This window comes from Acinonyx jubatus, chromosome D2 (assembly GCF_027475565.1).
Source record: "Acinonyx jubatus isolate Ajub_Pintada_27869175 chromosome D2, VMU_Ajub_asm_v1.0, whole genome shotgun sequence".
NCBI lineage: Eukaryota > Metazoa > Chordata > Mammalia > Carnivora > Felidae > Acinonyx > Acinonyx jubatus.
In genome coordinates, this window is record NC_069393.1 from 67099180 (window position 1) to 67171268 (window position 72089).

The 72089-nt window shown below is 39.2% G+C and overlaps 1 pseudogene; it reads left to right on the forward strand.

The window, feature by feature from the left end:
* Positions 1-1866: 1866 nt before the first annotated feature.
* Positions 1867-32464, forward strand: LOC106984749 (rhomboid domain-containing protein 3-like; annotated as a pseudogene).
* The last annotated feature ends 39625 nt before the right edge of the window (positions 32465-72089 follow it).

The window sequence follows — 72089 nt, forward strand, 5'->3', positions numbered from 1 at the left end:
CTTATATACTGACCTATGTATATAAGGCCCTTTAGGACCTAATTCAAGAATGCCCCTCCTCTAAGAATCTCCTAGCTTTCAGCAACCGGTCTTACATTTCTTATGCAATTAGAATACAAGCAATTGTAGGAAAATTGGAGAAAGAAGGCAATGTCTTCTATGCTTTTGTTATTCACTAAATATTCTAGTATAGAGCCAGGCTACAGTAAGTGATTACTATATGGGTGCAAAATGAATCACCCTGATAGACAACTTCTGCAAATACAGGTCATATACACATCAAAGCTAGCTGCTTAGAATGGGGAAATGGGGAAAGGAGAGGTTCTCCGGGGTCAAGGAGATAACCGTCAGGCCTATGTGGACATAGCACAGGAGATTTCTTGAAAAATTTGAAAGTCATTACAGTGGTGGTAGAGGGATTCTTAGGGGATTGGAGCCTGGAGCTCATGCCATGAGGACATCAGGGTGCTTTAAAGCTGCATAGAGTTGAAGTGGTTACAAAATTAAAACCTAGAAGGAAATGACACATATGAAGTCCATTCTGGTGATTTTAATCAAAGGGGAATAATTTTTATTCACTTGTGGGTTAATGGGAAAACAACTTGAGGCATTAAGGAGTGCTAGGATATGTTAACCCGGGCTCTCTTCACAAAATGCTCTTGGGGACTCGTTAGATTGATGTGACTGAAGGTTAGGAAACTGTAAAATTAATTATTTTCCAACACTTTCCATCAGACTAACGCCGACGCAAACACACACGTTTGCTTTTATTCGTGGGATATACAAAAACTTATACCTCAAATGCACATATTACTTAATGTTGAAATATTAGAAGCATTCTTACTAAAATCAGGAATAAGTATGGCTATTATGATCACTACTATTGAACATTATAATGAAGATTCTAGAATAATGCAATAAGACATGGAAAATAAGTAATAGTCACTAGACAGAAAGAGACACAGCTGATATTATTTGGGATTTATACAAAAATCTAAGTAGTTTCTCAGGTAATCTTTGACTTTTCTATTAGAACTCAAGAAAATTCAGCAAGTTTGATGTATTCCATCTATCACTTATTTCTACACACCAGGGACAGTTAGTTATAAAGCATAATTTTCTAATATGAACATGAAGAAAGGTATAAAGCTTACTGGGAGACAGAAAAGAAGTCTTGATAAAATAGAAAAATGCCATGTTTGTATTTAGGAAGACTCAATAAATTCTTCATAAATTAATCTAAAAATTTAGTTGCATTCCCAATCAAATTTCTATGGGACTTGACAAATTAATTCTAAAATCCTTGTGGAATAGAAAATGTTACAGGAGTAATTTTTTTTTTTTTTAGAGAAAAAGAAAACAATGATGGGGATAGGGCTTGTTAGAAATCAAAATATACTATACAGCTGTGGTAATGTACCAAGACACCGAATTGGAATAGAAGTAGATAAAAAGGGATCAGTGGGACTCAAAAGAATTCAAAGATAAATATATTCTAGAGATAGCATTTCATATAACCGAGGAAAGAACTTGGGACAATTGGCTAGCTGAGAAAAAGGAAAATTAGATCCATATCTAAAACAGTATACAAAATTAATTGTAGGAGAAGGGCCCCGGGCCTAGAGCAACTGTGGACTAACCAGTTGGGGGGGTAGGGGAAGGGGTGGGACACCTGCTGGTGGGCGGGGTCAAGCCCAGTGCCAGGCGAATGGGCTGCGGGCTCTCGGGCTTTGCAGGGAATCTGGAGTCCTGACTCCCAGCCGGGGACTCCACCTGGCATTCGCGGGGCGGGGAAGGGGGTGGGGGGCGTAGGATGCTCTGAGCACACACAGCCCCAAGACTACCCCTGACACCTTCAGCCAGGCGATGCATGCCCAAGGCCACCCCGCCACGCCCCGCCTACTGTGCCCAGCGCTGCCTTTAGACTCCTCCTTCCTGCTGCTGCTGCTGCTGCTGCCGCTGCAGAGTCTGCAGTCTTGCCTTGACCCCGAACTGCTGCCGGACCCTTGGCAGGCACACAGGCTGCTGACCCACGCCCTGGGCCCCTCGGCCCTTACCCGGCCGGCTCCTGAGCCTGCTGCTCCCGCCCACACTGGGTTGGTGGCTGGAGAACCACCTGGGCACGCGGCGGTTCCTGCGTGCCTCTGCCCTGCTCGCCCTCGCTGCTGGGCTAATAGCCGTGCTGCTGGCAGGCCTCCGGGTGTCCACAGGCCTGTCCCTCTGGCCCTGTCACTGGCCTAGACAGCCAAGGCACGGGGGGGGGGGGGGGGTCCTGCCCCCATGGCTGCTGCCTAGATACCACTGCTCAGCGGGAGCCACCCTTCCTACAGCTCTTCTGAGTCCTCCTTGCTGGCCTGGGCTGTGCAGCCGGGGCCTTCCGGTGGCTGGCGCTCTCTGAGCAGTGGCTGCGGGCAATTCAGGAGGGCGTCTTTGGCAGGGCCCCGGCCAGGTGCTGGTCAGACTCCTTCGTACCCCAGGCGGCTTGGCCAAGCTGCTTATCACCCATCCTGCCATCCCTGGACCTCCTTACATGGTCACCCCTAGCCTCTTGTCCTGCAGTGAAGACTCATCCCAGCTCCCTCCCCGGCCTGGGGTCTGTGCAGCGGACCTGGGTGGGCTCCTCAGAGGTGGGCCTGGCCCAGCTTCCGTCCAGAGACCCGGCTGTGGGCGGCCCTGGATGAGCAGATGCCACAGGAGGGGGATCCAGGCCTCGCTCCTTGAAGAGCCCGCCCCGTGTCCTGAGAACCCCTGCTCTGGCTGCTTAAATCTTCCATCACTTCTCTGGGATGAGGTGGGCGGGCAGGGGTGGGGTCTCCTGGTTGGGGTCTGGAGGTAGCCTTGACCAGTCCCTCCCCGTGCCCCACATCCTACAGGCTGGAGCGCATGGGCTTCCTCACAGAGCAGGCAGTGGTCGCACTAGCAGCCACAGGCCATGTGGAAGGTGCCCTGTCACTGCTGGTGGGGGGAAAGGCGGGCACTGAGGTGCTGGTGACTCAGGGCAGGGGCAGCTTGCCCACCCTGAGGGCTCTGGTCTCCCCAGCACACGCAGGCCTTCAGGTGACAAGAAGCTTGGCCTATGGGTAGGTAGTCCAAGCCCAGCCCTCTCTGCTGAGAGTCACAGGGGTGCAGGAGAAGCCCCCTTCGGCACCTCCCCCTTGGCAGTGTTTAGAATAAAAACCAGTTTACTTTTCAAGCCAGACCTTCTTGGGGGCCAAAAAAATTAATTCTAGATAAGTGAGAAATAAAAATGTATACAACATCAATGTAAAAGAAGAAAATACAGGAAAGAATTGACACTACATATTGGGGCAGAGATTTTTAAATTAGATACAGTTTGAATAACTGGACGGTACAGAAATGATCTAACAAAACACATTAACTAAGTTAAAATATAATACATGTATGTTGCAGATATTTTCTTTCAGTCTAGCAGGTAAATATAAAAAAGTTAAAATATAAAAAGTTTCTATTGATAAGTAAAAAGATAAAGAGGCAAAGAATATGAGCAGGTAGTTCACAGGAAAGGAAATTCAAATAGCTGGAAATATATGAAAAGATATGAAACTTCATTTATAAGCAGAGACATACAAATTAAACAACGATGAAATATCAGTTTTGCTCCCATAAATTTGGAAGACAAAGGGGAGTAAGTAGTAGAAGCATAAGGAGCAGAAGATAATGGAGACTTCTATACATTATTGTTGGTGCTAAAATTGATCGATACAGCCTCTTCTGGAGAAGAATTTCACATTGTTTACCAAGATTTAATTGGCAATTAGATTTAAAATAGTATTTGCCTAGAAAAATATTCCCATGTGTACACAATGCATTATAAACATCATAATGTTGTTTATTACATGACTAAGTAAATGTCCATCAACTACAGTTAAATAAAGTGTTTTATCTAGTCCATGGAATATTACGCAGCAGTGAAAAAGAACGAGGTACATTTATATGTACTGTCATAGATCTCTAAGATATACTGCCATCTGAAAAAAATGATTTTATAAAATAATGCACAATATAATTCCTTTTATGTAAAAACAAGTGAACAAAAATATATAATTCTAAATATAAACATATATACATGTAATGTAGAGAATAAGATCTGGACATATGTACACCAAACTGTATAAAATTATATCTCAAGAAGCCTGTGAGATTGGTGTGGCAAAGCGGCTCTATTTGTAGAATTATTGATCTGATTGACTATTTACAAAAATGTATGAATTGATTAATTGTATGATTAACAATAATAAATAGGTAAAAACTAAAGCAAAAATCCAAGCATACAAGCACACAAGACTATATCTCATGCCTACAAAAAGCTTGATCTAGGTTTTTTTCTTACATTGTGTAATTGCACAATCCTCCTTCCCAGCAAACTTCTTATTCTCCTTTTTAGGATTTATCCTTGGAAATGTCAATGCCAGAGACTAATCCATTAGCTAATTAGGCACATTTCTGAGTATACAACTACCTTAAGGGATAAAAGATGCTGCATCTCAAGTCCAGACCTTGGCTAATATGCAGATCATTAACTCAATTAAATTTTGTGAAGATATATAGAAGAGCCCTTCTTATTGTTTTTAAATAAAGTGCTAAAAATTTCAGCTCTTCAGTGATCTGAATTTATTGGCCCATATTAGCTTTTCACCAAAGTTTTACATTATCTTGAGTTCTCTATATAACATTGCTTATATCACTGGCTAGAATCTAGCCTTTAGCCATAAACAATGGAAAAGAATTGGACTTTTAATTATATGATCAAACAAATAGGCCATAATGGATACCCTGAAAAAATTATTTTTTCTCAACATTTTCTCTGGAAAACAGAAAAGTGATGAAAAAAATCATTCATGGTGAAACTTGGCTGAAGTAAAAGATATTTTTGTGCGGATGTCTATTCTAAAACATCTTGGTGGGTCACCTCCTAATTCCCACTCCTTATTCAACAAGTATTTCTTAACCCTTTATGTGTCAGACACTATACCAAGCCCTGGGGATATAAGCCTTATAGAAGACCCTCTTGCCATGGTGAGTTTACAATCTTGAGAGCATGAGACCGTGAAAACACGAAAATGTTGTGTGAAATGTGCTGTGATGTCCTGGAAATACAGCATCCTAGAAGGGGCTTCGGAGGGAGGGGGGTGGGTAGCAAATCTGTGCTCTAGGGGATCAGGAAAGGCTTCTTTGAGGAAGAGAGATTCAAGACATGCAACCAGATGCTTGAAAGATGAGTAAGACTTTGCAAACCAAGGGATGAGGGGTACAGGAATTACGGCAGGCATGCCCTGTGCCAGGCACTGTGATGGGCACCTGGCGGCCCCACCCTCACAAAGGCTTGCCTCCCATCTCCCCCTTCCCTCCCAGGCTAGACTTCTTCCGCATGTCCTCTCCCCATTGCCTCTGGCCACCATCACTGACTCCTGAGCCAGCTCCACATACACCCCGTCACCCATCCAGTAGAGGGACAGGCCCTGGACTCTCTTCTCCGTCTCCGGCTTCTGCTCTTAGCGACTGGCCCTCCTCCCTCACCCTATCACCCTCCAAATGACTGCAAAATAACTGACAACACTCCAGGTTTAGGTAATTCCCTTTTCAGCCGCAGATTCTTGTGCACCAAACCTGCTCTTGTAAAAGCAAGGGTGTTTATCTTCCTGAGACTCTTCTGAGATGCTAAATCATCTTAATAGCCTCACTTACTGTCCTTGCTTTCATAATGACACAGTCAGGAAAACCCTCCCCCAACAACTTTTTTTCTCCGGTGGTCTAGGAGACACTTTTTAATTTGCAACTGAATTTGTCATAAGTTGCCCTTCTTCAGGGCTACACTTCACTAGGGAAAGTTCCCTAGTTTATTCCAACAACCGCTTGTAGTGAATAGTGTCCATTATACTAAGGAGTTTTCCAGAATCCTTACTTTTATGATAAGCAGAACTCCCAACCACCCTTCCAGCGCTCACCCCCTGCCAATTAAAATAAATACATATGCATAAAATATGCTGAAGGAATAAATAAATACGTGTGCTGGAATTTGGGCATCTGCTTGATAATTATCAGCAACATGACTCAGCGGTTTGGAAGGAGGTTGGGGGAGGGGAGAAAATGTGCCCTTGCCTGAGGCGGAGAAGGAACAGAAGAGCGAGGAAACTTTTATCTCTCCTTCCTCAGAACACTGGGAGTTCTTCTGGCAATTATTTTGGCAATTTTCTTCCTACGTGTTAACTAAAGTTTAAGCTCTCCCACACCGGTGGCTCTACTACATAGCTCATTGTCCCCAAATATCATCAAACATAAAGCCTGACAGACAGTGGACACTTTTTGTTCATGATGATAAGAAAAGTGGAGAGAAAAATCTTAAGTAAAAGAGGTAAAAGTATACGTGGGAGGAGAAAGGCAAGTGCTGATGTGCCAACGTAGGTCTTTCAAAATGTATCAGAATATTTTCTTTTAAAAGAAATCGCGAATACTCAGAAGTATTGCTGGATCGTATGGGAGTCCTATTTTTCATTTTTTTTTTAATCTTTATTTATTTTTGAGACAGAGAGAGACAGCATGAACGGGGGAGGGTCAGAGAGAGGCAGACACAGAATCCGAAAGAGGCTCCAGGCTCCGAGCTGTCAGCACAGAGCCCGATGCGGGGCTCGAACTCACGGACTGCGAGATCCTGACCTGAGCCGAAGTCGGCCGCTCAACCAACTGAGCCACCCAGGCGCCCCCTATTTTTCATTTTTAAAGGGATCCTCGTGCTGGTTTCCACAGCGGCTACACCAAGTTACCAATTGTGAACAATGGTGTAGAGAAGTTCCCTCTTCTCCACCTAACACTTGTCCTTTGTTTTTTCTGACAACAGTATTGCGGGTCAAGACCCGCTACCCCCAAATAGGTACTGATAAGGGAGCGTGGGACAACTGAGGGCAAACAGGCTGGCGCGCGCACACACACACACACACCCCAGGTGGAATATGTGTGATGCTCCTCGGACACTCCTGGCTATGCAAGAAAAAAGGAAAGGGGTTTTAAGTGCTTGCCATGGTGCTGTGGGGAACTAAGGCAAATTAAATTCCCTTACTGCCTACAGCCCACTAAGTCCTTGAAACGGGCAGACTGACCTCTCTCTAGAAGCCCAGCTGCCTGATGATGACACTTTGCTAGGGGCAAAAGAGAATCTTAGCTTAACAATAGCCTGACCTCTCAAGGATCCTGTAAGTCTACTTCCTTTATCTCAACTGCCCCGAGAAATATGCTGGCAATCTTACTCCAAGCTTATGGCCCCCTGATACACATCTGAAGGGTCTCAAGACTGAGGTTTGATTAAATGGTAATAAATGGCATTTCCCTAGCAACAGCTAGCCCCTCAAGGTCCTGGAAACCTTGCTTCCACAATACCTTAGAGACTTACGCTGTCCCTGACCCTCTCCCAACCTGAGGCTATATAATGAGTTACCCCCAGTGCAGCATTTCCTGCCCATGTGTCCTGTCTCTGTGCTTCAATAAAGTCACCTTTTTGCACCAAAGACGTCTTCAAGAATTCTTTCTTGGTCGTCAGCTCCAGACCACCCCACCAGCACCCCAAAACTTCATCAGGTAACTTGGCATACTGAATATTTCAAACTGAAAGAATTTGAGAAATGGTATATGTAAGACCAAATTTCTGACCTTCCCCTGAAGCAGGTCACAAAAGCCTCTGGTGAGAGGTCACCCTCCCTAACCCTAGAGAAAGGAAGCATTTCACAAAGACAAAAGGACACAGAGAGGAATCTGAATGAACAGGCCTTGCTAAATTTCCTTCAGTTTACTATACTTAGCTTGCCTTTGTCCTCTCATATTTTTCTACAACTCTTCATCAAACCTAGCATAGAAACTCAGGTTTAACCATTTCTTTGGGTCTTCATTTCCTTATGAAGCTTTCTGTTTCATGTAAAATGCATATGAAACAAATTTGTACAATTTTCTCTTGTTAATGTGTCTTTTGTCACGGGAGTCCCAGCTGAAAATTTAAAAGGGTAAAGTAAAATGTGATTTTTTCCTTCTACAATAGCCATCCTGACAAATAGGAGGTGATCTTTCATTGTGGTTTTGATTAGTATTTCCCTAATAATTAGTGATGTTGAGCACCTTTTCATATATCTCTTGGCCATTTGTATGTCTTCTTTGGATAAATGTCTATTTTAGTCCTTTGCCCATTTTTAAATTGGAAAATTTACTTTTTTTTCTGTTATTTAGTTATAAGAGTTCCTTATATGTTTTGAAAATCAACTCCTTATCAGATATATGGTTTGCAGACATTTTCTCCCTTTCTGTTGGTTGTTTTTAAATCTGTTGATTGTTTCCTTTGCTGGGCAGAAGGTTTCTAGTTTGATGACGTCTCACTTGTCTATTTTTGTTTTTGTCACCTGTGCTTTTGGTGTCATATCTGTGAAATAATTGTCAAGACCAATGTCATAAAGCTTTCCCCCTATTTTCTTCCAGGATTTTTTATAGTTTAGGATCTTATATTTAATTCTTCAACCCATTTTGACTGGATTTTTGTGTAAGGTGTAAGATGGGGGTCTGATTTCATCCTTTTGCATGCGGTGACCTTCTGGGTATATATCCAAAAGAATAAAAATCAGGATTTTAAAGAGATATCTGCACTCCAAGTTTCATTGTGGCATTATTCACAGTAGCCAAGATATGGAAACCACCCAAATGTTTATTGGCAGATGAACAAAGAAAATGTGGTATATAGATATAATAACATGGTATTTAGCCTTAAATATGAAGGAAATCCTCTCATTTGTGACCACATGGATAGACCTGGAAGAGATTATGCTAAGTTAAGTTAGTCACAAAAAGACAAATGCTACAAGATTCCACTTATAAGAGTGAAAATATATAAAATAGTCAAACTCCTTAGAAGCAGAAAATAGAATGGTGGTTACCTGGGAATGCAGGGAGTTGTTATTCAATGAGGGCAAAGTGATACAAGATGAGTAAGTTCTATGGATCTGTTGTACAACATTGTGCCTGTAGTTAGCAATATGGTGTTGATGAAGTTTTGGGGTGATGGTGGGGTTTGGAGCTGATGGCCAAAAAAATATTTTTGAAGAGGTCTTTGGTGCAAAAAGGTGGTTTTATTGAAGCACAGGGACAGGACACGTGGTCAGAGAGAGCTGCACTGGGGTTGTGATGGGTAACTCATTATATAGCCTCAGGTGAGGAGGGGGTGAGGGACAGGGTAAGTCTCTAAGGAATTTTGGAAGCAAGGTTTCCAGAATCTGGAGGGGCTAGCTGTTGTTAGAAAAATGTCATTTATTATTGCTTAGTAAAACCTCACTTATGAGACCCTTCAGATGTATATGGGGGGCCATAAGCTTGGAGTATGATTGCCAGCATATATCTTGAGGGAGTTGAGGTTAAGGAAGTTTCCAAAGGAATTTTTATATGTTAAAGTAGACTTATAGGATCCTGGGGAGCCAGGATAATGTTAAGCCAAGATTCCCTTTTGCCCTTAGCAATGGGTCATCATTGAGGCAGCTGAGGTCCCAGAGGAAGGTCACTGCCTGTTTCAAGGACTTGTCAATGGGGCTGTGGGCAGTAAGGGTATTTAATTTTTCATTTGCTCTGGTTTCCCACACCACCATGGCAAGCACTTATACCCCCTTACAGCTCGATGAGGGTGATATTAGGGCTCCGGGAAACAGAGTCTACAGGTTTCTGGAGATTAGGCAATGGATAAGATTGCCTTTTTCTTGCAGTTTATTAAGTTATCTGTAAACTGAAGGAGACTCCCGTCCTACATGACTGTGATCTCTATCAGTCAACTATTTGCTTTCTTTCCTTTCCCTTGTTCTTGGGCAACCAGGAGTGTGAGAGGAATATCACACATATCCCACCTGCAGGGGTGGGGGTCCTAGCTTATACTTTGACCTCAGCTTGCGTTATGCTCCCTCATCAGTGTTGTACATTGAAAATTTTAAGAGAGTAGATCTAGTGGTTCTTACCACACACACAAAAAGCAAAGGTACATAAGGAAACTTTCAGAGGTGATGGATATGTTTACTACCTTGACTATCGTGATGGTATCATGGGTGTACGTATTTGTCCAAACTCATCAAATTGTATACCTTAGATATGTGCAGTTTTTTTATATCAATTACATCTCAATGCAACTATGAAAAGTTAGTTAATATTTTTCATCTGTAATTTAATAGGGGGAAAAAGTAAGGAACTATTAACCTAAACCTTGACGTAGGCAAAGGCACTGTAAGATGGGACTCTAAGCTGGGAACATAAATTTCTTGCAAAAGAAAATTATACCTTTGAGGGGGTGACATTGAAGTCGCATTAAATGGTTTATGTTCTTTGATCTAGGAATTCCATTTCTATGGTTTATCCTAAGGAAACATTTGGTTAGTATTAGTATGTGGTTAGTGTTAATATAAATAATACTGAGATAGTCGGTATGATGCAGACCTATTTACTGGTCTTAAAATATTTATTTCAGTGTTATTTATAATAGGCAATATTAGAAAAGAGCCAAATGTTCAACTCAATGCGAATGTTTGAATAAACCAGAGGACATCTACTTGATTAGAAATTGTGTAGCAGCGTAGGGTTCACAGACCCCTGGTGGATGAATTCCACAGCTGCACCTTCTAGTTTACAACTTGTAGGGAGGTTGCTCTCTTGCTTATGTTTTTTTTTTATCTGGAAAATGGTTATAAAATCTCTTGCCTAATAAGGTCGTTGTGGTATCTAGCTAAGACTAGATCATCATGCTTGGAATATGGCGGACACTTCATAAATGAGAGCTACCATTAGAGAGCCATTAAATATTCATAAAGTCTGAATAAAAGCAAGGAAGAAGTGTTTATGCTATCTTAAAAGTCAAAGAATGTAGGCTTTCACATTAAAAAAATAACGATGGTAAATATAAAAGATAAGGCTGAAGGATATACAAAAAATATTAAGTGAAAATATATGATTAATAGAACTATAGTGAACTCCTTGTGTTTGTCTTCTGCCTTTTCTAAAATTGCTTTAAATAAGTATACACAATTTTTTAAAGAAAAGCCTCTTCGTTTATTGAAAATAATCCATCGCTACTTGTTCTCATCCTTTTGGTGGGTGACCTTTCTGGGAATCCACTAAATTAGTGCTACTCGTAGAAGTAAAGCATGAAGTGTAGGGATCTGTTCTGGGTGGTAATAAAAAGAGCACTGAGACTTGAGAGATTTAGGTCTCTTCCTGCTCCGTGACCTTGGAAAAGTCACTCAACTTCTCTGACCTGTTATTTCTTCCAGGAAATGGGAATAACAATACTTGTCTGATACACATCTCCTAAACTAACAAGAATACCATGCACATAAAGACTTCGAAAAATGTTAAGTGCTTTACAAATGTACATGACTTTGTGTTTCAGGTGTTTATCTTTTCAAAGATTGAACTCTGCTCTTTATCCCCTTTTTTTTTTTTGCTGATGAAGTCAACTGAGTCGGAAACCAAGTTTCATCATGTACCACGTCCACTTTCATTCTTATTCTTTTCTTATCTCTATCTCTTACAAAGAAAATCAATACACAGATCTTACTTAGTATTTGTTTTCTATTTTTTTTTCTTCTTTCTAAGTGAATTTCAACCAGAAACATCTGCTGTCATATTAGGAGTAGAGACTAAGCTTGATGTGACTTTCTCAATTTAGATATTTAGGATGATCAACTTTTGCTTTTTGAATCATTTGCTGTTAACTGATCTTACAAAACCAAACAGGAAAGAAGAATGTAAAATACCGTGGCCAAAGGAAGTCATTACCCATTAAGTCACAAGTGTCCAGGTAGAAAATTGCATTTATGTCATGAGTAAAGCAGTAAAGAACACACTTGATGACTGGACAATCATTTCTAGATGTTAGTCTATACTTCCATGCCAAAAGCTACCAAATAAGTAATCCTGAAGTGCTCGTTATCTCTAAAACCAGACACATAGCTTTGTTCATCAAGAAAACATTTGTCTTTGTTTTTTTAAAAGAAATTCTAATTGCCACCTCAAAGACACCATATTTGGGTGGACTTAGAGTATTACATTTTCATTTTCCTTTGCCTGGTACATCTGCCTCTCCTTAATCTCTGTGTCTACATTAATCTTCACTCTTTGCCCAAAAAAATCCTCTGATGTCAGTTTCTCCTAACTGACGTCGTATCTGAATATCTTTCTTCTTGAATCCTCAAACAGAACAGATAGCCTGACCTTTTCTGTATTTAATTAACAAGGGTAACTTTTAAAACAGGAAAAATTCACCATATTCAAAAAGTAGTTCCTTATTGCATCTGTGTGAATAAAATACATATATGTCTATATTGCACGTATATCTATATAAGTGACATTTATATTTCTTTAAACCATCACTTAGAAAAAAGTAGTTATTTCATATTTAAGTCCTTATGAAGTCTCTTATGTTAAGATCTGTCCTTCTCCCAATTATTTTATTTTGAATAGCAAAGAATTGCTTGGAGAACATAATGGATTTTGACTTTGGCTGCACATTTGGATTGCCTGAAGAACTTTTAAAAATTTCAACATGCAAGCTGCATCCCAGACCATTACATCAGAACCTCTGGAAGTAGATCCAGGCATCTGTGTTTTTCAAATGTTCTCCAGGTGATTCCAATGTACAGCTAGGTCTGAGGATCACTGATAACTGAAAATAACCTTAGTACTGGGGTTTGATGTTTATAAAATTTATCTGCAGAAGCAGGGATTCAACACAGACTTAATGAGTATTCTTCAGAGGAAAGTCTTCACCATTGCAAATAATGTCTATTATAAAAATATATTTCTAACATCATTAAAAAAAGATACATCGTCCTAAGTTGTGGGATTCCCAAATATACATCTATAGGATAAATGAAAAGCGTGCTCTTCTGTTAGTGGGTTCTAGTGGCATAGGACAAAATTTCCAGTGACAGAATTATGCACAGAATCAAACAGTGCTATAGTTGAAACAACTTAGTCAGCAGTGAATATGATATGCAAGAAAACTTTACTAGATGATTCAAAAAGGGACTCTAGTGATGATTAAGACATTGACGTCAAAGTTGCATGTGAAAAGTTTGAATCAAATTATTCCATGAAATTTGAGAGTAGAAAAAGTCATATTTCTGGATCACTATATTAGGTAACATGAATTTAAATACCTATTGTAAGTAAAGTAAGAAATGAAATATTGATTATTCCAACCACATCTCTAAGCACGAACAGATTAAAATTCACCAAAAAAAATTATCAGTGGGAAAATGGAAGGACTACTTTATATTCGGGGTCTACTTATTTTGTTGTACTTATGCTATTTTTTTTTCACTTGCTGACATTAATCTTAGAGGACAGAGACTCTCTTATCGATTTGTTCTTAAATATACACAAATATATGCATAGGTTTTGTGGGAACAAAGGCATACTCAATTTAGGTAGCCCTTTTTGCAGAGAAAAATGCAGAGTGACCATGGGACATTGCTAGGACTCCTCCCAAGGCCATGCAGGTGATGGGCCCTGAGACTTAAGCCTCATGAGCTTCATGGGAAATTCATGTCTGTATCCACCCTAGTGCCTAGCACCAGTGGCTGGCTTAACCAGGCATTGCACAGATATTTCTTTCTTTTTCTTTTTTAATTTTTTAACGTTTATTTATGAGAGAGAGAGAGAGAGAGAGAGGAGAAAGAGAGAGAGGGAGACACAGAATCTGAAGCAGGCTCCAGGCTCTGAGCTGTCAGCACAAAGCCCAACAAGGGGCTCAAACTCATGAACCCTGAGATCATGACCTGAGCTGAAGTCGGACATTTAACCAACTAAGCCACCCAGGAGCCCCTGCACAGATACTTTCTTAAGTTGCATTGCTTTTCTTAGTCAAATCATCCAAAGATGATTTAGAGCATCCCTTGTTGGTCGCTATTTTCTAAGAAAGCAGAGGCAATTTCTTATTCTGGAGTAGAGTGGTCAGTTAGCACAATGCTGGCAGAACATTAAATGGCAAAGATGGATGTAATTTCACTAGTGAAAACTGAGCAAGAACAAATGAAGAGTCCACATCTGAGGGAAGGATGTGGCAAATCATGTTTGGGCATTGGAGCTCTTGGAATGGAGGTGAGGAGGCATGAAGCATCTGGCAATATAAAAAGAATGTGGTCCAGTAAAGGGATTTCCTGTCTGGAGATTCCTATCTCTTGTAGAGTCAAAAGACTCATTAGAAACAGTTTTAGGACTGATAGTTTAAACTACTGAATTCTGTGTGTACTCTTTTCAGGCAAGGTTATCATCTCATTCATCTCAGTGTCCCTAGCGCGTGTCTCATGCTGCTTGGCCAGCACTAAAATGTTTATTGAGTCTGCAGCAGAAACATGAATGTAGTCAGGGAAGATGGTATCATTATGAATAATCAGGTTCTGCATTTTCACATGACACATAATATTAATAGCTGGGCGTTCCTTATTCTCTCTTCAATCTGGAAACCCACTGAGGGTGTGGTGGAGGGGAAATAGCCCCTGAGAATGGGCTGCCCAGATTGGAGTCTAGTCAGACCCCAAACTCAGGAATACTGGGTCTGGCTACATTTTCTGGGCAGAAGAATTTGCTGAAACTTCACAAAAGTTCTTTCATTTCACTATTTGTCACTTGGGGCCTTTTGGTCTTTGGGTAGAACTTTAAATTTCTAACTCAATAAACTGGAGGTGTAAAAAAAAGAAAACCTACCAGTCTTCCATACACATTAGAAGGTCACCTAAAGTTAACACCTGAAACCACTTAAAGGTGACTAAGATTCTCATTGAAGATGAAGGCAACTGGGGTGATGAGCTGGTGAGGACTCATGCAGCCCCCAGAGAAGGAAGAGGGGCAGATAAGAAGCAGCAGCACTAGAAGAAAGAAAGATCAAAACATACTAGCTACATGATGAGCAACAGGAAACACTAATGATATACAGATCCGAGGAGCCCTCTTGACATTTCACAGCAGTCCTAAAGCCAATAGACAACATCCTCTTGGGAATAATCCTTTCGAGAACATCAGCATGAAAAGAACACAAATATTCTCCATGCTGGGGAAAGAGAGGGGTTTTAGGGAGAAATGGGATATATAACTTAAATCCCAGTATGAACTCTGGTCCATGCACATAAAGCATAGCAGCTCAAAGGGAGGGGACTGAGAGGTGGGCTCTATTTCTGTCCCATGTGATAGGAAGGCTTAGGATGATATCTATCTACCTCACTTTTGAGAAAGGATGGTTTTACGGGGAGGACACTTCTATGGTCTTCTTCTTGGAGCTGAAGCAAAAATAAAGTCAAACACTAGAGATGTCACATATATACAACTCATCAGGAAGAGAACCCTTGATAAATTCTATAGGCTTGCTCTCGTAAAACTGTAACGACAGTGACAGCTGCTTCAAAATCCTTAGTGACATTTCCTGGAACACAGACTGCACTCTGAGTTGAAATTTCATTTGACACATTTTAGGCCTGGTGGTTTTAAATGAGGGAGAAAAAAAACATGTTGTTAAATATTACTGCAAAATTTCACTTTGCTTAATGGCCAATAAAATAACACAGTGTGTTCAGGTGGCTCAAACTTCCGGTTTGACCATCTGGCCTGATGAATATACCCAACATCTTTCATCTTTTGTTGGCTTTCTCTCTACTGTCTACTGATGAGTATCTGGCTGTCAGCATAATTAGCTCCTGCCTGAAATCTGCTTAAAGGAAATGTCCTGATACATATCCAATAATACCCTGGGAGTAAAACAAAAACAAAAACAAGAAACATCATAATAGAAGGGACTTCAGGCAGTCAAGAGTGTTGGCCTTATAACTTGAAAAACCACTTCAGAAATATTAGTATTTCTTATTCAAACAAAATGCTCAAAAGAGACAGCCACTCATTTCTTCTACAGCATTGTGGATTTAGCGCTAAGGAAAGAACACTGACATCTTGAGTAAGAGGGCCCTGAATTATCAAAGAAGGAAAATGCTATTGAAAATCTAGAAGAAGCTACAAAAATAGTAAATCTGGCCACTTAGACTGATGGAATAGAATTTCCAGAGAAGATTGACAATTGAAAAAATCATGAGTCACCATATGGAACACTTATAGACTGTCTTGCCTCAGAAGATGGGGTACACATATAGAAACAGTCATTTTGAGGTTTCAAGCCAAAAATGTTTCTCAATTTTCCTTTTTTCTTCTCATAAGAACATTTTGATCATCTCTTCTTATGGTTTTTTAGAGTTTATATGCAAACAATTTGAAGAAGTAGATAGCAAATGCATAACAATTTTTATTGGAACTCTTCTAGACATAGTTTTCCTTAAAATACACACACACACACACACACACACACACACACACACACACACACAGAAAACTCAATGACATATATAATGCAACTCTTTTCAGGATAGGAAATAGGCATGGAAGAATGCAATTCCTGAGATAAAGGAAAACTTACAAAATGAGCCCCAAGATCACCCAGCTGTCTCCTGGGTACAATTTTCTGACCTCAACACAATGAACAGAGTGCAGCTGTTTCACGAAGGGGGAAAAAAAAGCTTAGAATTCAAGGCAGCTAAAAAAGCTATATTCTGCAAAGAAAGAGGAGCTGCATCCTGCAGGGGTGGTGGTGGTGAAAGTTGGCATGGAGGTTCCTTGTGCATCCTTGGTTGAGGTCCAGGCTGCCCATGTGGAGGGCAGCATTACATGGAGGCATAAGAGAAAGTGGCTGTTAATGGCATTGGGAAGGAAACAAAGATTCTAGACCTCAACAGTGCTAGAAAACATTGGAGGTCCAGCCCAGGTAGAATGGATAAACTTCATTAACACTCCAACATCTGGTTAAGACACCAGGAAGACTTTACCTTAAAATTAATGGTCATACTTTAGAATAAGGCTCCTCCCAGATCTGCCTCAACAGAATTTAAAATGAAAGACTGAGGGGCACCTGGGTGGCTCAGTTGGTTGAGCGTCCGACTTCAGCTCAGGTCATGATCTCACAGCTCGTGAGTTCGAGCCCCGCTTCAGACTCTGTGCTGACAGCTCCGAGCCTGGAGCCTGCTTTGGATTCTGTGTCTCCCTCTCTCTCTGCCCTTCTTCCGCTCATGCTCTCTGTCTCAAAAATAAGTAAACAGTAAAAAAATAAAAAATAAAATAAAGGACTGAAACAAAATTAGCAGCACATTAGGAACTTTTGGAATAATATCGAGACCTTATCAAACATGTAAGTAGAGTCTGAGAAGGATGAGAGCGAGAAAGCAGTACAAAAACCTTGAAAATTAGTAGCCAAATATTTTCTATATTTGTTGAGAAACACTGATTTACAGATCCAAGATGTTCGGTGAATCCACAGCAGAAAAAAACACAAAGAAAGCTACACTTAGACATATTAAACCTAAACAGAAGAAATTAAAAAAAATAAAGAAATAAAACATCTTGAAAGCAGAGAAAACATTATGGATACAGGGAAGCTATGAGGATGATGGTGGACTTCATCAGAAACAATGAAAGCCGGAAGATAATGGAATTGCATATTTTTAAATGCTGATAAAGAAAAATCTGATATCTCATATTCTATATACACAGAACATATCCTTCATTAACAAAGATGAAATATAGATATATGACAAAAATAGCACAAAGAATGTGGGAGTGTGTAAATATATATTATTTTGAAGTACCAAATGGGAATTGAGAAGAAAATGAGAACTAGCAGGTGTGAATTGTGAAGATATTGTGAATTATAATATCAATTTGTAAATAAATATCAATACATTAATTTTGCATACTTTTAACCCCAAAGTAATGAATACAAATAGTAAGTTATAGCTAAAGATACAGAAAGATTACTAAATGGCTCACTAAAAATAGTTGATTCCTTGGGAGGGGTGGGGGTATGGGAAAGGAGAAAAGAAGAAAAACAAACACATTGGACAAATAGAATAGAAAACAAATAGCATGATAGTAGACTTTAATAGAGCTATATCAATAATTACATTAAATGTAAGTAAACTAAAGATTGAAAATAAAATGCAGATACTGGCAGGTTAGATCAAGAAGCAGGCCCCAATTATATGCCCTTCACTGGAAACATATTTGAAATATAAATCCACAGATGATTTGAAAGATAAGAAATGGAAAAAAGATATATCTGGCTAAAGGCAAGCATAAGAAAGTAGTTATGGCTATATTACTATTTGAGGAAGCAGTTGTCAAGATAATAAGTTTTACAAAAGAATGCATAAAGATGGACGTTTCATAATGATTAAAGTTACAATTCACCAAGAAGAAAAAATATTTTTAAAACATTAATTTACCCAATAAGAGAGCAACAACAGTCATGAAATCAGAAATCAAAAAAAGAATAACAAATCTGCCATCACAGCTGAAGATTTTAACGTAATCTCTTAGGAGTGTTACTATAGTTGATATAATAAATAGGTGAAAAAAATTGGTAAGGGTATAAAAAAATTTTAAAAATGCTGTGAAACTTGACCCAGTTGAGAAATTTGTAGAACATAATACCCAAAAATCACAGAAAATATGTTCTTTACAAAAGTACATGGAGTATTAATAAAAACCATATACTTGGCCATACGATAAGCCTCAGTGATTTTTAAAAGACAAAAATCTTATAAAATATGTTCTATACCCAAACATAGTTAAATTAGTAATTTATAAGAATATAATACCTCAAAGAGTTTCTAAATATTTATAAATTTAATGACCTACTTCTAAATAACTGATATGTTTAAGAAGAAATCTTAAGGGGAATTAGAAAATATTTTTAATTGAATAGTAATGAAAATACAACATATCAAAAGTTCAAAAGTAACCTGATTAAGGGCATCTATGAAAACTTTATAGCTAATACCATCCAAAAATGGTGATATATTGAATATTTTTTCACTAAGCTTAAAAGCAAGGCAAATATGTTCACTCTTATCATTTCTATTCACCATTGTATTGGAGATCCTAGCCAGTTCAATAGGCAATAAAGAAGTATACATATTACAAAAGAAGAAATATAACTGCTTTTATTTATAGTATAAATATCTAGGTAGGAAATGCTAAATAGTCTTTAGAAATAGCTATGTGAATGAATGAACAAATATAATGATGTCATAGAACACAAGGTCATAATACAAAAATGGACTATTCTCTACATATTAACAACAAACAATTAAAAGTTTCTTAAATTATATTTACAATACCATAAAAATATCCAAACATGTGCAAAAACCCTACACCAAAAATTGTAGAACATTGCTGAGTGAAATTAAAGAATTTTTGAATAAATGGGGAAATATATCATGTTCATGGATTGGATGATATAATATTGTCAATATTGTTAATTTATAGATTCAATAAAATTACAATAATAATTTTACCAGGCTTTTAAAAAATTTTACAAGCTGATTCTCAAATTTATATGGCAATGCAAAAGATCTAAAATAGCCAAATGGTTTGGAGAAAGAAAAATGAGTTGGAATGCCTACATTATATGATTTCAAGAGTTACTACAAATCTACAGTAATGAAAGCAGTGTGGTATTAAGTAAATACACACATTTAGATCAGTGGAACAGAACAGATATTCTAGAAATAGATTCACACATATGGTCACATAGTTGATTTTCAGCAAAGTCATTAACAAATTTCTATACAGAAAGAAAATTATTTATTCCTGTGAGAAAAACACAAACCTCAGCCACTCTCTCACATCATATAAAAAGATCAATTCAGAATGGAACACAGACTTAAAAGGAAAAGCTGAACCATAAAATACTTGAAGTTCAAAAATACCATAGAACAGGCTCTTAACTACAGAGAAAAAACTGAGGGTTGCTAGATGCGATGTGGGTTGGGGGATGGGCTAAATAGGGGATGGGGATTAAGGAGGGCGCTTGTGATGAGCACTGGCTATTGTATGTAAGTGTTGAATCACTAAATTGTATGCCTGAAACTAATATCACATTGTACATTAACTAACTGGAATTTAAATAAAAAGTTGGAAGAAAAAAAGGTCTCATGATGAACTAAGGAAGCCAGGTGTAAGACAGTACATATTGTATGATTTCATTTATAAAAAGAGAATAACAGGCCCAAAACAGGCAAAGCACTCAGAAATAGATTTCAGAATAGGAGTTTCCTATGGGGTAGGCATCGTCAGGAAAGGGACACTAAAGACTTTGAGGTGGAAATGGGAAGTGTTTTATATCCTGCTTTTGCTAATGGTTGTGTTCATTTCTATATTTTTCAAAGCTCATTGATTTGTGCATTTCATATGTGGGCTTTTTGTTGTTTGTAAATTACATGTTAGTATCGTTGGTTTTAAATAGCTAATTTAGAATGTTTCCTGTGGAAGAATATAAACGAACCTTACTTCTATAAATCTCTTTGGCTCTTCTAAATCCATCCCATATTGACCCCAGAATTCATGGAGACCATTGAGCTTAATCTTTGTGTTCAGTGTAGTTTTCCAACACACTCCCAATGACTGTAATACAAGATACAGATAGAAAGACAGATGATAGATAGATAGATAGATAGATAGATAGATAGATATTTGTTAGAAAAAATGGAACACTGTCAAAAAACCAAAGACATTGGGTTTATTTGCCATAAATTATTGATCATCATTTACATGGGCCTAAAATCTGTGAAATACAAAATAGTACTTTTATTAGCTGTGTTTCATGTCTCCTCTTTGGTGGAAAGAGAAGAGAGAATCACATTTTGGAAATTCCAACAAACATGTCATCATAGCATATAGTTACACTGTGATAATAATATAGCCCAAAGCAACGTGAAAGGTGGCCATTCTAAGCTGGTTTTCTATCAACAAGAAACTGGAGATAAATCCATTCTAGTTGGTGAAGTAATATGTAACAATGGGAGGCAGGTTGAGATTGGCTGGAGGGAATTATTGCCAATATTATCCTCTTTCTTCATTGACTTTAACTTTACCATTCACATGTTGTTTACAAATGAATAAAATTAATCTGGACATGGGATAATGGTGGCTGGAATTGTATTATGGTTAGTGGCTGGACTGTTTGCACTTGAATGTCAATTCAATTCCCACCAAGGCTTAGTGAGAAGTGGATTTAGTGACAGATCCATCATCTTGGGAACAGACAATGGCAAATGACATTAACAAATAACCAATACAAGGTTCAGCAGTTTAAAAGGTTTCCGTTAGAGAAAATAGAAGGAAAAGGGTGGGTTGTTTTTTATTTACTTGGGCTGTGTCCAGGTGTCCAAGTACAGGGCAGTACAGAGTTCCACAATCATAGAGGACTGTTGATGAGTGAATTTCAAAAACCAAGTATTCAGGTTGGCTTCAGCAAGGGGGAAGATCAAATGTTTATCTTGCAGATGATTTGCCTCATCTCAAACGCTGAAGCCTGAAAAGCAGGCCGGGATTGCTTTGGGAGAGCGTTTCGCAGCTGACATTTTTCTGGCAATCAGAATTGCAGTTCATTTGACCATTTGGACTAGAGCTCAGCATGGACAGAGATGAATGAAAAGCGAAACTTTCAGAGTCTTGTATTAAATAATTCTTTCAAGGGCACATGTTTGTCCCTTAGTGGGGTATAAATATTTCCAGAACTGTTTCTTGCTTCATTTGGGGTGGGGGGTGATAAAGGGTAGGTGCGTAGGCATTAGCAATTGGGTGGAGATATGCTCTATGTTTTACCCTGGAGCTTATTTCTCTGCATTATTTCTTGGACTAGATCCCTATGAATATACTATTATATGTTTTGAGAGAACGAATATCTTGATGAATAAATGTGAGAAATGCAACATATGTTTTCCCCTTTTGGTATGTCATAAATGAAGTCAGCATATAAGAGTCTCTTTAAGAAGCCCTGCAGTAAGGAAATCTGTTTCCTTAACACTTGTTATCATTCTTGAAGGTCCCAATATCTGTGCTAATTTTTGAACAATATCTAGACTCTTTATTTCTTTAACCTTCTCATCTCTAGTGATCTTTTTTTTTTCCCCTGCTCCACCACATTTTCTTATGTTCAAACCCTTGGACTCCCTATTTTAAGCATATCATTCTCTGACCACCACCTCCTAACTGTCCAGCTCACCTACTTCACAATATCCACTCCAAAAATTATAAATGAAACTATGCCATTAGTGCGTTAGTGTAGACCTGTGTTGTCAGGGTCCCAACCCAGCATTTAACAGCTGTAGGGATGTTCACAAGTCCCTTAAGCTTTCTGTTCTTTAGTTTACTCACCTTTAAGAGGTAAACAATAACAATACACCTCAGGGTTGTCATAATGATTCAGGAAATACATATAAAATGCTTCAAACAGTGCCCAAAAACATGGCATTTGCTCAATAAATATGAAGGCTGTCCAATCCTTCGAGTTAAACTCTCTCTCTCCATTACTTCCCTTCTACATGTTCTTACTTTCCTCCTTAGCTAGTGTAAATTCCATCCATCCTTATAATTAGTCCCTTCTGAACGTGTTAAGTCCCTCATTTGATTATTCTCAATATATATGCACATATGTTGCAAAGCCCCAACCTGGTTACAACCAACTACCATCCCCATGCCTTCACCTGGACAACTGCTGGAGGAAACCAGCGAGAGCTCTGATGCTTCTCAATTGCAATTAATAACTGAACATCTCTAATGAGTTCTTAACACCACTTGGCAATCTAACTATACTTTTCCCTTCCCCAATTATCAATTTCTTGTAGTCTCCTTTCTTCTCCCACCTTTGTTGCCACCATGGACTACTTCTTAGCTGACAAGTTCATTTCATGGGTCACTGAGAAAGTACAATAAACCTAAGGGAAAGGTATTTTCCTTTCCAGTGCCAAGTCCACTGGCCCACTTGCCAACTTTTTTCTCTTCTCAAAATTCAGAGGCCAATGTTTGCACTTATAATTGATAGAGTCCCCTCTGGTCTCCTTAGATACTTGGAACCATGATTGCTCCATGTCTTTCCTGTATCATCTATTTCTCCCTCTCTCTTGGATCCTTGTCATCAAATCTAGTGTTTCTTCTTTAAAGAAAATTTAAGAACTTTCCTTAAGACCCAGATGGCTTCCCTGGTGAATTCTACTAAATATTAAAGGAAGAAATTATACCAATTCTCTACAATTTCTTTCAGAAGAGAAGCAGAGGGAATACTTCCTAACTAATTCTAGGAGGTCAGTATTGCCCTAATATCAAAACTGGAAAGAGATATTACAAGAACAAAAACTATAGACCAATATATCTCATGATCATAGATGCAAAATTCTCAACAAAATATTACCCAAACAAATCCAACAATGTATAAAAAGAGTTCTACATCATCCAAGTGGGGTTTCTTCCAGCTATGCAAGGCTGGTACAACATTTAAAAATTAATTAATAGAATTCATCACATCAGCAGGCTCAAAAAGAAGAATCAACAATCATATCAATAGATGCAGAAAAAGCATCTGACCAAATATAACACTTATGTAGGATAAAAACTCTCCGTAAACTGGAAGTAGAGGAGAACTTCTTCTACTTGATAAAAAGTATCTACAAAAAACCTATAGCTAACATCATTCTTAATGGTGAGAAACTTGAAGCTTTCCCACTAATATCTGGCAGGAGGCAAGTTTGTCTCCTCTCACCAGTTCTTTTTAATATCATACAGGAAGTCCTCATTAATGCAATTAGACAAGAAAAGAAAATGTACACAGATTTGACAAGAAGAAATAAAAGTGTCTTTTTTTTTTTTTTTTTTTTTTTTTTTTGCAGATGACACGATGGTCTATGTAGAAAATCTGAAAGAACAGACAAGAAAACTCTTGCAACTAATACAAAATTATAGTAAGATTGCAGGATATAAGGTTAATATACAAAAGTATACCTATATACCAGCAATGAATAAGTGGAATTTAAAATTAAAAACACAATACCATTTACATTGGCACCAAAATAATGGAATAGTTAGGTATAGAGATTAAAAAAAAAGATGTACAAGGTCTATATATTTGGAAAACTACAAAGTTCTGAAAAAACTAACTAAATAAATGAATAGATATTCCATGTTCATGGACAGGAAGACTCAATAGTATTAAGAGTTCAGTTCTTCCCAATTTAATCAATAGATTCTTTGCAATCCAAATCAGAGTCCCAGCAGGCTGTTTTGTGGATATTGATAAACTGATTGTAAAGTTTGTATGCAGAGACAAAAGACTGAGGATAGTCAACACAATACTGAATATGAACAAAGTTGGAGGTTTGACACTCCTGGACTCTAAGACTTACTAACTATAAAGCTATAGTAATCAAGACAATATGATATTAGTGGAAGAATAGACAAATAGATTAGTGGAACACAATAGAGAGCCAAGAAATAGGCCCATATATAGTGACAAAGGACCAAAGGCAAGACAATGGAGCTAAGAGTCTTTTTAACAAATAGTACTGGAACAACTGGACATCCACATGTAAAATCATAAATCTGGACACAGACCCTACACCTACCACAAAAATTAACTCAGTGTAGATCACAGAACTAAATGCAAAATGCGGAACTATAAACTCAGAAAATAACATAAGGGAAAACTTAGGTGATCTTGGCTATGGCAATAATTTTTTAGACACAACACCAAAGACATGCTCCATTAAACAAACAGACAAACAAACACACATACAAACAAGATAGATTTCGTTAAAACTTAAAACTTTTGCTCTTCAAAAGTCAGTATCAACAGAATTAGCAGACAAGACATAGACTGGGAGCAGATATTTGGGAAAAGACATATCAGATATAGGATGTTTATACAAAGTATACAAAGAAGTCTTAAAACTCAACAGCAAGAAAGCAAACAGCCTGATTAAAAAATGGGCAAAAGAGCTTAACAGAAACCCCAGCAGGGAAGATATAGAAATGGAAAATAAACATATGAAAAGATGTCCACATTACGTGCCATCAGGGAAATGAAAATTAAAACGATAGTTAGATACCACTACAAACCTATTAGAATGGACAAAATCCAAACACTGACATCACCAAATGTGGATGAGGATGTGAAACAGCAGGAAACCTCATTCACTGATGGTAGAAATGCACAATGGTACAGCTACTTTGAAAGACAGTTTTGTGGTTTCTGACAAAACTACACATACTTTTACCAGATGATCCAGCAAGTGCACTACTTTGTATATATCCGAAGGAGTTGGAAATGCATGTCCACACAAAAACTTGCACAAGGATGTAGCTTTATTTATAATTGACAAAAAGTAAAAGCAATCAAGCTGTCCTTCAGAAGGTGAAGAGATAAACTGGTACATCCACATAATAAAATATTTTTCCATGCTAAGAAGAAATGAGCTATCAAACCATGAAAAGACATGGGGGAGTTTTTAGTGCATATTGCTGAGTGAAAAAAAAAAAAACAACAACCTGAAAAGGAGATAGACAATGTGATTCCAACTCTAAGACATCCCGGAAAAGCAAAACTATGCAGAGTGTAAAGTGATCAGTGGTTGCCACAGGTTGGGTTGGGGGGGTAAAGGGATGAATAGGCAGAACACAGATTTTTTGGGCGGTGCAAATACTCTGTGTGATGCTATAATGATGGACACGTGTCATTATATACTTGCCCAAACCTACAGAGTGCACAACACCAAAAGTGATCCCTAAGGTAAACTATGGACTTTGGGTAGTTATATTGTGTCAATCAACATTGGCGTTGTGTCAATGCTCATCAGTTGTAACAAATGTTACAGTTCTGTGAGGGATGTCCATAATGGGGGAGTTATACACTTGTGGGGGCAGGGAATATATGGGAAATCTCTGTACTTTCCTTTCAATTTTCTTGTGAACCTAAAAACTGCTCTTTAAAAAAAGTGTTTACAAAACCCCCCAAGTTTCTCTCGGCCTACATTTTTCTCTAGCTACTGTCCTATTCCTCTGTTCTCTTTCACAGTACAACTCTTTTTTTAAGCATTTATTAGGATAAATATAAAGTATGCCTAAAAGTAGGATTTTATAATGAACCCCCATGTACTCGCTATACAAAGTTAAAAATTATACACTTTGGTCATACTTCCTTCATTATTACTCTTTTCATTTTTTGCTTTAGCACTTTAAAGCAAATATCAAACTTTATGACATTCAATTTCTACATATTTCAGTATGTTCCTTAAAAATAAGCGCATTTTAGGGATGCCTGGTTAGCTCAGTTGGTTAAGCATCTAACTGCGGCTCAGGTCGTGATCTCACGGTTCTGGCTTAGAGCCCCACATCAGGTACTGTACTGACAGCCCAGAGCCCGGAGCCTGCTTCAGATTCTGTGCCTCCCTCTCTCTCTGCCCCTCCCCCGCTCACGTTCTGTCTCTCTCAAAAATAAACATAACAAATTTTTTAAAAAAGTGCATTTTATTACATAACCATGATAATGTTACCACACATAACCCACTTAACAAAAATTTCTTAATATCATCTAATATCTAGTTTTAGATTCATATTACACTCAATTATACCCCAAATGTCTTTTCATGTTGGTTTAGTTGAGTAACAATCCAAACAAGGTTTTTACATTGCATCTGATTTTATCTCTTACATAGTTTAGTCTTACATGGAGTTCAGTCTGGAACATATGGTTTTTTTCTATGCCATGGACTTGTTAAAGATCAGGTTAGCTGTCCTGGAAAATGCCCCACAGAGCGTAATTTCCAGGAAAACTCTACTCCCTCATCTGCTCATCTGCCTTGAACCTTTGGGTTTCCTACTTTTGTATCCCATGAAGACAACTCCACGATGTCCATATTAACACAACCAATATGTGTGTCTCTTTCTTCACTTGATCTCTCAACATTGCCCAGCAGCTGACCACTCTCTGCTTCCCGAAAACCTCTCTTCTCTCGGTTTCTGAGATCCACACTCTCCTACATTTCTTCCCATCTCAAGAATAGCTCTTTTTGTCTTTTTTCTGCCCTTCTTGGACTATGTCTGATCTCTAAATACTGGAGTCCCTCTGGGGTTCATCTTGGTCTCCCTTCTCTTTTCTATCTTCCCTCTGTGCTTAGCCAATCTCATCTAGACCCATGACTATAAATATACAGAGAAAAGGTACAGAGAACGTGGAAGACAGTCATATCCTTCAGGTGGCTGAAGCCTGGCATACATGGAGAGAAGGGGTGCATTTCTTAAGGAGGAAGTTCAGAAAGAAGGAAGGGAGGAAGGGAGGATCTCAAACTTGGGAGCTTTAAAGATTGGGAGGAGGATTTGAGCTTTTATTCCATTTGCAGGTGAGACTCATTGAAGGAGACAGTGCTGGCAATTTTGGTGACTCTAAGGGTGTATGTGGGAGGTGCTTGAAGGGGTCAGTTTCAATAGGTGTGCATCCTCTTTGGGAGCACTTACAGGCACGGTGACAAGTGTGTATACTACAAACAGTGTTCATACTCCCTTTGCCCTTGTTTTCTTCACCCAAAGCTCTTCCTTGATATTTTCTACAGAATTTGTGGGCCTGTTTCTTATCGATAGGTCAGTCTTTGAAGACAGAGAAAAAGATTTTTAAGTTTTCTTTTTTTAAAAAAATGTTTATTTTGAGAGACAGAGAGGGAGGGAGAGAGAGAGAGAGAGAGAGAGAGAGAGAGAGAGAGAGCGAGCACATGCATGCACAAGCCAGGAAGGGGCAGAGAGAGAGGGAGAGAGAAAATCCCAAGCAGGCTTGGAGCTATTAGTGCAGAGCCCGATTCAGGGCTCAATCCAATGAACCGTGAGATCACGACCTGAGCTGAAATAAAAAGTTAGACAATTAATCTGCTGAGCCACACAGGGGCCCTAATTTTTTGAGCGTTCCATTCTGGGTCGAACACAATGTGTTTTCTCCAAAACTATTGTATGTCTTAGCATTTATCTTATGGGTTTTTCCCTAAAACAGGAGTGCTAAGGAGAAGGGAGAATTTTTTCTCTTGTTTATTTTAAAGATGTCTCTTGTGGAAGAACAAAATGTGTACTTAATGTGTATGTCACATGTCCATGAACAAAGAAAAGTAACAAAGGAGAGGGAATGCAAATCTCCGCTTGCTCCCCGGGCACACACGGATCCACGCACGCATTCTACCACCTGGGTGCTCCCAAATTGTTTTAGTTCAGTGACATTTGTTTATATTGGGAGGAAATGAGAGATGCATACATAGCTAGTACTTATTTTGAGAAACAATGCATGCCATTTGTAATATGTAGTGGGAGTCTCTTCACTTTCACAGGAAACCCTGCCTGGGTCTCAAAGATGAGACTTTCATGAAAGAACCTTTATTAAAGATGCTTCACTGGGAATCCAACTTCCAGGACAGAACCTGCAGAGGGGAATCCTTTGTCCCTAATTGTATAGATGCGGACTCTAGTGCATTTATTTTTGCTTTGGGCTATGAGCATATTTCTTTAAGAAGAAGTAGGGGAGGATAAAATACTCAATAACTCCAGTAAGTGACTACATCAGAAAGACTAAAATCAGGTTATTAAGTCACAGTGACACAGAAGTGGCGTAGAAACAAGCAGTCTATAAATTCCTACCTGGAACTGAGCTGAGATGGGTTAAAAGCAATTATGTGATTTCATCTGAGGAGGGAAGAGGAATTAATGTTCAAGGCTCCAGAAAGAAGAAGGCTCCACAGAGCTCAAAATCATCCCATGGGCAGGCATGTGGCCGGGTATGCATCTCAAAAGTCTTCCGTGGATGTTGGCTGGTTCCTTTGGCTTAAAGGATCAGAGTATTTCAAGGGAAAAGAATAGAAATTTCCCAATGATGCCAGAGGAATGAGAAAGGTTGTGGTTAAAAACACAGGATTTGAAGACACTCATTTCTGGGTTTGCTGTTGCCTATGGGTGACTGTGGGTATTTTGCATAAGCACTCCATGCCTCAGTATCTGAGACGGAGGGAGGGAGGGAGGGAGAGAGGGAGAGAGAGAGAGAGAGAGAGAGAGAGAGAGGTGGGGGTTGGGGGAGAAGTATTCTTACCCAATATTTCTTCATGTTTACTAAATGTTAGTTTATTATTTTACTGTTTTTCTGTCCTGCAAATCTAAATTCCACAAGGAGGCAGACACGGGGTGTTTTATACACTGCCATATCAAAATTCTGAGCTTATATACCAAGCCCAGAACATGTTAACACTGAATACATTTATGTTGAATGAATAAATGAATGTATGAATAGGGCCGCTCTTTGTGTTAAATGAGTCCACATTAAAGTGTTTAGTAAAGTGCTTGCCACATACTAATGTCCAATAAATGGCAGCCTAACCTTTTGCCCTATTTATTTCTTCTCATTTTTGGAAAGGGACACAGATTCCTGGCTAAATACTTTGGGAGAAGATCTCTGTTTATGCTGTTTAATAGTGACTCAATTCTCTGATCTACAGTGAGGACAGGGACCCAACATTTTCTAAGCAGCATCTAGGAAAACACATTTTCCCATTTCTTTTGAGTCCTATTCACTCATATCTTTTTCCTATTCACACACTCTGCTCAGCCTTGCCTTTCACTTTTGCTTTGACTCTGGACCCTGCCAAGAATCACTTGGGTTTTCTCTTGTCTCTTCCAAGTCCTAACACTAGAAGGGACCATCTTAATCATTGCCTCCCCTGTGAGGTCCTCCCTGCCATATCCCTCCACCAGCAGCTTCTCTCCACTGTAAGTTTGTTGTCTTGGCACATGTTCAGCACAAAAGATATACTGCCTGGGCGTTTCAGGGCAAACCAGCACAAGCCATGAGGACTGAGGTCTGATCTACTTGGAATAGAAACCATTCTGTTGATCAACACTTACCGAATTCCTACCCAACGCCCAATTCAGTGTAGGGTGCTGGAATTGAGACTGATAATGTGTTAGGAACGACTCTGGAAAGACAAAGCCCAGAGAGAGTTCTGCTGCTCTGGGTTTTGGCTTAAAAAAAAAAAAAAAGAGAGAGAGAGAGAGAACTCCAAGTTCTAGAGGCTTAGCCCTTAATTAACTGAATCTGTGTGCATTCTGTTCTCTGCTGCAAAAGCTTTAGTGATGCACTAGTCCAGACAGGCTGTGAAATTTCCTCACAGACATACCAAGGAGCTTCTGCCACCTTGTGTGCTGAGAAGACATTGCAGTGTGATGGGAAATAGGGAGTTCGTACTTTTTACCTTGTGAATTCCATGAATTTTCTAATACAGTAATAGTAGTCAACTTTTCTTTTGAAAGTTGTGCAAAGTTTTTAACAGAAATTTTATATAGAACCCCCCATATATAAAATAGATGAAAAGTAAGTTGCTCCAGATGGTGTATGTTTTGGGAAAGATTGGAGATCTCAGAGCCCTGCCTCTTTGATCTCCCTGTTTTCCTCCAGAACATCGCTAATGCCCCTTCAAGAAACCCAGAGTTACTCATCCATAATGGAGAATCCAAGACCAAAAGCAAAACAAACAAAAAACAAAAACCAAAAAGCTGCAAGGGTCAGGTGGGGTGTTTTTATTTTGTTTTTGTTTATTTTTTTAGGTGACCTTAACAATCCTTTAGGGAAGAATAACTGACTTTTTATTTTATTTTGTTTTATTTTATAATTTTTTTTGAGAGAGACAGAGAGTACAAGTGGGGGAGGGCATAAAGGGGAAGAGAGAGACAGAGTTTGAGAGACAGAATGAGAATCTTAAGCAGGCTGCATGCTCAGCACACAGCCTGACACAGCAGGGCTTGATCCCACAACCCCGGGATCATGACCTGAGTGGAAATCAAGAGTTGGACACTCAACCGACCAAGTCACCCAGGCGCCATGGGATTCATTATGTATTGACACTTACCCTGTGAAGCAGGCTCTGATATCCCCATTTCCCAGATGAGGAAACTGAGCCAAAGAGAGATTCAGGATTTTACCCATGGCTATCCAGCTTTTCACGGGTTGAGACCAGATTCAAGCCCAGGACTTCCTGACCTCAACATCAAAATTTGCCTACATCACTTTCAACTTCAAAACTGTATGCCTTGGTAAAATAACCAGAATTTCCAATGGTGACCTGATACAGGATGAACAGATTCTTACTGAACTTATGCAAACAATTGTAATTGCCATGAAAGAAAGAATACTCACTGAGAGTTTTTGAAATTCAGAGGGTTTAGCTAGAGACAAAAGATAGATGCTTCAGTTTACAAATGAATGCTTTATGACATTTCTGTATATCATGGATATCTTAAGAGAAAGTTTCCTTAATCTGGAAGAGCAAACACTAGAGAACCATATTTCCAATAAGAGTCACAAAACTATAATCTTCCCCAGTTCATTTAATCTCATGTTCCTAATTCTTGTTCAATTTGAATGCAGCTTTTTAGTTCTGGAAATTCTTACCCATTTTAAGTATTAATGTTAAAGATGTAGAATACCTGTATTTGTCCCCAAAGTCCTTTTCATAAATCTCCTTGAAGAAGAAACACATTTTGTGAGGTAATAAGAACAAGGCTTTGACCGGAATGTCATATTTGAGAGTGACATTCATAGACTCAGATATGACCAGACAGATTTAAGGAACTAAGGTTGGCTTTATGAAACATGGAGCCATAAAACCCCTTGGAAATGTTGACCTGATACCTTGCTTACAGAGTTCCCAGCAACCTCACCAGGTGAGGAAAGAAGGTCAGTTCCTGGCAGGTGCAGGAACCTCAGGATATCTTGGGGACCTCATAAAGAGGAATTTGCCCAATTCTACAGGTATTGCAGGCCTGTCTGATGGCAAGTATTTGGCTTGGCTTCTGGCCTGGAGAGGCTACTAAAAGTTCAACCTGGAAATTCCTGATAAAAGGTTCCAGCAAAGAAAATTTAAAAGATCTTCATGATCATTTGCTATTCTTGCTGAGCTTATGTAAATAATTAGGCCAGGTTTGCTAAGACTGGACTCGTTCTACAAATGCATTGGTCTTAATTTGGCTATCTCTGGAAAGCGGGGGTTTTAGAGAGAAAAAGTATGTTTTAACAATGCACCGTTACGGATGTTAAATTCTAGTTCTGATTGTCTTTAAATGTTTGTTGTTTGTCTAAACTAGACAACTTGAGGTAAACTTCAGAAAAATTGTCACAGTATTTCATGTATAGACAATCTTCTGTGCTTGTTATTCTGTGGGGATAGTACTAAGACCCCATGGGCATATGATTATTTGAAGAGCTGGAAAACAGGATGGATCTCTACATATGCAAACCATATCTTCCCTAAACCTGATCTGACAGTTACCACAAACCCACCCCTTTCGAAGACTTGGAGGTGGACTTTACAGATATATAACCAAATAGAGGATTCAGTTTCGGGTATCACCCCATGGTGATCACTCCCGAGTTAAGAAGACCAACTCGGAGGAACCCTCAACGTGGCAAAGTGATCCAGATCCAGTCAACCTTCCTAAACTGACCCTCAAAAAGACACTGACCCTTGAGATCTCCAGCCCTGCTCCAGCCACACCCTAGAAACTGGCTGCCCTGCGCACGGCAGAAGCTTGAGGAATCAACGTGTGGACCGAGCCCAGGGGTTTAGATGCAACTCCGCGAGCCCTTGCCCCTTACTGGTGTCATAACCCTAATCTTGCTTCTTGCTGTTGGGCTAATAGGGACTGCATCAACAAGCTGGATGTGGAACGGATGACAGACTCCTTGGTAACCTGACAAGGCCAAATAAACTCCCTGGTAGCAGTGTCCCTCCAAAATAGGCGAGCCCTCCACCTCCTCACTTCAGAAAAAGGAGGGACTTGTGTCTTTCTGGGGGAAGGAATGTTGCCATTTTGTAAACCAATCAGGAATCGTCAGGATTAAGGTTAAGGAACTCAAGGAAAGAATTCAACTTAGCAACAGGAAAATATCAGTCAATGGAGAGGATGGGATCTCACAGACTGGGCATCCTGGCTCCCTGCCCTGGCAGGGCCCCTCCTTTCCTTAATTTTACTTGTGACCATCGGCCCCTGTATACTAAATACCCTGGTATGTTTTATGGAAAAACACTGTTGCTCGCCAAACTGCAGCACGTATCTTAGCCCTCTGAGGGTACCAACCCCTAGAGCCAAAAAGTGATGCCTAAGAAAAGATTTTTAAAAAGGCAACAAAGGGGGGAATGTTGGGAAAATGAGTAAAGTTTTACACCATAAGATGGCTGACAGGACTAAAAGAAGCTGTAGTTCCTTAGCTTAGAAACCCCTTTTCCGGGCTCTTCCTGCCCTGTTTGCCTTGCGTGAAAGCTGCCACGAATGTTGAAGACGATGCTATAAATTACCCTTCCCCCCTTCATTCGGGGCTCAGATCTTTGGAGAAACGGTCTCCTCTGAGCCCGCTGGTGTTAAATAAATCTCTGATCCACCAAGGAAAACAAAAACAAAACCAAAACTGTACACCTCTTGCAATGGACAGTGGTAAAGGTGTTAGCCAGACCATGGAGGACAGAGAATGATTTTAAAATCATAACCATTCCTAGTGGTCTCCTTTTTTCACTGGTAGGCCTTGCCTGTGCCAAATCTGAAGGCCAATTTATTTGTTAAAGAACAAGTCTAGAATCACACATACAGTGTATGAGTGGGACATTGGGAGTGGGGGGGGGGGTGGGGAATGGAAAGAGACGCTCCAGAACTTGTACAGTTCCTTCGATCTGTCCCAAAAGACATTAGACTTCCTACTTCAAAATTTTGGTCATAAGATTGACTCCAGTGAGTGGTGCCTGGGTGGCTCAGTTGGTTCAGCTCCTGACCTTGGCTCAGGTCATGATCTTGCAGTTTGTGAGTTCGAGCCCCTGGTTGGGCTTGTTGCTGTGAGTGCTGAAGCTGTCAGTGCTGACTCTTCTTTGGATCCTCTGCCCCACCTGCCCCCCCTCCCCCCATGTGCCCCTCTCCTGTTCACGCTCTCTCCCTCTCAAAAATAAAATCATTGAAAAAAGAAAAAAGATTGACTCCAGTGAGAATCTCATGACTTGGGAAAAAAGTGGATATTTTGCCTTCATCAGAGCCTGAAGCCTTGTATGTGTTCCAGAGATGGGAAGCCTGGAAAATAGTCCTCCTATTAGAGTTGGTCATCTGTGGATGATAAACAGTGGATGCAAAGCCCAACTCTGCACTGTTTCTGCCTTTCAGATGCTCAGATCTGCCAAGTACAGAACCTGTTCTTTGATGGGTGCCCTGAGGAAGGGCACCATTTGGGGGCTCCAGTAATGCAATCATTTTTAATCAGCATTTAATGAGGCTATAAGCAGCCTCAGCTTACCTCTGTTGCAGAGAGGCAACTACATATAAACCTCAATTACTCAGACATTTAAAAATCAATTTCAAATAAAATGTCCAGGTGATGGAACTGAAGGGATGAGAAGGATCAGGATGTGTGCACAGGCCTGGCAGGTTTTGTCAATACAATTGAGGTAGACAGATCTGGTAATGTAATAAAGGTGGCCCATCTTGTGCCCCTCAGGGTTAACAGGAATAGGTCTTATCTCTTAACTTCCCCCAAAGCAGAGGAAGATTCCAACAACAGAAAGAACAGAACACAACACTGACTTCTGCACATTCAAGCTGTGATGGGAATGTTAGCTTTATCTTATTTTATAGTTGTGAAGAGGAAAAGTAGCCTTGGGCTACCCCACTCAAAGTGCTTGTCCCAACCTGGCCTCCATCTGAACCACCAAATCAGATACACTACTATTTCTATAGATCTTGACTTTTTTTTTTTTTTTTTTTGCCAGCCATATTTACTTATCATCCCCATCAACATGCTGGTTATTTAACTCAATAAAGTTTTATTGAGCATGTACCCGGTGGCAGGTACTGTGCTGAGCAACATGAGGATACAAAGGTAAGGAAGTTATAATCTCTGCCTCAGTTTACAGGGTGGAAGAAATGAGGTCAGTTCCCTATCTGATCAGGGTTTATAGTCCTGCAAAACCAAATCACTTGTATCTTTAGACATGGCAGGGTCTCTCGCCTATGAGTCTCAGCCAATGTGGACAAGAGGGGGCTTTAGCCTTTCCTTTGATTATACTTCCTCCAATAATTTCTTTTATAAATTTTATTTGCTAAAGCTAGTAAGAATCAAATGTCCATTACTTTCACTAAGGAAACAGCTAATACACAGGATAGTACCATTAAATAATAATAATAATAATAATAATAATAATAATAATAATAATTTAATGAGGAAGTATTAACAATAAGTATTGTGCTAAATATTAGACTTGCACAATCTTTTTTACTACCCAAATTACCTGATGAGGTGGGTCTTGCTATTATCTTAGTTTCTACATTTTGTAGGTTAACATACTTTATAGGGTTATTTTATGGATTAAATGAGGTATGATTGTAGTGGCACCAATAGGGTTGGCTTTCTAGGACTACTATCCCTATGTTGAGACTTATCACCCTTTCTTTTCATGTTGTATTCGATGGTGTCCCTTGTAGTTGCCGAAGTATAACTTTCCAAAAGTTAAACACATGACTCATACAAAATAGAATGAACATGAATCAAATGTCTACTCAACTTACTACTTAATGAGGGGATCATTAGTATGGCAACTCTGGTTCAAAGGAGAATTTGAGGAAGGGAATTCCTCAAATGACCTTAGTTAGTAGGTCAAAGGGATACTGAAATGAATTTGTTGGTATGTTATGAAACTGGTTAATATCTTACAGAGCAATAAATCTGTAGCCTTCTGGTTATGCTTTCTACCTTATAAAAATCAACCAGTAGATATATAACTTCAGAGTATCTGGGCTCTAATCAAATAGTAAATAGCACATTCAAACATAAGTACATTATTCTAGGTCAGGGAGCCAGCGAACTTTTTAACCAGCCAGACAGTAAATATTTTTGGCTTCCAGGTCATATGGTTTCTGTCGAAGCTACTCAATTCTGAGATTGTAGCATAAGAACAGCTTTAGATAATACATAAATAAATGGATGTGTTTGTTCCAATAAAACTTTATTTATAAGACCATGTGTGCATGGGTCAGAGTTTGCCCATTCCTATCTTAGATAATTAAATAATACTTGGTGAGCTAGTTAACGTGTAAGGTGACATTAAGGGTGAAATTATCTTATTGCTGTACCTCTACCTTTTGATTCCTTTTTCTTAACAGCACTAAATAACATGAATGGGCCCCCTGGATTTGCTGATGCAGTGTTCCTGCCCCCCTCCCCCAACCATGTATGTGAATATAGTGAAGACTTGATGTTTATTCACATGGACACTATTCTCCCCCTGCCTGACTTCATCACTGTAGACTAGACTACAGTTCACACCTGACCCAATCTCCAAATTTGAAATGGGACAACGTGATTCATACCCCAGGCTGTTGCTTTCTTTAGTAGAAGAAACATAACCTCTGGGGCTGATGAAGGAAGTTATTTTCTGCCATCTCACTTGGAAAGAAGGGAAGTGAGGTCAGAAGGAATCCACTCACTGCCTCTCTGGGCCTCAATTTCACTATCTACACAATGGGAATAATGTACCTACTGGGTATGTAGTTTAATGTGATAATGTATGTAAAGAACCCAGCTTGGAGCACAGCATATGCGCTGGAAAGATCACTTCTCGTATTTTGAAGATGCCTCTTCCTGTCTTTCCCAAGTGACTCCAAATGACTCCAAATGGCTTTACCGTGATGCAGGAATATGCAGATACCACAACTCTGCCTCCTCTTTGCTTAAGTTCAATGCCCTTTCTTTTATTTCTGTTTTATCCCACTGTTGGCATCTAGCCTTTGAATTTTACTCAAACTGTTTCTAGTAACTTCATGCTTTATAGTTTAGTAACCAAGCTGACTTCTCTATTTTCTTCTGTGAGTGAGGAAGTGGGGGTGGTGGTGGACAGGATCAAGTGTTAGATGGGCTGTAGTGTGGCTGAGTGCTTTAAAAGAGATTCTCCTTAGTCCTCACAACCACCCATTTCTAGGGACACTGTTATCCCTATTTTATAGGTTAGGCTCACAGAACTTTAAGTTACCATCCCAAGACTGTGGTCCTGAAAAGTGTGGGGGGCTGGATTCCAACCTGGGTCTAGCTGACCACAAATATAATCAATGCTTTTATCCACTATAACACACTTTCATCACAGTGCTTTCAATTTGGTTGCCATTTTGCCTTTTAGCTACCTCTTTCCCTTTGGCAAAACTAATCCTCTGGGGCCTGAAATGAAGGAAACGAACAAAGATTGTTCAGTGCTAAAAGTCAAACAAGAAGCTTTTAACATGATGTCCTCAAATACTTCAGCACCTCATATCCCATTTTTCATTTTTGAGCAAGTCAATAGGCAATATCTCCATCATAGATGTCTCACTTCAGGGGCTGTGCTCACCAGTTATCTGACTGGCCCTCCAGAGAACCATCAGCTCTGAGCATGACAGGAATTCAGGGGCCAGAATTGGCTAACTACAGGATGCACAGCCAGATCATCCTAGAAAGGTTACATCCATCAAAATGCAGCTGTGGTCCTTGCGAAGAACACGTCTGTATGTGGGCTCATGAGAATACCACACCCCCAAATGACCAGCACCAGCCACTGTAATAAGAAAGAGACAATAGGACAGGGGAAAGGTGAGGTGAACTTTTTGCAGAGGATACTTCCTTTTGGCTCCCTGACATTGTAACAACCTACCTTCTTTTTTTCCCTAGTTTGGTGAGCTATAGATGACAAATAACATTGCATTAGTTTAAAGTGTACAACATAATGATTTCATGTATGTATACATTGCAAAGTGATTATCTCCATACACTTATTTAACATCCATCATCTCACATAGTTACAAATGTTTGTCTTGTAATGGAAAATTTTAAGATCTACTGTTTTAGCAACTTTCAAACAGACAACACAGTATTGCTAACTACCTGCTTGTTTTTTAAAGAATCATGGTAGCTTGAAATCAAAGCTTCTCTTCCCTCTGTCTCCATTACAGATCTCGGTCTTTCCCCCAGCTCCATGGTGAGTAGAGCACAGTCATGTGACCTAAACTGGAAGATCAGATGCTCACCACTTGGACATGAATCTCAAGAATGTAGCACGTCTACCCAGGAGTAGTTAGAGATTAATTATAGGAGCTACAACAGAGCTTAAAGCCTTTTTGAAAGTGCCAAGGTTAGTGGCCGCAGTCTACAAAAACTGTTTCTGCCACAGCATCTTAATTGGGTCCCAATCTCCCTTGGTTTTTCCCCAATCTTTGAGCTCAGTTCTCCAGGCCCTCAGTGTTGTGAACTATCCAGGAGTTTTCTAGGAGGTTTTTGTTACTTTGTTAGCCTAATTTGGCTTCCACAGCTGGCACCAGAGTACTCTGAGTGATGTGCTCCTCAATATCCACCAGCAGGGCTTGGACTCCTTCCTATATTGTTATCTCTGTTCAAAGGAGATTTCTCCAAGACAGACTGTCAGAGTTCCTACTCAATTGGGAGAAAAGGACAAATGGCCTCAGAACTTAATTTATGTAGAACCTTAGCACTAAGGGGTTAGGTTGGCTATTCCTCTATTTTTACTAATCCACTAATCTGAGATATACGTGCATATAGGAGTCAAGACAAAGACTTTTTTCCTGTCATCAAAAGATAAGTTTCAATAATCTCATATCAAAGCTCAGATTATTTCTTTCATAGGAATAGAAGGTCCACAAAATGAATCGGGTCAAATTTCTGCTCTTGTGATCATTAAATAAGGAAGCAAAAACTGAGTTACGTAGTGCTTGCATTTGTTCGAGTGTGTCCTAGATGCTATGTAAAATGCATGAGTATAAAGTGATAAGGGAAGCTGATACCGGATGCTCGCGCTATTGCATTCATCCTTCATCCCTGCACAGTGAGGTAAATACTATTACACTCGTTTTTGAGTGGGGAAAAGAGGGTCACACAGACAGAAGAACTTGCTCGGCCATAGAGCTGGTAACTGTGCAGCCAGGATTAAAAGTGACACCAAAGTCTATGCATTGTCCACTCTGTCAGCTTTGGAAAACCTGAAGACACCGTAGCTCATGAATTCAGTCACAGGTGAGGCCATTCTGGCCAAAGAGGAAAGAGTCTACTTTTGCCAAATAGTGCAAATGTATCATAGGGATTGTTTAAGTTACACTAAATTTCATTTCAAAGGAGTTCTTTTAATGGGTATACAGAGTGCCCATCACACAGTAGGTAGTAAAGGAAATATTGAATTGGATTCAGTAACTTCTGACTGGTTAAGAGGCAAAACAGTAACAGACATAGAAATAATTAATTTGGGCTTTTGTGTGGTATTTTCCATACTTTTCAATTTGTTTTGCTGTTTGGCAAAAATAGAAGTCCAAATTCTTTCTGGGCTGTTTCATAATTGATAGATGAACTTGTTCTAATTGTTGATCCATAGAGAATGGTTGGAAATACCAATACCCTTGAGGTTAAATTTCCCAACTTTTGTTATGGAAATATTTAGTCAACTAATGATCTCCTCCACCCTCTGCTGTTAGCTTTGGCAGGAACGGCATCCTTTGCTTTTAAAGGAACTTGAAAATAATCCTCAAGTGAGATAAATACCTGTCCGAAGCTTCCAAAAACCTGGAATGAGGATGCCAAAACACGGAGGAAGGAATTTAAATTCTTTGCTAAAAGAAAAATGAAAAAACAATCTGTAAATGCAAATGTCCATCTATGATTTGAATGAATTAAGCAGAAAGAAAAAGCACATCCAGAGACTCAAAGGACTGGTTGGAAATTTTTAAAATGTGGTCTCTGCCAAGTAAGGTCTAAGGAGCCTGAACAATTTTTTATTTGAGGCTGCTGGTCTCATCTACCCATCCATCATCCATCGTCTATCCGTCAATAATGTATATTGGAATTTTACTGAGGAGAACACAAAGATGAGAAGATATCTGTTACCTTCAAGGAACTTCATGGAAACAACACAATCTATTTTTTTATGTTGGTTTTAGCTAATATTTACTTAGCATTGACTATGCAACAGGCACAATGCTTAAATGAGACAGATATCTCATTTGATTTTCACAACTATCACATAAGAATATTATTATAACTTTTTCCTTTCAGGAAACTGATACAAAGCAAGGTTATATAACATGTACATACAGTGGGCTAGTGGAAGATAAATCTCCAAGCAAACCCATTTGACTCTGAAGTCAATGGCATGCTTTTAACTTCTTTCCTATCCTGACAGTTTATATAAGACACAAACTCAGATCATGAACAAAATCATTGTCCAAGGTCTGGCTAAAAGTAATAGTTAATATTTAGAATGTGAAAACTACAGTTGTTATAGGGTATGTGTGTGTTTCCTGGGGGATTACTGTAAACTCTTGGATAGGGAACTAAGGAGGGAAAACATGGGTCAAGAAAGGCTTTATGGATTCTTGGCCGTACATTAGCTCCGTAAAATATAGGTTGAAGGAGAGTGTCCTGGTAAAGAGAAAAGGCATGGAAAGAAAAATGTCTCCCAAGGGTTCAGGAAGAAAAAGGCCATATAGGCAGTACTAATGAAGAATGGGTATCTTGTACTCAAATAACTCAACCCTCAGCAGCCAGAATCCACATCTGCCATTTGAGAGTGATTCCTTTTGGATATCCGGGGTTTTCAGTCTTCGTGCTATCAATAAGAAGAATGTCCTATTAAGCATCATCACTCTTGGGAGGGGTGTTAATCGAAGCAATTGGTTCTCAGCTGTAAAATTAGGGTACTGGCAGGGAGAAGGGGGCACAGTGGCATGCTCAGTTGTGGACTAAGACAAAGGTAGGAACAAAGTTAAGAGGAACCAACAAGGGCTGGTTAAGTACCCCAGAGGCCTTCGTCTTCCTCCTTCCCTTGTCCTTGGGGGAGTGGGGGAAGTATCCATTCCTGCCTACTTTTGAGAGCTGTAACTAGAATCAAGTTTGCAGATATGGAAGAAGGCTGTCTACCAGGAGTCAGGAGGCCTTTGAAAGAGGATCCATAACCAGCAGAGAAAGAGATGAGAACAAATACACCAACTCCCCTTTCCTCCTGCCTTCCAGTGTTCTGATGCTGTCTCTATTGACCAGAGGACAAGGAAACACAAGTGAAGCAGGTCAAAGAGACACTCTCCCAGGGCACAAAGTAGGATGAGAAGGATGGAGAAAAGGAAGGATCTGGAAAGGAAATGGAGAATGGCCAGCATGAAGGCCTACAGTGGTGAGATGGGACAGAAGTAATGTGTTGCTAATTGCACTTAAAGTAATGAAACTTGGGGCGCCTGGGTGGCTCAGTTGGTTAAGCGGCCGACTTCGGCTCAGGTCATGATCTCACGGTCTGTGAGTTCGAGCCCCACGTCGGGCTCTGTGCTGACAGCTCAGAGCCTGGAGCCTGGTTCGGATTCTGTGTCTCCCTCTCTCTGACCCTCCCCCGTTCATGCTCTGTCTCTCTCGTCTCAAAAATAAATAAACGTTAAAAAAAAATTAAAAAAATAATAAAGTAATGAAACTTGCAAATTATTTCATTTTGTAAATTAAGACAGATTCAACATTATCTCCGCAATCGCTTTCTCTTACTCACCTGAATTTAGATTTTCTTCTATGGTCATGAGAGAAAAGGGTGATGTTATAATTAGCTGGGGGCTGGGAATGATCTATAACCCTTTGTATCCTCAGCAGTGAGTCTAACATGTGAGTGTCATCCATCGTGTGTTGTGTGGGGAAAAGATGGAGTATCACTGTTTTAAGTCAACCAGAGAGCCCTGTGATAGGAACTGGTATTTGATCAGACGCCCTCCCAGGCACTAGTGATGGAGGAGGGGAGGGAGAGCAATGAAGCCTGAGAGAGAATATATAAACAGAACACTGGGAAAGGAAAAAGGGAAGGAGAAGGGACAAAGATAAAAATGCAACAATGTTAATATTTTGTGTAGAGCTGACCCTCTTATGTTAATAAGCCTCCTACCTCCAGACCTAGGAACATAAAGCAGTTTGTAATGGGAGGAAAAGAGGAGCATTATGCCTATTTTCTGCTTTTGAGAAGATAGTTCTCTCTCTCTCTCTCTCTCTCTCTCTCTCTCTCTCTCTCTCTCACACACACACACACACACACACACACACCCCTAAGAGTAGATTTTTAAATTAGAACAGTAATGCATCCAACTTCCCATTATCATTAGTAGAAGGCAGGGAAAGGGTTGTTTGAAGAATGATTCTCTCCCTTATCTCAGAATCAGCCTGTTATGCAGAGGGCATGCTGAGTGAGGGTGGCAGAAATCTCCCTCTGGGCTCTGAGAACATATGTTCTCCAGGGAATTTGAGAGAAAGAATCGCCAAAGTGCTGTGTTTATGCTCATAATTATCTCTTTCCCTATTAAAAAATTGGCTCTCAGAGATTATTACTGGCTGGATATAGAATATCTTCTTGAAGCGATTTTGAAACGTCTCTCTCTTCCTCTGCACGCACATGCACCCACACACTTGCATACAGAGCTGTATATGGTAGTACTCGGAATGAAATTTGAAAACTGAACCGAAGCACACTGTGGTAAATTAAATGGAGCAAACATATCCACGGCAAGACTAGAAAAAAGTTATATTTTTCCTAGAAACAAACAACTCCATAATAACAGAACTGAAAAAGAAAAAAAAACAAGTAAACTAAAACTTGTAAGTCTGTCTCAGTGACATGGAAAGTCCACTAAAGTTTTTGTAAGAAGCTGTTACCAAAATCCTAAAAATCCACTCTGAATTCCAATGATCTATTTTCCATTCCAAGTTGTTACTTACTGGGGCAGCATTTCCATTATCCTTGTTGAGCAATGGCTTATAGATGAATAAGAAATTTAGAATCCAGTATTTGAATTCAGCAGGCTGTTTCCAGTAAGTAATTTGAAACCCCAGGAAATGCCAAAAACATAATTACTAATCCAAATAGCCCTTTGTATCTGCATAAATAAAAATGGGGATCAAACTCTGGTTAATAGAGATCATTTCCTATCATGCTCATATTTTCAGTGTTGCGACAGGGACTGCTACAATTGTTTTTTACCATTATATTGTCACTGTCATTTGAAACACCCTTAGAGGAGAGAAGATGATTGACTTGGAATGTATTAGCAAGGTAGATCGTCTTTCTTTGCAAATATGTGGTCTAAAACTTGGGGAACACCCTGGAGACTGTTCGAGAGTGTCCCCCTAGCTTTTCCTGGGATTTTCATGCAAATGACAGTGCTTTCAGTAGGCTCTCTTCCTAGGGAAGAAATCTAGAGTGTTCATTTAGGACTCAAAAGGGTGGGGAGGGACATGGATTCTTTCTGTATCTCTTAGTTGAACTAATGCTCTAATCACAACCACTGGTCCACTCACGGTGATTTCCCCAAGGTAGGGGTGATTCTGTTTCCTCCAGACAACTTGTAAAGTTCTTGAAAGACCCCAGAAAACTGAACCATGCTTCAAAATCCCAGGAACCACTAAAAGGACTGTGGGTCAAAGGAGTCAGGTTCTGCAAATGCAGTGTGAATCAAATCTGGCTCCATACCTTTCCCAGCAATTTCAACTGTCTCCAATGTCTCCAATAACCCAAACTCAAAACCTGGGTCTGCTTTGATTTTTCACTCTCTTTTAGAACTCAGTTATCAAGTCCTTATCACTGCATTCAGCTGCTTGCAGTAGATCTACACCAGTGCCAGCCATGGCCAATGCATGAAATCTGCTAGGAGTCCTCTAGGAAAGGTTTTCTCCTCCCTACAAAAAGAGACACACTACATATACTTAAGAATGGTTAAAATTAGGGGCGCCTGGGTGGCTCAGTCGGTTAAGCATCTGACTTCCACTCAGGTCACGATCTCTCAGTTTGTGAGTTCGAGCCCCGCGTCTGGCTCTGTGCTGACAGCTCGGAGCCTGGAGCCTGCCTCAGATTCTGTCTTCCTATCTCTCTGCCCCTCCCCTGCTAACGGTCTCTCTCTGTCTCTCAATAATAAATAAATGTTAAAAAAAAAGAAAAAAAGAATGGTTAAAATGAAAAGGATTGACAATATCAAGTACTGGAGAGGATGGGGAGTAACTGTACCTCTTCCACATTGCTGTGAAGAACACTTTTCCAGTTTCATATGAAATATAGAATATATGTTCATCAGGAACATTGGTCTATAATTTTCTTGTGGTGTCCTTTTCTGGTTTTGGTGTCAGGGTAATGCTGGCTTATAAATTGAGTTTGGGAGTATTATCTCCTCTTCAGATTTTGAAAGAGTTTAAGAAGGATTGACATATTAAAAAAAATGTTTGTTAAAATTCACCAGTGAAACCAGGGGGTCCTGAACTCTTCTTTATTGGGAGATTTTGACTACTACTGATTCAGTCTCCTTACTCATTATTGGTCTGTTCAGATTTTCTATTTCTTCATGATTCAGTCTTGGTAGGTTGTAGTTTTTAGGAATTTATCAGTTTCTTCTAGTTTATCCAAGTTTGTGTGTATGTGTGTAATTATTCAAAGTAGTCTCTTACGATTCGTTCTATTTCTGTGTAGTATCAGTTCTGAGGTCTCTTCCTCCATTTTGGGTTTTATTTATTGAAGTCTTTTTTCTTTTTTTTTCTTAGTCTAGCTAAGTATTTCTCAATTTTCTTTAGCTTTTCAAAAAATCTGCTCTTGGTTTTGTTGACCTTTTCTATTGTATTTCTGGTCTTATTTCACTTATTTTTGCTCTGATATTTGTTTTTTCCTTCTTTTTGCTAATTGCAGTTAGCTTGAGTTAGGTTGTTCATTTGAGATCTTTTCTCTTAATGCAAGCCTTTATTGTTATAGACTTCCATTTTAGAACTGTTTTTGGAGCATCTAACAGGATTCAGTATGCTGTGTTTCCATTTTCATTTGTTTCAAGTCATTTTTTGAATTCTCTTTTGGTTTCTTCTTTGACTTATTGGTTGCACAGAAGTGTGTTGTTTAATTTCCACATTCTGTGAATTTTCCAGCTTTCTTCCTATTATTGATTTCTAGTTCCATATTATTGTGGTTTAAAAAGATATTTACTATGATTTCAATGTTAAATTTGCTAAGACTTGTTTTGTGATCGGTCCTGGAGAATATTCCATGTGCACATGAGAAGAATGTGTATTCTGCTGTTGTTGGACGGGACAGTTTGTATATGTCTGTTAGGACCTTTTGGTATGGTTCAAGTTTAACATTTCCTTGTTAATTTTCTGTATCGATGATCTATCCATTGTTGAAAGTGGGTATGAAAGTCCCCTACTATTTTTTTTTTACTTTGGTATATTTCTCCCATCAGATCTGTAAGTATCTATTTCTTTAATATATCTAGGTACACCAATAGTAGGTGTGTATATATTTATGATAATTATATCTTCTTGATGAATTGACCCCTTTAGCATGATATAATGACTTTCTTTTTCTCTTGTTAAGATATTTGGCTTAAAGTCTCTTTTGCTTGTTATAAGTAGAGGTACCACTGCTCTCTTTTGGTTTCCTCTCTCATAGAATACATTTTTTCATCACTTCACATTGAGCTCTGTATGTTATTAAAGCTAAAGAGAGTTTCTTATAGGCATTGTATAGTTGGGTCGTGCTTTTTTAATCCATCCATCTACTCTATGCCTCTTGACTGAAAAATTTAATCCATTTATATTTAAAGTAATTACTGTTATGTAACGACTTATTAATTCCATTTTATAAACTGTTTTCTGGTTTTGTAGTTCCTTTATTCCTTTCATTCTCTCTTGCTGTCTTCTTTTGTGAACTGATAAATTTCCATAGTTGTATGCTTTGATTCTCTTTTTATATTTTGTGAATCTTTATCTTTTGTGATTCTCTTCTTTTTATCTTTTGTGAATCCCCAGAAATTCATATATTAAAGCCCTAACCTCCATTGTAATAGTATTTGGAGATAGGGCCTAAAAGTAGGCAATTGGTCCTAATCCAATGTGACTGGTGTCCTTAGAAGAAGAGCAAGAGACACCAAGGATGCCCATATACAGGGGAAAAACATGCGAGGATGCAGCAAGATGACAGGCACCTGCAAGCAAAGGAGGAAAGCCTCAGGAGAAACAAACCTGCTGAAACACTGGCCTTGGACTTCCAGCCTCCAGAACTGTGAGAAAATAAATTTTTGTTGGTCTGTGGTATTTGGTTATGGAAGCCCTAGAAGACTAACACAAGGCACCAGTATAATGTTTTCATTAATAATCAATGCTTATGCTGTTTTTAAAGATACTGCCAGCAGATTACCCACTGTGAACTATCTAGTCTCTAAAATTATTTACTAGTCAACCAAGTCATTTTCATAATCAGAGATGAAGCTTAAACACATAGCTATGGGGGAAAAAGAACAGTGATTGAAATTTATGTGTAGATATAGGTAATTTTCTTGAGAACAGTGGGGATAAAGACATTGACACTATGTGTTCATACAAGAAGGGATTCTGAAGAGGTATATGGTGTGGGAGGCAATTAATGGCACTGAAGATAAATTTTTATGAGTTTTCAAATCTACCATGTTTTCTGGCTGAAGTTATGGTTAAGGATTATTGTTTTTGTTGTTCTTTACAGCTGTGGTTTTTAGAAAGATTTAATACAATAGATGGAAGCAGGCCAGTAAGCAATTTTTTTTGGGGATATGTTTCTTTCTCCAGACCATTGCATAGAAAATTATTAAAAGTCTAATTTGGATGCATTTCCTTAATCTTAAAATCTTTGACTTGTTTGGATACAAAAATTCTGTGTCAGGATAATTATGAGTGTATTGTTTTATTGAAGAAGCTAAAAATGAAGTCCAAATAAGCCAGAAGTACTCAGGTAGGCCATTCCAGTTTGGGGATCCTGAGAACTGCTGTGTGATTGCTTTTGGGCAAAACAATCCTAAGAAGTAAATTTATATTCTGCAGTTGGCTTTGCCCTGAGGTCATTCCAGGGTCTAAGCAGCAGTTTGGGATCTGCCTGGGATTAACTGTTTCACACTTTCTCCTGGGGACCTGCTCAAGTGTTGTAAATCATGAGTAAACTCCACAAACATGCTCTTTCCTAGAGAACTGGGAGGGTGTGGAGAGTGGATGAGGAAGGACTATGCCAGGAAGAGAGTCCTCACCATAACTTGACCATGGTAGCATCCTGATCTTGGACTTCCAGCCTCCAAAACTGTCAGAAAATAAATTTCTTTTGTGTGAGCCACCCAGCCCATAGTATTTTGTTATTGCATCCTGATCAGACTAAGACACATTTATTCCAAGAGAATGGTTTGTTAGACCCCAGATTCTTGATACAAAAGGGAATGTTTCTGAATTCAAAGGCTGTCTGCTAACATTTGACGTGTTGATTTTCTGTTGATGATTAGTTGCTAATGATAGCTTCTGAGGAAATACCCATTTTAGTTGATCTGAGCATGTACTGCCGATGCTCTTTATTACTTGCAATAACACACAAACTGGGAGGAGGAAGGATGTATTAACGTGCACACTGGGGATGATATCACAACACAGACACTGACCCATTTAGGGTCACTGACCAATTTGTACAGGACTGAGTGGGTTCATGGGACATGGGACTTTCAGTGATAAAATCAGGAAAATCCTGGGTATACCTGGACAAATCAATCAGCCTAACTGGGCCAAGGTTTATCTGTTGGAAGACCAAAGGTGACATGCAATGAGGAAATGGAGCATTTACTGAAACATAATTAGAGCCCTGGACTACAGCCTCAGTCTAATCTTACCATTGTGTGCCTTGGATAAGTTACTTTACTTCTCTGTGCCTAAATTCTGTTCTCTATGAAGTGAAAGACTAGATTACTTCTAAAGGATGTTCCAGTTCTCATATACTATCTTTTTTGATTTGTGGATTGGTCTGTCATTTGAGAATTGGAAAGGTTCGATTGTATCAATCCAGAAAATAATCTGAGAAAAGGAACAGAGCTCTTAGCGAGGTACAAAGATATGCCTGTGTGTAGGGTACTGCCTTCATGAAGCTTATTATCATCTACTGCAGTAGACAGTAAATGAGTAAACCAGCACTTGTCAGTGCTGGGAAGGAAATAGCTAATTGTTGTGATAGACAACGATTGGGCATCTTCTCAGAAGATGTAATGTTGTTTTAGCTGAGATTAGAAGAACCAGACATAGGAGATAGAGAAGGTAGGGGGAACAGCAAGCACATAAGAGCCTTAAATGGCAGATATGAAGTTAAAGGAACAGAAAGGACTGGAAAGAAATGAGGCTGGAAAGCTAGGCAGGGGCTTGGTCATGCCAGGCTTACAGGCTGTATAGGGAGTTCAGGTTTTATTCTCAATGTGGAGAGAGGCTAGCAAAGCCTTTGAAAACATATCAGAGTTACAAGAACTGACTAACCTTATTCATTAAATTATTATTGTATAATTATGGACTATACAAATAATTACATGCAATAACAATATAATATAGTAGTAAGCACATAATGTTCCTCTTCCATAAGTTTTAATCAGATGAGAAGAGTGTCCAAAGGTTTGATGCAAGTTCAGGGGCTATATCTCTACCTCATCACTTTGAACTTGATTAGTATCCACTTTAGCATGACTTTCATGGCAGAGGACAAAATTAATCTGAGGCTAAAATTACCTAAACCTGCTCCTTTGGGAACGGAATGTTACTTGGAACATATCCTTACAATTAAGATTAATTGTTATTGATGCTAAGACAAATGTTCTTACTGGCTGCATCTTCAATAAAGTAAAACACAAATTGCTTTTCCCCCTTCTCCCAGTGCTGAATAGCATTTGAACAAGCACTCAAGGAGATATTATCCCCAATTTTGGATCTTGACGAGAGTTTGAATTAATGGAGGAAAGACCACAAATTAGATCTGCATTGGTTTAGGGTTTATCTCCCACCTATTCCAAAAGCATTTGAAACAGCTTCAAAAATTAAACACTGCACAAAATAGAGCAACAAAGGGAGGGGGAAAGAGGGTACAAATCTCTTCAACTCTCTGAAGAGAATGACTTTACAGTAGATGAACTCAATGACTGAATTCAGCCCTTGAATTTTCTGGAACAAAAAAGGGACAAGAAGGGGAATTGTGGTTTGCATGATGGTTATTATCTGATAACAAGAAAACATCAGATTCGCTCTACAGAGATAAACTTTTTCTTTGAATTCCACTGACAGAAGAATTTATCCTGTAGATGTTTGTATAGAGGACACTGAATATCTAGTGGACAATACATTCAAAAAAATTTTGAAGAGAAGAAGACAGTAATGTGATTAAAAATAAATGTTTTTTGGGCCAATTTTCAGTAAAAGTTGAGACTAGTAAAAATCCAGAGACATTTTTGTAAGAAGCTGAGGTATTATGGTCCAGGTACTTTGCTTTACGACAGGGACTTCTCTTAGAGAACCTGGAAGAAAGAAGACATTTCTTAACATGTCCTTTAGACCCTTTCTTGTAAATTGCAGCTGCTCCCCATAAGCCTTTGAAAAGTATTGAGTTGCAGTCAATTTGGGAAAGTACAAATCTCAGGAACGCAGACAGACAAGACTATCAGCCAAAGTGAACTCTGCATGGCCAGTCATGAAAGAGGACAAGTTGGCCTGCTGACATGGAAGGTGAAGATGTGGACTAGCTGTCTCATCCAGAGCTCATCCCACTTCATCACAGGCTTGCTGGACAAAGACTAGATTTTTCTTGGAATGGAGGTTTGAAATATTCTCAAGAATTTTTACAAATTCTTTGTTATGAGTCCAGATTTTGATCCTCTGGCCCATAAAGAAATCTAGATATAAAGGGGAGCATGACATCCTATTGTGGGATATAATATCCTGGGGATGTCTACTGGACTTTACAACTACTATCATAGCTACTTTAGTCGAATCTATGTAGTGTCTCTATAGTTTTGCATTTTTATATTTTCTCTCCATTGTGTTCTAATTTGTTTGCTTTTGTGGCTTCATAAACTCAAAGGCTAGGTTATGTCTATTTCTTCTTTTTATTAGAATTATTTACTATTAAAATTTGAAATTCATTAAATATTAATTGATTCTTCAGATTATAATCTGATATATATGTGTGTGTGTATAACCATTTTATACCTTTACCATTACTGGGCTAATTCTTGACAGATACATAATCTATTTGATAAATTAATGAATGGCTCTTAACACAACTGGAGAAGAGAATTCTATAATCTCTTTTGATGCTATTTTTTATGAAGTTCTCTCAGAACTTTTCCTTTGGAATCATTAAGAATAATGTGTATTTGTGTGTGTAATAGTGCGTTTGTGTGTGTGTGTGTGTGTGTGTACATTTTTATTCTGCTATGTAATATATCTAACACTTCTAGCTGTGTCAGTCTGAGGTAAATTATATAGCATCAATGAATTATACAGAGTATTGGTTATATTGTTGACCACAAAGTCAACTATACCAAGCTACATGACTCTCATAAGAGAACTCATTCTTGAATAAACTCTATCTGCTTGGATATGGGCAATTTCTAGATGGAGTACTTTGGGCCCATTATTAATGTCTGCAGTTGTTCAAGATGAACAGATGCCCTCTAGATGTCCAGAGCAGGGAAGGCTTAGCACAATCTCTGTATGCATAGGTACTTAATGGATATTTATTGAATAAATAAGTGAATTAATGATGAGAAATGTTTATATATAGCTATAAAATAGGGCTGAATATGAATATGATCCCCTATAGAAGGGGTCATATTTAAATAGAAATTGAAGGGTAATTATAAGTATAGACTATGGAGGTAAAGAAAAAAAACCAAGCACAATGATTATTGTCCTTATCTGGCAGCCCCAGTCCCAGGCTTACACTTGTAAGGGACTCTGCCACCACTGTCCAGTGGTGGACAAATAAGCCAAATTAGGTCAATTATCATTCTACCTTACTTTAGCTACTGGTGTTGAGACACCTTGAGAGTAAGAGACAACTTATTCAGATAGGCCAATCAGGTTGTCTCTCCTAAGAATTAGAAACTTGGAGGCATAAAATGAGGAGAGCAATCGGGATTAATTGGGATGGACTCATATAGGAGATAGCCTCTTAGAAGGCCCATGGGCTACTTTTGCTTGGAGCTCTGAGCTTCCTTGGCACATAGCCTTCCTGACTCTTGATGGCCCAGTTCTTCCTTTGAGTCTGTGAGCCACCCTTCCTGTTAATACTCTCTGCCCCCATTATGTTTCTTTAGTCAGTCCTCATTAATTTCTGTTGCTTGCAACCAAAGAATTCTTAATTGATACAACTAACAGGGAGTGACACAAAGAAAGAAAGGGCAAGAAAATATTCTGTAAATTCAGGAAGATTGAGTATCTCAGCAGGAGTAGGATATAGGGACATAATGGGATATAATGCTGGAGAGACATAGAAAGTGATCTTGTTACTGGGGGCTCTGAAATACAAGATGAGGTATAGTTAAAACTCATTATTAATGTATTTGATATTTCAAATTTGTTTACTCTAAAATTTATTTGTAACTCCCAAATCAATAATCATGGTACTTTCATCGTCAATCATGGACATGTGCAGAGTAGCAAAAAACTTGAGCCACCTAACATCCATTCCTAGCTGAGGTCAAACAAGGTCTTTGCATTTTAGCTCTCATACTGTAAACAGGTGTCCTTTTTACAATATGTTTAGTGCCAGATATTTTGCTTTAGTGTTAAGTGGCTCCCAAGATTAGTGCTGAAGTGCTATCTAGTTTTCCTAAGTAGGAGAAGGCTTTGATGTGTCTTACAGAGAAAATACATGTATTAGATAAGCTTCATCCAGGCATGAATTATAGTGCTGCTGGTTATGAGTTCAATGTTCATGAATCAACAATATATATTAAACAAGGGGTCTTTAAACACATATAAAAGGTTAGGTATAGATGGGTTGATAAGAGTGTTATGACTAGAAGCTCTCAGGGATCTAGAGCAATGGCTCAGTATGGACTAATTCAATATTCAGAGTGATTTTATAGAATGTAACCACAGTGACTAATGAGAATCAACTATATTAAGATTTAACCTTATAAGCAACAGTGAGTTGTTGAGGATTTTGAACAAGAACTGATGTATTCAAAACTGTGATATGAGGGAATTACTTGTGTGGCAAGTGTTTAGGATTTATTTGAGTTGGGATATACAGATACCTGGGAAACCAATAAGGGCACATTAAGGCCTTCTGGCAGCAATGAAGGTAAGAAATTTCTTACTGGCGCTGGTAGAGAAAGAATATATAGAGGGGAGATGTTGTGAGGGCAGAAGATATAGGAAGTTTGTGATGATGGAACCAACCTAAGGAAAAAAATCAAAAGGGATACTGAAATTTTGAGTTTTGGTGAATGAAAGAAAGAGTGGTGGTCCAGAAAGATAATTTAGACAAGAAGCTGGCCAAAGGAGGAAGATTATGGGTTCAGTTTTAGATGTACTAGGTTTGAAGCCTTGTTGGTTTGTCAATGAATAGCTTATAGGCAATAAACAGTATTTGTATTGCTGATAACAATTTTAAGAAGGAGAATAGGGATGAGATGGAGAAAGGAGAAGGGGAGGAGAAGAATATCTTAGTCACCAGTTAGAGAAAATGGGATGCAGCTGTCCCCTTCAAGGCCAATATCCAAAATGGCTGAGTTCTGGAGTGCCCAAATGCCAGTCACGTCTCCCTGCAGTGTTCACACTAAGAGCATGACATGGCAAAACCATTAGGCATCTGAGTTTGTAGCTCTCAGAAATCAATTGCTACAATTCAAACGTAAGCTAGAATTGGCCTCATGTACCTTAGCCCACTCATGTGCCTTGGTGGCTGAGTCAGAAGAGGTTCTGGCACGAGCTACAGGCTGTGTCTAGAATTGACTCTTGCCAGAAGTCACCAGAAAGAAACCCTCCTCTACTCCATCCAGAGGTTCAGACCCTGTTTCTTGGAGCTGGAGCTCAGATGCAAGGGTAAGCCTGAAGACAAGAGGTCCTACTGCTGCTGTTGCTTCCTCAGAGTGGAGATTGGATGGTGCCTCTTTTCTCAGCCTGTGTCTGTACGGCCAAGCTTTCTCTCATCTCAGAATCCTGGCCTGAGAAAGAAGTAAGTCCCTCCTACCTCCAGTCACATGGATTGCCAATTCCCTGGCCCCAAATTACTATCTTAGTACGAGTGATCTGTTTCCTTCAGGGGAAAATTCCATCCCCACCTGTTTGGATAGTCTTTACCGTCATGGACTCTTCGACTGGAAAATCACAGAGCAGCCAAGGATTGGTTGAGTTCTAAAAATCTATCTAATTTGGTATAATCTAGTCACCTGGTTACAGTTCTGTAGGTCTCTATCTACACCAATGATCTATGGTGGACATATACATGATATGGTGGACACATGCATAGCTTCATGCTCTGAGAACCCTGGAGAATAAGATAATGCCTTTTGTTCCTTCCAACCTTGCCCGTGGCCATCTATACTGAATATTTGTCCTGTGGTCCTAGAGGTGAGCTCTCAAAGGAGAAATGCCAATTTCAGTTGGTAAGTGTGGTGGGGGGGGGGGGGCTGTCAGTGTCTCTAAATCCCTACAGAATCTCCTCATTTACCTGGCTGAGGTGAAAAAAGGAGACGCCTCAGTGGGGGTGAATGACTAGTGAAGAATGCTGGGATAGGTCCTAAACTTCTTAGCCTCACAGTATCCAGAAAAAAAAAAGAAAAAGGCAGTTGCTGAGGAGTCTCTCAAAATGATCGTTTCCCTTTCATTACTTGCTTTCCTTCCTCTGAAATGCCCTCAGTGCCTTTCCAAAGTAAAGATAGGAGAGAAAAATAATACCCTTTCCCTTTCTGATGTATTAGAGCTGATTTTAGGGTTCTCCAAAGACTCACTGAGGTGAATTTCTCTGGGTAGTATAAAAAGAGCCTTTCAGAAAAGGCACTTACAGATGTTACAATGAAATCAGACACCTTTGCAACCGATTTATCAAAACCCTTGAAGGACCGTTTCAAGGCAGGTGGCAAAGGCAATCATGTTGAACAAAGGGAGTACATCCAGAGGCAGAACTGCATTGCATGTTCTTAAAAAATATATAACAGTGGACGGAGAAACAGGAAACCCACGAGGAACCATTTTGTCCCATTTTTTTTCATATCACTTTACTGGTTCTGAGCATGAACCAATGCAATTTTTAAAAAGCCCATTCAAAGCCAGGTGGAAATAAATAAAGGCACTCATTTCTTTCAGCTTCTCTTAAGGGTACAGGTAGAATTCTCTTATGAATTCAAAAGTAATTATAGAGAGTTGCTTTTCTGTTCCTTTAAGCAGTTACAGTAAAAAATAACCTCCTGTAAAAATTGTGGTTTTTGACAGTTAACCAAAGGGAACATCATCTTGGAATAAATGCATGCATCAATGAAAGTGTAAACAACACACATTATACTTTATATTAAACCTCTCCTGGTAAAGTGAGAGAAAGGGGAGTTTGTAGCTTAAGAGAACAAAGGTACCTGGATGCCTTCTACCAGGACAGCCAGTCCTACAGAAGGACTGAGTTGTGGCAGCCTGCTCAGTCAATGCAGTGAGTCAGCACCTGGGCAAGAGAATCAAGTGAGAGCAGAGGGCTCTGGAAGCCTGCTTGCTTTGATGGATTTGGACAGCTCTCCAGGGGAATTGGGGCCATGTGACTCTGATACCATGCTTCGCCCACCACCCAATTCCGTGGGAGCTGTTGAATCCTAGTGTTCAAGATGGGATGGCCACCCAAAGCTCATATAGTCCAACCTCCCAATTGAGAGGCAACATGTTAAAGTGGTAAAAACAAAACAAAACAAAACAAAACTGGGTTCTAGGGTTTAAATTTCAATACTGTCCTGTAAATGGAATTAATAACTGCCCTTACCTCTTAGGAATATACTGTAAGGATTAAATTAGGTATTTTAAAGAAGGGGCTTAGCATAGTATCTGTCTCATGGTCAATTCTCAATAAATGTTGCCTTTTTTTTTTTTTTACATCCACCAATTTGTACTACATGCTCTGTGCTGGGCATTTATGCTGATCACTTTAGATCACATGTCTTTTCGATTCTTATAACAGTCTAATGAGGAATTAGTCCCATTTTCAGATAAGAAAATCAAATTTCAAAGACATTAAATAATTTACCCAAGGGCACACCTTTGTAAGTGTCATGACTTGAGCCCAAGTCTGGTGTGACAGTTGGCTCCCCAAATCACTGGACTCAACTGTTACTCTTTGAATTACAGAAGTGTCAGGTCTCTCTGAGTCCTTGCAAAGCAAAAATAAAAGGCTGTCTGAAAAATTAAACTTATCACAAATTTTAAATCATGACCTTTCTGGTTTTAGATCCATTATTAGAATACATGAGGCTTTTTGTAACTTAAGCTTTGGCTCAAAAATGACACACATGCAATTAGAATGATGGGTGGTGTAAATAATAGGGAGGTACAATAGACTGAATTATGTCCCCCCCAAGTTCATATGCTGATGCTCTGAACCCCTAGCGCAACTCTATTTGGAGATAAGGCCTATAGGGATAATTAAGGTTAAATGATGCCATAAGGGTGGTGCCTTAATCCAATAGAGTTAATGCCTTTATAAGTGGGAGAGACATTAGAACTCTGTCTGCCATGTGAGGAGACAGTGACAAGGCATCCATCTGCAAACTTAGGAAGCTCGTATTAGAACTTGACCATGTTGGCACCCGATGTCAGACTTCTAGCCTCCAGGACTGCAAGAAAATAAAATCCTGGTGTTTAAGCCACCAGTCTATGGTATTTTGTTATGTATGGCAGCCGAGCTGACTAACATAGAAGTTAAGTATGGGAAACGAGGAGGTAACACAGTCAGATTCTCCTTATATGCACAGACCCTTTCAGATAATTGGAGTTAGTATAGAAATGTTAGCAAAGAACGTGAGTTGTCAAGACTGTATACGTACTGTGTATATAAGTGTGATTCATCACAAGTGGAATTTCTGGATCAACAGAATACCTAAACATTTGGGAAAGCAAAGGAACTGAGTGCAGCTGCTTCATTCTTTCTGCATGGGCTGCCATGACCAGAGCTAAGTACCAAGCACCATTTTGGCTGGAGCAGAGACTCCTGTAGAGGCAGACTGGGAAGACCAATGGCATTAGGAGAGAGGATTCCAATGATAGAGTCTGCCAGACTGGACAGTTCTGAGTAGTCTGTAGGTAATGGGGAATCTGAGGAAATTTAGAGTTAGGTAGAAAATAATGAAATAAAATCAGAGGAGTGTATAGAATACAAATATCGAGGTCTAGAATAGGCCGTGTTTGCAGGAGATATCAAAAGCCCAGGCTTAGCAGGTGAATATTTGGATTAGAAATGGGATGATTCTGAGAGAAGGGCAAACCTATAGCACAAATTGAATTCAGAGGATGAATGAGAAGAACAATGCACAGGTTTTAGATACACTTGCCAAGTTTTGGAAAAAGACCCATGAATTTATAATGCATGTAAGAATCTATGTCCTTCTGTGATTTATAATTTTCAAACAACAAAATTCCACCTCAGTGTTTGCCTGACTGTGGTCTACTTGGCAAGGAAAAAACAAGTGTTTGAGCCACATTTTAAGGAGAGAAAATTCATTTTCAACCATCCATGCATCCATCCATCCATCCATCCATCCATCCAACCAACCAACACTTGTTAAGGCCCAAAGCCGTCTCGGCCAGGAACTGTATTAGGTACTGATGATATGATGATAATCAAGATAGATGTGGTTTCTCATGGAACTTACAGTATACTGATCATATTTTAACTTCTTCAAATAACTCATTCTGTGAACATATTTTGTTCTTGGCACCATCCATTGCCTTGAAAACCACATCCTAGCAAATTTCCTCACAAGCTGTGCATAGACACGTTTATAGCTGATGAACCAATGCAAACAGTAGTTTCTTACTCATGTCTACTCTCTAATGTGCAAGCTCTAGGGGTACCTGTGTAGGAGTTTCATCTGTGGTTACAGAATCACAAGTACCTGGTGTTTCTGTAGCCATTCTCCCTGGGTTTCTGGAGAAGGAAAAGTAAACAGTAGAGTTCCAGTGCTCTCTTAGGTCCTGAGTTTTCTAAAAATCATTTCTCCAGACTGTTTTGCTTTTAATTAAAATTTACATTGCATCGAGAGAGTTAACTTTTGGAAAGCCACTAACAGGGTGACTGCTATGCAGTAGGCAGTGATGCCAGCTAGTGTCATTTGTACCAAAAATAGAGCTAGTTATGTCTCAGCTGTGTTAGCACTCCCACCTCTTTGCTGATCCAGAGAAAACCTCTCAGAATTATATAGGAAAAGAAAATTATAGACACCATCTAAATGTGAACTTTTGCCCACAGATTTGCTTATATTTGATGTGGTACGTTTAAGTCACATTAAAGAGTTTCATAGTCTCATACTTAAGATAGGGTACCTGCTGTTTAGAGCAGAACCAAGAGCAGGTAGAAATATGCTTACCTCTGATTAGCAAGTCTGAGATTTGCCTGTGGCTTGAGAAAGGCCAAAAACCAGCGCCTTGTGTACTTCTAGCCAGTGAACAACCCCCTTTCTAATACCCATCCCATCATTCATCTGCTTGGCAGCTGGAAACAATTTCCCTCCAGGAGCCAATTGTAAAACTACAGCCTTCTTTCCCGGTTCTAGGGAAATGGGCAAGATTTCGGAGCACAGTGCTGGCTATTTACTCCCAGCACTAGAGTTGCCTTCTCAGCCAAAGTGGGTAACCAACCAGCCATCGCTTAGCTTCCAGGTCTAGCCCCTGTGTGTTGGGGATTTCTGCCTTACCTGCCTCACAAGGCCACCTATGTTCTTCATGAATGATTTCAAAGATACAAAAGAAGAGGGAAAAAGTACAGTAAATGCTCATAAATTACACCCAAACTCAACAATTTCCTAGATGTTGCCACACCAGCTTCATATACCAACCCCTCCTTTTCTGGCCAAAGATTTTAAAGCAAATTTCGGAACTCATGCAATTTCACCCCTTTATACGTCAGTATGCATTTCTAAATCATATAGACATTTTGTTATATAACTATAATGCCATTATCAACCCTAGCAAAATTAACAAGAATTCTTTGATTTCTTTTATGACCCATTAGAATCATATGTCCTGATGATATTCAAAAATGTCTTTTTACAGTTGACTTCTTTAAAATAGTATCCAGATGAGATCTACACGTTGCATTTTTTAATGTCTCTTAATATCTTTTAATCTAGAGCAGTGCCTCATTTTATTTTATTTTATTATTTTATTTTTTTCTATGGTCTTACTGAAGAAAATGGTTTAGAAAATTTCACATTCTCAGTCTTTCTGCTTGTTTCTTTGTGGTGGCATTTCATTTGTTTCCCCATAATCCATATGTCTTGTAAACAACCAGTTAGCTCTAAGGGTGAATCCCCAGTTATATTCAGGTTTGACCTTTTATTTCCACAAATACCTCATGGGTGATGCTGTGTATTTCCTCTTAGCTCAGGTGGGAAACATTTCTGGTTTTGCCGCTAAGATCAGTTTAATACTTAAACTGATCCATGGTTCAGATGTAAGAGCCTGATATCTCTTTTGCAAAATTTCCCATATAGTTAAAAATGTTTTTCTTTACTGATAATATGTATCTAAATTAATCATTTCATTACAAATGGCAAAATGTTGGGGCGCCTGGGTGGCGCAGTCGGTTAAGCGTCCGACTTCAGCCAGGTCACGATCTCGCGGTCCATGAGTTCGAGCCCCCCGTCGGGCTCTGGGCTGATGGCTCAGAGCCTGGAGCCTGTTTCTGATTCTGTGTCTCCCTCTTTCTCTCTGCCCCTCCCCCGTTCATGCTCTTTCTCTCTCTGTCCCAAAAATAAATAAACGTTGAAAAAAAAAATTAAAAAAACAAACAAAAAACCAAATGGCAAAATGTTGATTTCTTAATGCTGTCATTTCTTCAATCCTTCCAAATTTGTAACTGGAATTCTATTGATTCTGTAATTACTTTTTTCCTATCAGGTATGAAAAGATGGCCCATGGGTCACCTGGGTGGCTCAGTTGGTTAAGCGTCCAACTTCAGCTCAGGTCATGATCTCATGGTTCGTAAGTTTGAGCCCCACGTCAGGCTCTGTGCTGACAGCTCAGAGCCTGGATCCTGCTTTGGATTCTGTATCTTCCTCTCTCTCTGCCCCTCTCTCACTCATGCTCTGTCTCTCTATCTCTCAAAAATAAATAAACATGAAAAAAAAATTTTTTAAAGAAAAGATGGGCCAGGCTTATCTTGTACGTGTCCTGCCTCAGACCTGGAATCAGCCATTTCTCCATGGAGTCCTGGTTCCTTTTAGTGGGGCATAGTCAGTTTTCACAAAATGGGATTATTACTGTAAAAATGTAAACACTGAAGTGCCTGGATCCTTGATATTTTCTTTAACTATGCCATACGTTCAGTGTTTATCTACCAGAGCAAGTCTTTCTATTGACTGTAAATTTTCTTTCTCATTCCTGACTCACTATATAGCCTTCTTCCTGATCTTAAATGCACACTATAAATATCCGTTATGATGGTGACTGAGTCTAATTCACTATGGAATCTCCAGGGCTTGGAACAGATCCAGAAACATGCCAGGATGTCCAATGGCTTTTTGTTGCATGGTTTGTTCATTTTAAGATGGCTCTCCTGTCTTCCTCCTTCTTGAATCAGAATTACTTCTTACATTTTCATTGTAGTTTGTATCTCTATTAGTTTCTAGCACTGGGCACACTGGCACATATAGGCATGCCATAAATGTTGCTGAATATATAATAAATGAACACATGATATTATGACACTCTTAAAAATCCATCAGTGGCTCCCCATTGCTGTTGAATATATTTTGAATTCTTTAAAGTGGTGGGGAAGGCCCTGGGTCATCTGGTCCTGGCCATCAATCTTTTCGGTTCCACCTTCTGCCATTTTTCTCCTTGCTCCCCAGCCCCACAGACTTTCTTTCAGTTCTTTGAAGGCACCTCATTCCATTCTGCCTTTGGACCTTCACACAGATTCTTTTCTCTGTTTGATACAGTTATCTTCTTTTTCTTCCTTCTCTGTTTTTTTCCCCATTTAATTCCAACTCACCTTTAGATCCTCCCTTAAAACAATCTCTTCTGGAAGGCCTTTGACTCACTCTTGTGCAGACTTCTTGCTATATTTTCCCATAGTATTTGTCACCTTACTAATCACACTAGTACATACTAGTAGTGTGTCATTACTTATTTAAAGTTTGTATTCTCACCTCGGTTGCAAACTCCATTGGGGCAGGAATCATGTCTTGTTTAGTCTAGCAGTCTATCCCCAGTTCTTCAGTAAAAGCCCCATCAGTACTGACTGAATCAATGGGTACTAGTGACCAGTAAAGTCTTAGAATATAGGAATATAGGAACCATGCTATTTCCACCTTTATATCCTTTTCAGCTTCTATAAGCATTTGGATTCTTAGAAGAGATTTAGGATATGTTGGTTAACTGGCTAGATACTACCCCTAATCAAGGCACTCAGCTTCCCTAGCTATGCAGAGAAAAACATTTCTTGGCACATCTTATCACTCTGGTCCAGACTTTCTGAGCCTCAGGTATTTTCCTCTTAATGCCTTGAAATGCATCTGTATCTTCTCCTCCCCATCATCAGCTCTAAGTGACTTAGTGCCAAGGAGCCAGCAGCTGCAAGAGTGGTCTATGGAGACTGCCACACTTGGGGCTGGGTGCACATCCCTCTTGTGCCTTAGGTACTTGTATTTGACCTATAAGGCCATGCTCTGAGGCAGGGAGAAAGGTGAGTGCAAGCTGGGAAGAACCCTGCTCCATCTAGGATGACTTAGCTTTTAGAAAGCAGTGCAACATCCCATATGTCCCTTTCAGCAGCTGCTTAGTGATAGAACAACTCCATATTCAGTAATGGCTGTAGCCAGGAGAGGAAAGTCTAGTGACACCTACTGGATGCAAGTCACACCGTCTTGTTAACATAAGAAGGAACAAATAGGATTTCCATGAATTGCATGCATTTTGAGAAAAATATTGTCAACTTTAGAATGTGAATTTTTATTACAGAAAGAACCATCCCATTCCATTAGGACAGGGTGTTCATGGTGGATCAACTCCAAACTAGGGAATAAAGAAGCTTAAAAAACTGGCACAACAAATATCTCAACACTTAATCTATTGCTGTGGAGATTTCCATATTCAGAAAGCAGAGTTCATTGCCTGTCGGGATAGGATAGGGTAGGGCAGAGCGGGAAAGTGGCATCTGTTTGGTACATCCATTGGTGCCTGAGCAGTTACCCACCTGCAAACACAATTTCAGGTTAAGGGACAGTTTGCACAGTGGTTAACATCTCAGAGTTTGAAATCAATGAGATGTGGATTGAAATTCCAGCTTTACTAGTTATCAGCTGGGTAACCATGGGTAAGGTTCTTAATTTCTGTGAGCCTTAATTTCCTCAACCATAGAGTGGCATAATAATAAATAATCCCTATCTTATAGGATTTTGTGAGGTGTAAATGAAACAATGTATGTAAAGCACTTAGCTCATTTACAAGTGGGATTATTAAGGTAATATTAAAAATAGTTACCTTCAAAAGAAAACCTCTTAAAGTGCTATTTTGATATGACAATATAATGACAATTATATAAAGATGCAAAAGACGTAGTTCAGATTCTCAAAGAGCTTGCTGCTTAGCTGGGTTAAACCAATGCATACATACCGAACTAGACTACAACTTGACCATTATTCTGATGGGCCTATGAGAAAACAGACCAGGGAACCATGAAGTGCATTTGGGATAGAGAGAAGTGAAGTTGATAATTGGGCTGAGCCTTGAAAGATGAAGAGAACTACAATCATGATGGACAACAGAAAGGGAAGAGCTGAATTCGAAGGCATGGACATGAAGGGCTTGTTCAGGAAATGTAGAATTGCTTGATGCAGTGAAAATGAGGAGAATTTTAGATGGGGTGAAGCTCGCTGCATCCAAGGCCCTAAAAGAAGGCATAATGGCCAAGTCTAGTTGGCAAGGGCAAGAGTGGGGATAGATGCCCTGTAAGGAAGCGTCCTTGAATATTCTGTGATATAAGTAATGCACACTGACTCTTTTTATCTGCCCAGTGTCCAATTTTCTGTCTTTTGAAAATGACAACCTGGTTTTCTTTGGGAGAAGAATCCCTCTAAGCTTTCTGTGCATGTGGTTTGGGTGGCGCTGGTCAGCTAACCTCATATACACATTCATTTTCCAGCATAGTCATATGATCCAGGCCTAGAGAAGGGGCTTATTCCATCTGCTTGACCACAGTGAATCACTCAGAGATTGGTGATGCTACCTATGTTAGTCCAATCAGAGTGACTCCTAGGGCCCAGAAAGACTATAGCTGTCAACTGATAGGTGTGAGGATGTGCAAGCCTAAGCTGCCAGGGGTTACCGCATGTCCAGTAATGAAGACAACAGAGACCAAAAGTGAAGATATGGAAGATGAAGAACAAAGCACCGATTATGTGATCCTGGATCCTGGATCCAGCCATACCTGATGGAATTTTCAATTCCTGGACTTTCTAATAAATTTATCTTTTGGTTTAGGCCACATTATTTGGCTTGCTATCACTTTCAATCAACGGATCTCTACCAACAAAATAGTGTTGACTCATTTTTTAAAAAAGCATTTGTATTTTATGACTCATTATAATTGACTTATAACTTTATAAGTTATGAAGTTATAATTGACTTATAACTTCCAGAAACTGCTAATACCATTTCCCAGAAAAATCAAGGCTTCTTCTAGTGCTCCAAGCAAGTCCTTCAGATAGGAACTTCATAATCTTGCAGAGGCGGAAAACAATAGACTTAACAGACAGGAAAAAAAAATTATTGTAACTGGTTTGCAGGCCTAAAGCCAATATTTAAATCAATATGCATGCCATCTTTAGACAATTAAGGCCTGAAAACTATCTTTATGAGTTTTAAAGACTGTAATAGGGCCTCTGCCTTTTGCCGGTCATGTTTTCACCGCTGAATCCCACTGAATGTACAAGAAGGGAGAAAAGAAAGATGAAAGAACTCTTTACTCCTGACAGCTTTGATTCCAGCCCCAGCAAAGCATTATGTTGGGAAATCAGCATGCCCTCGTGTTGAGCCTGGCCGCCAGCCAGCTGACAAGAAAGAGCCATTGCTTTGGACAAGGCCATAAGCACAGGGACTGGTGTGCCCTCTCTCCACAGCCTCAGCTGGAACCATCCTGCTCAGCAGGGAACACATCTGCATTAGATACACAGAGGCCTCAGCAAAGTAAAAATGTTCGTGAAAAGAAGTACTCGGGCAGGATAGATCACACTTTCCCTATCATCATCCCATAGTTACTATGGCAAAATTGCAAAGATTCAAAGCATTACTAAGTCACCTACTCCAAAATAGCCCCTTCTCTTTAGGGGGTTTGGGGAGGAGTGTCAGCTCTAGGAGAGCTCATCATGAATGTTGAAGCCTGAAAACTGAGATACCCAAAAAGAATAAAGCACCACACCCATCCAGTGTCCCCCAAATGTAACACCTATATTCCATGTGCCTGTCTGAGTCATTATTTTAACTATCCAGTGTGGAGAGTTAGATTCCACAGCAGATAATAAATGTTCTTTCCTAGGCTGAGGCAACAGTATGCATAGCTAGCACAGGTTCAAGATCGTTTCTTCATCTTACAGAATCTTATAATAGAAATGTGTTTTATTGGGTATTATTTCTTTTAAATCAAATTTGAGAGAAATATCACCATCTTAAACTTCTCCGTAAACATGAAATGATATTCCAGGACCCAGGCAACCCAATTCAGTTAACAATATTCTTGATCAACTGCCAAATCTAACATCATCCGGTGTTAGGGTCAAAGAGGTTCTTTTTTCCCTGTAAGGTCTATAGAAACTAAAGAAGAAGATAAGCCTAAGAGTGTGTGAGTGAGTTTGTGTGTGCGTGAATAATAGCATGGTATTTGCTATTATCACATCCTATAGTTTTCTTTATAGCACTTCCACAACTGTAATTAAAGAAGGTATTGGGCAATCTTCTTATTCCCTTGCCTCCTCTGCCAATGGAGTAGAAACCCCATGGGAACTGGACAAAGTTTGACTTTTTCATTATTAGATCTACCTGTGGCCATCACAGACTGCAAGCATAGAAGGCACTGGTTAAATAGTTGCTAAATGAATGACTGACAGGAAGAGATACAACAGAGGAGAAACACATTTCCAAAAATGTTCAGAATATAAATAGGAAATTAAATATAAGTTATGTATGTACATTATGTATGTATAATATAGAGTATATACATTTTATAAAACCACCGTATCCTGAGGAAGGAGAACAAATGAAGGCTATGAGCCCATGCAGAAGAGGCCAAGGTTATAGGGGCAGTAAATATTGAATGAACACCACCCTGAGGCAAGAGACAAGAATAGAAGTAGGCTTGTAAGGGATTTACTCTTTATCCAGGAAAACATACATGAAAGCATTGGATAAAAAGCTTGAAACATATGTTTTATTCAGCGACTTCACTGAGCCATCAGGACGTGGGAACCCATCTGGATGCAGTAGGACAATACTGGTCCCCTTGAAATTTTCTCAGACTGTAATTTTCATATTTCTTGTATCAGAGTTGATTTGGGAGCTTATTAAAATGCAGAATCCTAGGCCCTACCTAAGACCTATTGAGTCCAAATCTACAGGCTTGGATACTAGAGGTTTTATTTATTTTTGTATTTTAATTTTTAGGAGTTTCCTGGCTGACTCTTTCACACCTTAAATTTTGGGAATCTTTGCCGAATCAAGAAAGGTAACTTGCCATATCATGACTGGAGAAAAATAGCCCTTAATTGCTCTGTTTTAATAAAATTTGATTAACATGATTTTAAAATATGCTATTAACTTCTATCAAAAAAGAAAAATATTTCCTCAAGCCCTTTGGTGTGTTTAGATTGGGTGCTGGTTTGTCTTGGCATTTCCACCTTTTAAAAAGTGGTTCCCACATCTGAAATGGCCTGAGCTGGGAGTGAAAGAAGGAAGGTGAGCGGTACAAGAGAGACCAATGGGGAGTAAACCATGAAGATTGTTGTAAGAATATTTTTTTCATACTTAACAATGGGTAGTCACTGATCATTCTTAAGAAAGAGTCCACTTTCCTTCCAGCATTTGTGAAAGCTCCTTCTGGGAGGAGGAAGGAGAATAATTGAGGGACCTGGGGATGGGAAGGAATGATTACATGGAGGAATAATAACAGTTGGTAGGTTCCTTTAGGGCTGCAGGTGAGAGAAGATGGTAGCTTTGAATTAGTGTATTGCTAGTAGGTGTGCAGGCACACACAACTTTGAGAGAGATGTGAGAGGCAGAAGTCACAAAATTTGGTGATTGATTGGATGTAACATAATGAGAAGCAGTAAGAATGACTTCCAGGTTTTTGCTTGAGCAACTGGATGCTGATGGCATTTACTTATATGGGCAAGTCTGGGTGAAGATAACCAGGAAGAGATACAACAGAGGAGAGACACATTTCCAAAAATGTTCAGAATATAATTAGGAAAATAAATATAAGTTATATATGTTGGAGTGGTTAAAAGAGATGAGGAGAACTCATTAATTTCATTTTGGAGGCTTGAAGTATCCACAAAAGATCCAAGGAGAGAAATCTGGTATATAAATACACCTGGAATTTGGGGAAATGATTAGACCAGGATAAGAAACACAGCTTCAGGAGTCGCCACAAACTGAATAAGTAAAACCACAGGAGTGGGTGTAGTTATATAGAGACAGTGTGGAAACTGAAATGAGAGTGGGTCTAGGAGAGCAGCCTGAAGAGCAGCAACAATGAAAGGATAAGAAGATGAAGAGGGGTATCTAAAAGGGACTGAAGGAAATATCCAGAGGTAAAATGTAAGGAGAATGAGGTAGTTAAGAGAACACTTTTAGATGGAGGAATAATCTACAATGGTAGTGATGCTATGAGATCTAGTCAATGTGGGTGCACCTGGCTGGCTCAGTCAGTAGAGTGTGCAACTCTTGATCTTGGGGTGGTGAGTTTGAGCCTCATGTTGGGTGCGGACATCACCTCAGAATAAAATCTTTAATGATGAATCACTAATTCTACACCTGAAACCAATTTTACCATATATCTTAACAAACTAGGATTTTTAAAAAAAAGCTTGAAAAAAAAAAAAAGAGACCTAGTCAAGAATGATGATACCTGCAGGACTACAAAACACATCCATGAAAAGAAGTAGAGAAAGGCTTTATGTTGTAAAGAACTAAATTACATAGGAGAGGCAGGCAGTGTTTATAGTGACAAAATGCAGAACACATTCCAGTTAAAAGTCACAAAGAAGTTTTTTGTTGTTTCTTTTTTTTCGTCTGCAGACCAGGTGAGGGATGAGCTAATTCTTGATGAATAATGGTTGTCCAGATAACTGAAGGAAATTTTATGTTGAATAAATATTCTAGTATTTTGGAGACTCAATCCCTTTATGAAAATGTATGATAGTATGATATCAATTTTAAGCATGTGCATTAGTATATATTAGTTTCTGATTTTTTAAGTGAAATTTATCATTTTAAGTTGTCCAGCATTTATTCATCACACTTCTGTTAACATTCTCTGATTTCACTTGACTAGATAGTTCTCCCTAAGTTTAGATCCCTTTTGGTAGGGTCAAGCTGCACTTTCCCCCTTCTGTCCTCTAGGTAAAACATTAAACTTGTACCTAAAACCCTTCTTAGATTATTTTGTGGAAGATACAATTGGATCTCTTTAACTCTCAAATGACAGAATGCTCCACAAATCAAAAACTATCACATAAGAAAACTGGAACATCGCTTAGATGTGATTTTGTCCCCCATTTCACAGGGAGAAAAATTTAGGCCTAAGAAGATTGGTTAAGGCATCTAAGACCACACAACAGTATAACTAGATCAGATAATGCCAGTCGAGGACTCTATTTACCTTTCATTAAATGCTTTATTTCCTCACCGTATTTCACCATTGGTCTTCCAGCAGGTGAAACTTGGCCATAGTGATTGGTCTAAATTATGAGCACATAAAACAGTGGGACTCAATTTCAGCATTTCACTTGAGTTATTGGGGAAGCATATTCCCTTTTCCATTGTATTTGAATTTGAACTGCTATGATCATCTTACTCCTAACAAGGAAGAAATCATCTGAAAATGGTGCCACCATGGCAGAAGACAAAGGCAAGAGGCAGAAAGAAACCAACAGGCCACAGTAGGAGTCATGTGTCAAGCCACACCTTATAAAGAGCCCTATCCTTGGAGGTGTCATCTAAATGGACTCTCCAAATTTCCCTTTTTTGCGTAAACCAGTTTACATTGTGTTTTCTGTCACTTGCAACTCAAAGGGTCCTGATTAATATGCTATTAACTCTTCCACTTCCCCTTAACTTTGAAAGCCAGGATAACCCTAAGGAAGGTAAAATGCACAGGTTCTAAGAAGTCAAGGCTGTAGGGGATCACAATATTTTATTTCAAAACAAATTTTCCATGCTTACACTACTTCCTGAGGAAGCTCTGGCTCAAACAACCATACCCACTCAGGTCTGCCTCTTCTTTTGCCTCACTACAAACTCAGGATGAAGAGACTGCCATTCTTCTGAATCTTAAAGAAAGTAATCATCAGATCTTGGTGCCCATGCTGGGAATGAGCTGGCCCAACACTCCCCAGAACTGTACCAAGGAACCCTTGAAATCAACTTACTATCTTCCTGCTGATTAAAGCCAAAGAGACTTTTTAAAAATAAGAGTTGATGGCAGGACACCTGGGTGGCTAAGTCAGTTAAGTGTCCGACTCTAGATTTCTGCTCAGGTTATGCTCTCACGGTTGGTGAGATCCAGCCCTGCACTGAACTCTGTGCAGACAGCACAGAGCCTGCTTGGGATTCTTTCTCTCCCTTTCTCTCTGCCCCTCCCCTGCTTGCACTCTCTTTTGCTTTCAAAATAAATACACATTTAAAAAATATAAGAGTTGATGGCTTCCACAAGGAAAGTTTTGGCAATGTTTTCTTCATATTAATTATAGGTATAAAGGGGCAGAACCAACATTAAATATCTCCATGGAAAGGATGAAGATAAGGAAGTGATTTGGGGGTGAAAAGGTCTTGGGGTCGGAAAACCCGATTTTGTTCTGAACTCTGCCCCTCGCTAGCTGCGTAACCTTGCCATCTCTGGACTATAGTGTGGGCTGTATCTTTGGATATAGATATCTGTGGACTTAATGATATATCACAGAAGCTGAATTACTTGTTTCCTTGGCAGGCAATTTTCTAATAATAGTATATCAGAATCATTGAGGTGATGCATTTCAGGGTCAGAGGATCCAGGATCCTCACACTAATTCACTGCTGCATTGCTCCTTGCTCCACACATACTCTAACCTCTCTGTTCCTCTGTTTCACAATCTAGAAATTGGGGAAATAAAGGTATTTATATGTTAGGGCTGTCTTAAGGATGAAATACGTTTATATGCATGCTGTTCAACTCATATCATAAGTTGAACAAATTTCAGCCATTATTATCACTGACATAATTTTATAAAGGCTCCCAAAGACACAAAGACCAAATTGTTTAAGGCCAGGAACCTTGTTATTTGATATGCTTCAGGCACTGCTTAAACACAGGGAGCCTAGGATAAATGCACACAAGGGGTGGGGAGGGCATGGTCATCCTTAAATTCCTTTTTTTTTTTAGTTGCTTAAGCAAGTTAATGTGTTGAGTACATAAACAAATTTAAAAAATAAATATTATACGAGAAGGAGAGTTATTTTCTGAGTAGAACCTCTTTTACCACGTATGTCTTAGTGGAAAAAAAAGGTTTTCTTTACACCACCCAGAATCTGCCCTCTGGCCCATGAGTTTGTTAAGGCCTGGGCCCTTTATAACTGCCCGGGAAGTCTGTGGAGAAGGCCAGCCTGTTTTCACAAGCCGAGCAGTAAACTCTCCCTGCTGACTCTGGGCAGCATGAGGGCCATTGAGTACAAACTTCTTTCCCTCCCTGGAACTCTGCTTATAGCATCACAGGATCTGAATGTCTTAGTTAAAAAAAAAATTCAGTTGGGGCGCCTAGGTGGCTCAGTTGGTTAAGTGTCTGACTTCAGCTCAGGTCACGATCTCACGGTCCATGAGTTTGAGCCCCACGTCCGGCTCTGTGCTGACGGCTCAGAACCTGGAGCCTGCTTCGGGTTCTGTGTCTCCCTCTCTCTCTGCCCTGCTCATGCCCTCTCTCTGTCTCAAAGAAAAATGTTTAGTCTTAGCACAACATTGCCTAAAAATGCAGATTTTTGCATTGGATGACTTCAAGATGTTAGGCAATGGTAAAATATATCCTTTAAAACACACACACACACACACACACACACATTTATTTTAGAAAATGGGTAGAAGAAATCCAAATTTTGACATCTGAAAAGGCTTCCATATTTTTTATAGTATCATTTCTCAACTTGCTTCTTGAAGAAATATGACAGAAACAGTTGCTTTAGAGAACACTGAAATTATATTTAATATAGCAATGAGAGTAAATCTCTTTCCTGCAGCATTTCAGTTCTAATCAGTCTTAAGTAATAGTGAAGAGATGTTTATCAGGAGCATAATTTACTCCTCACACAAAAGAAAAAAAAGACTAGAATAATTTACTACATTTACATCTCTAACCCAAACATGAAACAGGAGGGAAACCAATTTTCTTATCATAGGAGATGGTGATTTATAGGAGAAAAGAGGATAATTAATCTATCTTGTAGGACATGAAAATATCCAAGAACAAATTATTGTCATTTTTTAAAAAGTACAGAAAAAGAAACAAGCACAATGCAAATACCTTTGATCTCAAAATCTTCCTTTTTTTGTGTCTTGGAAAAGTAAGATACTCCCTTCATTCCAGTCAAACATAATGAGCAGAGATTCTTGAAAGGGTTGTAGCCTCAATTTGAGTTGTAATGTTCCCTCCTGCTGGAAATGTTCTATATCAGACCCTCTTCCCACTGCACACTTTTTAAATTTAATTACTTCCTTGACACACAAAAGAAATAATGCTTCCAAAGCACAGTTCAAAAAATGTTGAGCTTATGTGGAATCTTAGCATGGGGCTAACATTTCGCCCAAAGTTTCGCCATTCATCTTGAAAGTTTATTTCTCTGAAGAAGATGTTCGCTTCCCTCCTCTCCCCAATGCCCATATGAAATGGGAAGTTCACATCCTAAAATTCATTAGTTCTGGAAATTTCCTAAATCTAATTGTAGCCCTGAGTGCTTTCCGCAGTTGCTGGTTTTTGATAAATGCATCATCCACATACAGGGAGTCCCCAGTTAGAAACAGGATGTATTCCAGAAGTTCATGTGTCAAGATTGGCTCTCATTTCATTTATCCTCATGGGTAAACTATTGAAACAGTGATTGGTGGATTCTCAGGTTCAGAGTGTATTCCAGCCACATTAAAGGTTTTTGTCTTTTTTGTAGGTTTTGAAAGAAAAAAATCTTTCTGAGATCTTTGTTAAGAGTAAACCTGCTGGGAATGCAAAATAGTGCAGCTGCTTTGGAAAAGAGTCTGGCAATTCCTCAAATCATTTAACATATAGAGTGACCACTTGACCTAGCACTTTTACTCTTAGATATACACCCAGGAGAAATGAGAGCCTATGTTCCCACAGAAACTTGCACACAAATGTTTATAGAAGAATCATTCAGAAGAGCCAAAGGAAGAAACAACCCAAATATCTATCAAACAATGAATGGATAAACAAATGTGGAATATCCAGACACTGGAATATTAGTCAGCAATAAAGAGGAATGATGTGCTAACACAGGCTACAACAAGGAAGAACCTCCAAAACATTATACTAAGTGAAAGCGGCCAGTTACAAAAGTCCATATATGATATGATTCCATCTGTCTGGAAGTCTAGAATTGAGAAATCTATAGAGTCAGAAAGATTAGTTGTTGTGTAGAGTTGGGGTGGTTTACGGGGCCTGGGAGAGGTATCTAAAGAGTGCACGGTTTCCTTTTGAGGTGATGAAAATGTTCTAAAGTCAACTGTGGTGACCGCTGCACACATCTGTGAATATCTTAAAGGCCATCACATTGTACACTTGAAATAGGTGAATTGTATAGTAGGCAGATTTTGGCTCAATAAAGCTGTTCTTTAAAATAGATTGCACCTGCTTACTCTCTCAACCTCAGCACAGACTGGTCAGCAAGGTCCATTTACAACCTCTTATCTAACCTAGATTTGTAAGACAAAATCTTATTCTGCACATTAATGTTGTATTGTATCTCAAGCCCTTGCTAGTTGGTCAAGTTCATTCACAACCTGGGCAAAAAATCAGTTAAAGTTATTATAGGCCCTGTGTTTGCTATACAAAGGAAGTAACCTCCTAAAGGAAATTCATCTTGGGTTATCATTTTTCATTTTACTGATGACATTCTCTACATAGTCTGTATAAGTCCTGCATGTGTGTGTATGTGTGTGTGTATACAGGTTGGAAGAAATAAATAATTTTTTTTAGTTTTGGCAGGGGGTGAGGGTAATGGTGGATTTGGTCTCGTTCTTTGCTATACCTCCTCTGATCCAGAAAATGCTCAGGAAATATGAGTTGACTGCATCTTCTGAAGGGAGTTGAACAAAGAAAATGATTACAACATATCATCACAGGTGATTTTCAAATTCAGTCTATCAGTAAAGATATATAAATATCTTTATGTATATACATATATACATATATATGCACACATCCTTATATATACATATACATATATAATATATATATATATTCCATGTATGTACATCTACCTGCTATATACATCATGCCCCCCAACCCACACCCATTACAGGTCTGAACTTATGATAACTTGGAATTTGTAACAGTTAAGAAACACTTTAATCCTGATGTGCTAAATTTTAGATAAGCTTTACTTATTAATCTTATGTATTTATACTGTCCAGCTGAATAAAGATTGAAGGATGGAGCCATTTGATGCTAAGAATAGTTAGGTAACTGAGAAATGAGCCCTAGGGAACCTTCAGGCTCCTTTCTTGATAGGAATTCTCACATTTGCCATTTAAATAGGGAGGAAATTAAAAGTTAAGAAGTCTTAGTCCTATGTGGAAGGAACGAGGACCAGAGTGAGACAAAGGTTTGCTCTTACCTAAGGAGCTAGGAGAAGTCAAATGAAAAAA